This window comes from Sapajus apella, unplaced genomic scaffold (genome assembly GCF_009761245.1).
Source record: "Sapajus apella isolate SASKATOON/1434 unplaced genomic scaffold, GSC_monkey_1.0 scaffold4, whole genome shotgun sequence".
Classification (NCBI taxonomy): Eukaryota; Metazoa; Chordata; class Mammalia; order Primates; family Cebidae; genus Sapajus; species Sapajus apella.
Genome location: NW_022436944.1, coordinates 36791577 through 36855538, shown reverse-complemented (window position 1 = coordinate 36855538; position 63962 = coordinate 36791577). Strand labels below are relative to the sequence as shown.

Genomic DNA, 63962 nt, shown 5'->3' with positions numbered 1-63962 from the left:
AAAAGAAAATCGCTTCCAGCTCACATTCTGATTCCGATATAAAGGTAGCACAGGAAAGACAATGGAAATAATGACCAGGCAGGACCCTGAAAAACAAAGATCTGTGGGTACAGACTGTGTGGGGATAGGCTGCCTGTACCGAAAGACAAGCCTCGGCTGCATGCACAGTTTAGGAGTTCACTGATTTGCCCAGGCCTGGGTGGAGGATGGGCTCCAGAATGCAAGTCATGTTAACTTGCACAGTGGTGGGTAGAAAGAGCATTGATCTTAAAGTGAGAGGTCTGGGTTCTACCCCAATCTCTAGGAAGGCGCTGGGGACCTTTTTTCTAGGCTAGATCAGTGTTTCCACCAACGGTTCCTATTTTGTGCCCCAAAATGTCGTGTTCCCTTCACATGTGGAGTAGCATCTTCTATGGTGAGCTGGCTTCAAAAGATAAATATAAGGCAAAATAATTGCTCATGTAAAACTTTTCCTTTAAAACTTCTTAAATTACTTACAAATACAGAACTACACTCTATTATGAGAGGCGTTGGTAAGAGCTGAAACCCGCTGAGGGGAAGCAGTCACATCCACCAGTCCCTGCTCAGCCTGGGCAGCCATCCCTTCATGGAGCCAAATCACCAACTCTATTAAAAGATTGTGGGTTTAATTTTTGTTTTGCTGTTTGTGAGAATTTCTTTTTTCTTTTTCTTTGTTTTGCTAAACCCAAAGAGTCATGTTTGCATAGGTTCAATATGCATATAATGCAACTCAATCCTAAATATGTTTTAAAATATATGTTGATTTTTTAAAATATATTATGGGTCCAGATGCAGTGGCTCATTCCTACAATCCCAGCACTTTGGGAGGCTGAGGTGGGAGGATTGCTTGAGACCAGGAGCTGGAGAACAGCCTGGACAATATAGTGAGACCCCCATTTCTACAAAAATAAAAATAAAAATTAGCTGCACACGGTGGTGCACACCTGTAATCCCAGGTACTCAGGAAGCTGTGGCGGAAGGATTGCTTGAGCCCAGGAGTTCAAGATTGCAGTGAACTATGATTGTGCCATTGCACTTCAGCCTGGGCTACAGAGCCAGACCCCATCTTAAGAAAAAATAAATTATGGTAAATGTGACTGGAAACTCAGGGAAGTTTTTCTATGAATTTGTGTTTTATTTATTGCAACAGCATTCATGCACATTTACAAAAGAAAGAAAAAATATACATGTGTGGTGAGATATGTTAATTATCCAGGCATAGATGATGCTACATGAAGAGGGATTAGCTGGCCTCTGGCAGTGTAGCTGACGTGGTCAAGCAGGAGCCAAATGAATAAAATGGTCCAAATAATACACAGCTTAAAACCTTGATGCATCTATGCTCTCAAGTCCATGCCCACTGCAACTCCACGTTCATACTTTGCCTTTCAACTCACATTTCAAAAAAACTAATTTTGAGCAAGGGAGATTGAAATTATTTTTATTTAGCCCCTTGATTTTAATTACACTTTATTTGTTACCTTGTCATTTTTAGGGTGCTCATGTGCACTATTACCTGTGAGTCTCAAAACACTCCTGGGAGGTAGTCAAAATGAGTGCGTCGCCCATTTGTCAGATTCAGAAACTAAGTCTCCAAAATCCAAGGGTCTCATCTGAGATCAGACAAGCTAAATAATGTTAGAATTGGAACCAGAATCCAACTCTTCAGATTTAAAGTCTGTGTAGATGCAAATAATTCTTTTTGACTTAAAAACTTTAAATATTACTTTGCTTACCTGGAAGGGTTTAATTTTTGTCTAAAACAGAAGAATGTTCTACATGACCAGTGAACTTCCCTTCCAGTCCTAGAATAAGTATTTGAATGATCTACCTGGAGTTCTAGATGGGTGCTGTGCACTGGACCATGTTCGTCTGCCCCCCTCTGGTGGCCATTACACAAATAACAGATCCTAGAACAACTCCTAGGGCAATGGTTGCTTTCCCTTTCATCAATCCTTCATTCATGCAAACAGCACCTAATATGTGTCAGGCTCTGTGTGAGGACATACACAAAGAAGCAAGATAGAGCACTGCCCTCAAGGGTGGTAGACAAGCAAGTGAACAGATGATTGGAAAACAGTGAGACAAGCATCATGCAGAGTATGCAGACAATGCTGACAGTGTACAAATGATGTCTGGACTGGCCTTGTGGGGGAAGGGCAGATATTACATAGGATGGGCAGGCAGTACCCAGGCTGAATTCTGAAGGAGAGATAGGAGTCAGGGATGGAAGGAAACATCAAGAAGTCAGGGAACTGCCACAATGCCAGTTCAAGATGGTGGAATTCACAGCACAGGTTTCAAGGGGGCAGAGCAAGAAGTGGGGTCAGAGACATTGGTTGGGCCAGATTAGAAAAGGCTTTTTATGTCACAGTAGCATTTGAGCTGGTAGCCTAGTGTCCCCAAATTTTTTTAATCATGTTCCTCATCAAAAAAAAATCTGTAGATGCATGCCTAATTTGTGGGTATTTATTCCTTTATACATCTTATACCCAGGCAGTGTGGCAAAATGGTTAATTCATGGGCTCTAGAGCTAGACTGTCTAGATCCAAATTCTTCTCTAAGAAGAACTTAGGACAATGCCTGGCACATGTAAGTCTTCTATATTAGCTAGTATTATTGCAGAATTATCCTATTTGGTGCCATTATAAAGGTTGGGTTGGGAATTACACCATGTAATGGCTTCATCTACTCCCAGAAAGTCTATTTTATTATAAACATACCTCAAAATATCAAGAATTACTCTAGTCTTCAAAATCTCAACCAGAAGAGCAGACCACTCTCAACCCTATCACCTACCCACCCACCAAAGAGCAAAGTAGCTCTGTCATCTCCTGCTTGTACTCATGGCAAAACTCATCCACACCGAGGATTCCTCCATTTAACTCAAAGCAGTAAGGTAAGGGTGGGACTTGAGACTCTGCATTCCCAATAAGCTCTCAGGTGATCCCGATGCTGCCAGCCCAAATTCCACACTTTGGAATTTTAAAAGGAAAATATAAATATCTAATAAACTGTTTTTCAGAACAGGCTTTAAAACAGACACTGAGAAATACAAGATGAAGGCAGGGAGGGCAAGGGTTGAAAAATATCCTACTGGGTACTATGCACACTACCTGGGTGACAGGTTCAGTCGTACTCCAAACCTCAGCATCATGCAAGATACCTCTGTAACCAACCTGCAAATGAGCCCCATGAACCTATCCTAAAAATGTCTTAATGTTCATTTTAATTATTAGGGCACAGCATATTTGTGTTCTCACTTTTTTAAAAATGTGTTTTAGCAAAGGTAAATATGCATGTTTTTAAAATAATCTTCATTTAACACCGTGATGTTGCTGTGTGCAGTTCTAGGTCTAAATTCAGATTATTCCAGTACTTGGTTTTGAAATAACTGAAAAGGGGCTTCACTGATATGCATAGATAGCAAATGAAAGAAGTACTTCATGGCCTATGCCTACAAATAGTGAAAAACATTTTCAGCCTCATTCACCAATTTTGCAAAGGTCTTTGTTAAAATTCAGCTAATAATTTCCATTTTTCCTGATGTCAATCAGTTGTTCTTACAAAATAATTAGAAGCTTTTATCTTTTCACATTACTAACAAACTAGTTTATTTTAGAAGATTTTTTATAAGGTTAGCATATCCTGTTTCCAAGTTTTTAAAGTAAACAGAAATGTTAGTTTTTATAGATAGCTTGCTTATGTCATTTTCAGCCTCAAAATCATATAACTCCGGAGACACTTTGACTCTCCATTTTCAGTATATTCTCCCCAAAGCATGAGTTTATTTTAAAAGGTTGTTGTTCTTGCTATTACAACATACCCTTTGCCTTGAAAAGACAAGTGTATTTATTTTTTCCAGATATCTTTTGGGTACATTTTACTGACAGCACTTTCATCACAAAAAAGGTCAGCAAACCTGGAACACTTTCTATTTATAAAAGAAGCATTCATGACATGTTTAAGTTTGATAACTCTTTTAAATCCTTTGCCATAGGAAACCCTTTTTGCCTCATCTAGTATTAATTGTGAGACAAGCTAGATTTCTCATCCTCATTTATTCTACTTCTAACTAGGGAGCTTTCCTCCCCATTTTTTTTCTGAAAAATACACACATATACACCACACACACATGCACACAAACACATAGCACCACCCCCACATATATACATACACACATACAGTTGAAATACATATCACTTCTGCTAGCATAATTTTAATCCAGCAGTGTGCTGTTACATTAACAATCAACTCTCTGAAAAGAAGAAAAGGCCTTGATTTGTAGCATTTGCCAACTTCTGTGGTCAAAATATTCCCACCATGGTCAATTGCAAGCTACTAACATGATGTCACTGATCCAGAGTTGAGGAGATGTACACAGCAGCACACCATGATATTATATAACATGCCCTTGATGCAGATATAATAGATGTAAATGACCTCAAGCGTACATAATAGAAAAATGTAATAAAATAATTAGGAAGTGATTAGAAGTTTTAAGAATGTATTACTTGTGTTTTTAAGATAATTGTGAATTGATGTAATTTGATTTTTAATAACTATGTTTATCAATCAGCTCATAAAAATCCTAAAAATGTAGTAATATATTCTCATGACCCAGCTGAGCCAACTACATATGTCACTTTGACCTTATTTTGCTAAAATAGCAGTCATGTGTGTCTGCATATGTCAGAGAGCATTACAAACAATGCTTACTTCTGAAGAAAATATTTTTAGACACACTTTTTAATGACTTTTTTTTAATATAATGAGTTTTTGAGATAAAATGCTTTTCTTAAAAGAATAAGTCAGTCAAGCTCTGACAAACATGTTGATAATTTGTTTGAAATTTACCAGATATTTGTACATTTTCAGAACAATCAGTAGCTTTTTAATACTGACTTCCAAGCTACAAATGAGCATATCTTTCCATGTATTCACGTTTTCTCTTTATCTCTCAATGAAGTTTTATGCTGGTCCTTTTTAAATATATTGCTAGATAATACATAATTCTGGTTGCCATGGTAAATAGAACGTATTTTTCCCAGATATTTCCAGATTGTGTGTTTATCTTATATATAAATGTTATTGCTGTTTTGTTTTGTTTTGTTTTGTTTTGTGACAGAGTCTCGCTCTGTTGCCCAGGCTGGAGTGCCGTGGCGTGATCTTGGCTCACTGCAACTTCCACCCCCCAGGTTCAAGGAATTCTCCTGCCTCAGCCTCCTGAGTAGCTGGGATTATCGGTGCATGCTACCACGCCCAGCTAATTTTTGTATGTTTAGTAGAGACAGGGTGTCGCCATGTTGGTCAGGCTGGTCTCGAACTCCTGACCTCATGATCCACCTGCCTTGGCCTCCCAAAGGGCTAGGATTACAGGCATGAGCCACCACACCTGGCCTATTGCTTTAAAAAATATATTATATGTTAACAACTTACTGGAAGATATTCTTTGGCTTTTATAGTGTGTCACAGGGCTAGAGAGACTCAAGCAGCTCCAGAGTCAGATGGCTCAGGTTGGATCCTGGCTCCACACCTCACCAGTCACTGCCTTCTTCACCTTTCTGGAACTTAATTTCCTTTTCTATAAAATAGAAACAATAATAAATGGACCTCACAGGATTCTTGTGAGGGTGAATGAGATCATGCCTATGACGCACTTAGCAGAGAGCCTGGGAGGCAGGAAACATTGGCATATACAAGTAATTTTCTATTGTTGAGCCTCCTGGGTTTTCATGTAGATTATCACATCTGTAAATGTTATAATCCTTCTTAACAACATAGATCTCTCCTTTCTCTCTCTCTTTCTCTCTCTCTCAGCCAAGATTAGTGGGTTCTTTTTCTTTTCCTGTTGAACTGAAGTGGCCAAAATTTGGAACTGTGTTAAATAATAATCATGTTATTGACTCCCAAGCCTTATGCCTGTCACTTTATTAGATAATGCTTTACCTTTTCCCTGTGAAGCATGATGACCATCATCATTTTAAGAAAGATATTCCTGATACTATTTGCTTTAAAAGTTTTTTTATCTTCCTTATTTACTAAGATTTTTTTCAAGGAATAAGTAGAAGGTAGAAAATTTTCCAGAATCCATCAAGTGTGAGTTTTTTTCTTTTGACTATTGATGGGATGAATTATTATAAAATGCTTTACATGGTTCTTTACCATTTAGTTACACAAATATTACTTGAGCATATCCTACTTGTAAAAATGTTAAACAACACAGAAATAGATAGAAAAGATAAAAGTTCTAGAGCTAAGATGGTCAACTAGATGCAGCCAAGAAGAGCATCTCCGACTGAGAGACCAGACTGTCAGGAAACTGGCCCACTCAGTTAAGTAGGTGAGGAGTGGCCCACTCTTACCATGGACCTCTAGAATCCTAACTGCAGGAGATCCCACCATGCCCACAGACATTTGAACTGGCAGAGAGAGCTGGTTGGAGAGGTGGCAGGGATGGAACTCCTGCCTAGGTGGAGCCCGGAGAATTTGGCATGGGAACAGCTGCAGTGGAGTATCGCCAGGGATGACCCAATGCTCGCCATATTCCTCTAAGTGGGCTCTGCCCTTTATTGGCTGTTGGACCTGGGAAGAGTAGGGCTATCTTGCCCATAGGACTGGGCCAGTCTGGTCTGAGCACCTCCCTGTCTACTGGCCTGTCCTGGGATCCCTACCTGGCCATGCCTACTTGTAGCATCGCCTTGGTTGCCCAACCTGTGCACTTCCTGGCAGCCACCGCCATAGCTCCTTCATCAGCAGATTCTGACTAACCACTGGAGAACATCTCCTCTGACAGGTGCCCACCAGCACGCACTTGCCCACAGCCTCCCCTCACCACTTTGCTGATGAGCACTTGTCCACAGCATCCTGCCACTGCTTTTCCAGTATGCATGTGCATGTGGAACTCGCCACTGCTGGCCCACCACCACTGGCATACCTGTGTGTGAACCCTGCCACACTGCCACCACCACTGCATGTGCAGACATGTGGACCCCACCACACTGTCACCCCACCACCACCAGTATGCACACATGCACAGACCCCAATGCACTGCTGCTACTGGTGTGTGCACATGCAAGCACAGATCCCACTGTTACTGTCCCAGCAAAGTGCTTTTGCTGGTGTTCCAAATCAGTGTTGTTGCCAATAGACCAAGAATATCTCAGTCCCTCCAGTGTAGTAGGTTTATAAGCCCAAGGGGCCAGAGAATAAAGTGATGGGCCTGGACCTAGTCCCCAAGGGTAAGAGCATACAGCTCAGGAGTGCTGAGCTGAGTCTTAGCCCCCTAAAATCATCTAGAAATGAAACCAGCTGACTGAACCCAACTTATATCACAGTCAAACCCTCAAGGGCATCAAATAATATAAAAGCAAAAAGCCCCATCCAAAGGACAGGCAGTGGAAAACAGAAAAAACAAGGGTTGCGGCCGGGCGCGGTGGCTCAAGCCTGTAATCCCAGCACTTTGGGAGGCCGAGGCGGGTGGATCACAAGGTCAAGAGATCGAGACCATCCTGGTCAACATGGTGAAACCCCGTCTCTACTAAAAATACAAAAAATTAGCTGGGCATGGTGGCGCGTGCCTGTAATCCCAGCTACTCAGGAGGCTGAGGCAGGAGAATTGCCTGAACCCGGGAGGCGGAGGTTGCGGTGAGCCGAGATCGTGCCATTGCACTCCAGCCTGGGTAACAAGAGCGAAACTCCGTCTCAAAAAAAAAAAAAAAAAAAAAAAAAAAAACAAAAAAACAAGGGTTGCTATTCTAATTTCAGACAAAACAGACTTTAAGCCAACAATTAGCAAAAAAGACAAAGAAGGGCATTGCATGATGGTAAAGTGTTCAATTCAATAAGAAGACCTAACTATCCTAAATATATATGCACCCAACACAGGAGCACCCAGATTCATAAAGGAAGTTCTTAGAGACCTATGAAGAGACTTAGATTAACCACACAATAATAGTGAAAGACTTCAACACCTCACTGATGGTATTAGACAAATCATTGAGGTAAGAAACTAGCAGATATATTTGGGGCCTGAACTTAAGGTTTGACCAAATAGGCCTAACAGACAACTACAGAACGCTCCACCCCAAAACAACAGGATATACATTATTTTCAAGTGCACACAGCACGTACTCCAAAACTGACTGCACAATCAGCCATACAACAATCTTCATACCAAACACACTCCTGAACCACAGTGCAGTAAAAACAGAAACCAGTCCTAAGATCTCTTAAAACCACACAATTACATGGAAATTAAACAACCTGTTCCTCAATGAGTTTTGCGAAAACAATTAAAAAAAAAAAAAGGTAGAAATAAATTCTTTGAAATTAATGAAAACAAAGTTACAACACATCAGAATCGCTGGGCCATAGCTAAAACAGTGTTAACAGGAAAGTTTATAGCACTGAACACCGACACCAAAAAGTTAGAAAGATCTCAAATTAACAACCTAACACCATAGCCAGAGGAACTAAAAAAACATGAGCAAACAAATCCCAAAGCTAACAGAAACAAGGAAATAACCAAAATCAGAAATGAACAAATAAAATTGATATGTGAAAAATCACACAAAAGATTAATCAAACCAAAAGTTGGTTTTTGAAAGAACAGACCACTAGCTAAACTAATAAAGAAAAAAAGAGAAGATCCAAATAAACACAATAAGAAATGAGAAAGAAAACATTACCATCAATCCCACAGAAATACAAAAAAAAAAAAAAACCCCTCAGACTATTATGAATATCTCTATGCACATAAACTAGAAAATCTAGAATAAATAAATATACAGTCTCCCCAAGTTAAACCAGGAAGAAGTGAAACCATGAATAGACAAATAATGAGTTCTAATATTGAATCAGTTATAAAAAGCCTACCAAACAGAAAAAGCCCTGGACCAGATGGATTGGCAGCCAAATTCTACCAGATGTATAAAGAACTGGTGCCAATCCTACTGAAACTATTTCCCAAAAAATCAAGGAGGATGGACTCCTCCCTAACTCATTCTATGAGGCCAGCATCATTCTGATATTAAAACCTGGCAGAGACACAATGAAAAAAGAAAAGTATAGGTGAATGTTTTTGATGAACATAGATGCAGAAATCCTTTACAAAATATTAGCAAGCCAAATCCAGTAGCACATCAAAAAGCTAATCCACTACAATCAAATAGGCTTTATTCCTGGGATACAAGGTTGGTTCAACATATGCAAATCAATAAATGTGACTCATCACATAAACTGAACTAAAAACAAAAATCACATGATATCTCAATAGATGCAGAAAAGACTTTCAATAAAATTCTGCAGCCCTTAAGCTTTTAAAAACCTTTAACAAACTAGGCATCAAGAACATATTGCAATATAATAAGAACCATCCATGAGAAATTTACAGTCAACATCATACTGAATAGATAAAAGCTGGAAGCATTCCCCTTGAGAACTGGAACAAGACAAAAATGCCTTCTTTCACCACTCCTATTTAACATAGTATTGGAAGTCCTAGTTACAGCAATGAGGCAAGAGAGAGAAATAAAACACATCCAAATAGAAAAAGAGAAAGTGAAACTACCTGTCTTCAAAGATGATACAATTTTATACCTAGAAAATCCCACAGTCTCTGCCCAAAGGCTCCTAGATCTGATAAACAGCTTCAGCAAAGTTTCAGGATATAAAATCTATGTACAAAAATCAGTAGTGTTTCTACACACCAATAACATCCAAGCTGAGACCCAAATCAAGAATGCAGTATCATTCACAATAGTTGCAAAAGAATAAAATACCTAGGAATATAGCTAACCAGGGAGGTGAAAGATCTCTACCGTGAGAACTACGAAACACAACTGAAAGAAATCACAGATGACACAAACAAGTGGAAAGACATTCCCTGCTCATGGATAGGAAGAATCAATATTGTTAAAATGGCCATACTGCCCAAAGTAATTTACAGATTTAATGCTATTCTATCAAACTACCAACAACATTTTACACAGAATTAGAAAAAAAAAAAGTTCTAAAATTCTTATGGAACCAAAAATAGCCTGAATAACCAAAGTAATCCTAAGCAAAAAAAAAAAAAAAAAAAAGCTAGAGGTATCACACTACCCAACTTCAGACTATACTACAAAGCTACAGTAACCAAAACAGCATGTTACTGGTACAAAACCAGACACAAAGACCAATGGAACAGAATAGAGAACCCAGAAATAAAGCTGCACACCTACAATTATCTGATCTTTGACAAAGTCAACAAAAGCAACGTGGAAAAGACTCCCTTTTCAATAAATAGTGCTGGGATAGCAAGCTATCCATAAGCAGAAGATAAAAACCGGATCCCTACCATTCATCATATACAAAAATCAACTGAAGGTGGATTAAAGACTTAAATGTAAAACCTAAAACTGTAAAACTTCTAGAAGAAAACTTAAGAAATACTCTTCTAGACATTGACTTACATCTAAAAATAACAGACACTGGTATATTGCAGAGAAAATGCTTATACACTGTTGGTGGAAATATAAATTAGTTCAGCCCCTATGGAAAGCAGTTTGGAGATCTCTCAAAGAACTTAAAACAGATCTACCATTCAACCCAGTAATCTCATTACTGAGTATATACCCAAAGCAAATACCCAAAGGCATATAAATCCTTCTAACATAAAGACACATGCACATGTATTTTCACTGCAACACTATTCACAATTGCAGAGAGATGGAATCAACCTAAATGTTCATCAGTGGTGGACTGAATAAAGAAAATGTGGTACATATACACCTTGAAATATTACACAGCCATCAATAAAAAGAATGAAATCACGTCTTTTGCAGTAACATGGATGGAGCTGGAGGCCATTATCCTAAGCAAATTAATGCAGGAACAGAAAACCAAATATTGCCTGTTCTCACTTGTAAGTGGAAGCTAAACATTGAGTACACATGGACACAAAGAAGTGAACAACAGACACTGGGGCCTACTGGAGGGTGGAAAGTGGGTGGAGAGTGAGGATCAGAAAACTACCTATCAGGTGCTATACTCATTACCTGGGTGATGAAATAATCTGTACACCACACCCTCAGAACATGAAATTTACCCATGTAACAAACCTGCACATGTATGCCTTAAACCTAAAATAATGTTGTAAAGAAAAAAAAGTAGCACTGTATTTAAAAAAAAAACAAAACTTCCATCTCTTTGGCCCACACTGCTATCTTCACTGGTCCCATTCTCATCTCTCAAGTTATCTTTTGTAGACAGATCTTCTTTATATTCAGTTACATTTACATGTGTAGATATATAAATATATAGCTCTATTTTTTAACTTTAATGGGATCATTCTATAATATGATTTAGCTACAAATTTAGTTTTTTGTTTGCTTTATCGCTTTTTTAAAAAACTGAATGTATCAGAGCTTTTCCTTTTTCAGTACATAGAGAGTAACACAGTCTTTTTAAACTGCTACCACGTATTCTTTAGTACGGTGGTAACATTGTGATTTAATCATTCTTACTGATGAATATTTAGACTGTTTCTCTTTTTTTGTATTACCAAGGAAAAATGTTGCAGTAAAAGCATTCTTGTACTAACATCTTGTGCCCATAACTTTTTTAGGATACAGATAACTGTAAGAGGAATTGCTAAGTCACACATTAGATGCATTTCTAAATTTGACAGGTTGTGCCAAATTATCCTCCCCAAAAGCTGTATCAATTTATTTCCCCACCTACAATGTTTTGAGATTTTTCTATTATTGAACTATGCCTGCATTCTTAGAAAAACCCTGATATCACATGGTTATTTTGTTGTTCTGTAGAATTTGTTAGTATTTTACTTGGGATTCTTGGAACCATATTCGTATCTGAGACTTTAGTAGATTTCTGCCACAAGTTGTGTTACCAAGATTATGCTACTTTAACAAAATTAAGTGAATCATGTCCATCTTTTCCTATGCTCTGGAACAGTCTAAACCACATGGCAATTATGTGCTCCATGACATTCTAATGGAATTAGCTTGTAAAATCTAGACGCATTTTGGGAGAGCTTTGACAACTTTTAAATTTTCTTCCAAGATCATGCGTATATTTATATTTTCTTCTTCTCTAATAAATTTTGTTTGTTCATGTTTTATTAGGAAATAATTCATTTTACCCAGATTTTACAACTTTAGCACAGAGTTCAACATAACCTACAAAATAAAACCTGCAAATCTTCCTTTTACTTGTCATTATATTCTGTTTTCATCCCAATTGTTTGTTTGTTCCTCTTATTTATCTTGACTAGCTTTGCAGATGTTTCTCTTTTTTTCTGGTGTTTTAAGGAACTCTCTCTTAATTTATCCAATTCATTGATTTTTCTCTCTTCTAACCATTAATTTCTGCCTTAGTCTCAATTTCTTCTTTCTATTTTCCTAGTCATATTCTCTTGGCTCTCTTTTTAACTTCTAGTTGAAAAATTTATTTCTATTCTTTTTTCTTGTTTAACTATAAAAGCCCTTAAAACCTTTAGCTGTTCTATGTGTACAGCCTTGGCCTTCTCATTTATATAATGCTCTTGTTTTCATTGTTTCTGTATCATCTGTAATCATAGTTTTGATTTCTCTTCAATCTAAAAGTTACCTAGGAGTGTGTTGGGTTTTTATTATTTTTAAAGTTTTGGCATTAATGCTCAGTTTCTCTGCATTGTGGTCCAAGATTGTGGCCTGCATGATTTCTTGTTCTTGGAACATATTAAAATTTTTCTTGTGGTTTTATAACTGATCACTCTTATTAAACATTTCATGGACCTGAGACAGAAGATAAATTCATTGCAGAGAACAAAGTGTGATATGTATCTGGAGTCGGGAAAATAGTTTGATACAAACTGATTCAAGAAAGTCAACTGAATTGCTGAACAGAATTTTTAACTCACAGCACACATAAAGGATTTTTTATTGAAAGGGCCAGGCTTTGTTGAGATTTCAGCAGAAGGCAAAGGAGAAAGACAAGGGGGAGGAAGAGGAGGCGGAGAGAAAGAAGAAAGGAAGGAAGTTAGTTTGCTTAGAATTCCAGAAACTAGGGTTTAAATATCAACAGCCAATCTTAAAGGACTAACCACAAAGATGTGTACTATGAACCACAGACTTGAGAGGACCCCAAAAGTTATGTAAAAGCAATTTTCATACTCAAAAAAAAAGCACATAAGGCAGAAAGAAGGCTTGGAGAAAGGTAAGAAATTTAGATGCAGGTGAGTTTTTCTGAATGCGGCTCTGGTCCTGTCCCCTCTTAATGTTGAAACCCTGAAGGGGGAAGGAAGGACTTCGTTTTGAGGGTCTGAAGAAAGCCCTGCCTCTCCCCTGGAGCCCTAAGAAGGAAGAAAACTCTCCAAGTGTCCTATGCCAACATAAAGTGACCAGCATGGAGTAGAAATAGTGGCAGGGCTAACCTAGACTGCAAGGACCTAGTGTTTATCAGACGGCAGCTGAGAGGGAGTGGAAGAGTTCATAAAGGCAAGGGGCACAGAGACCTGAATTGGAGGCCCAAGTCACAGACAGATCTCAAGGGATCTGCCAGAACTGAGATGAGGCCCAAAACTCCCAGAGACCCTTAGGCACAGGTCAAGCCAAGAAATAGATCAGCTGTGACCTTTGGCCACCAAGGAGAGAGGCCACTACCAAAGACCAAGCAGGACAAGGCTGTTTGGCAGAGGCCAGCCTTGTGTCACACAGCCCACAGACAAAATACCCATCCCTAAGGCCATGAGGTCATCTGAACCTTTTACATCCAAAAGAAACCCAGAGGAATAGGAGAAACGACCCTGAAAGATGCAAATTTTCCTCATATTTTTCATACCTTTGAAATGGGGCTGAGAGTTACAATGACCTCTTACAGTAGCGTTTAGTTGGCCAGTTTGTAGTGGTGATGTCTTAGCCATTGTCTATTTAACATGGAAGGTCAAAAGTACCAGCTTCAAAAGTTGCAAAATGAGCAGGTGTCAGCAACTTTGGATAAAATTCCAAAGCACTAAAGAAGCAGTCATTACCTTTAGGAATAAAACAGTTGTAGGGATGGGTGAGAGAAGCAATCAATAAAACATTCCCATACAAAAGTCAAAAACAGGTGTTGCAGATTGGGTTTCCCAGGAAGCAGACTCTTAAATGGATATAACTATGCCAGAGATTTTATTTTATTTTATTTTTAAAGTACATCATGCTTATATCTGTGTGAAATGGTAAAGGTCAAAACTGAGGTGCTGGCAGAAGGAAATGTGGCAGAAATGTGCCAGAACTGGGATGTTTCCCAGATATAAATGGCAACTTTCATCATGACAAAATTTATAATGTGAAACTAGTTAAAACCAAATTAGGTTTAGTTGCTCCTTTTGTCACTTATATATGTCAGAAACTATTTAGAAAGTTCAAACATATGAAATTGTTAACAAAACATCTTTTATGAATCCACAAAATAAGAATGTAGTAGAACAAGATAGGCTATTATGAACAGTGCCACAATAAACATACATGTGCATGTGTCTTAATAGCAGAATGATTTCCTCAAGGATCTAAAACCAGAAATACCATTTGATCCAGCAGTCCCATTACTGGGTATATATCCAAAGGATTAGAAATCATTCTACTATTAAGACACATGCACACATATGTTTATTGTAGCACTATTCACAATAGCAAAGACTTGGAACCAACCCAAATGCCCATCAATGATAGACTGGACAGAGAAAATGTGGTACATATACACCATGGAATACTATTGCCTGTTCACTCTGATGATAGTTTCTTTTGCTGTGCAGAAGCTCTTTAGTTTAATTACATCTCGTTTGTCAATTTTGGCTTTTGTTGCCATTGCTTTTGGTGTTTTAATCATGAAGTCTTTGCCCATGCCTATGTCCTGAATGGTATTGCTTAGGTTTTCTTCTAGGAATTTTACGGTTTTAGGTCTTACATTTAAGTCTTTAGTCCACCTTGAGTTAATTTTTGTATAAGGTTTAAGGAAGGGGTCCAGTTTCAGTTTTCTGCATATGGCTAGCCAGTTTTCCCAACACTACTTATTAAATAAGGAGTCTTTTCCCCATTGCTTGTTTTTGTCAGGTTTGTCAGAGATCAGATGGTTGTAGATGTGTGGCATTACTTCTGAGGCCGCTGTTCTGTTCCATTAGTCTATATCTCTGTTTTGGTACCAGTACCATGCTGCTTTGGTTACTGTAGGCTTGTAGTATAGTTTGAAGTTAGGTAGCATGATGCCTCCAGCTTTGTTCTTTTGCTTAAGGTTGTCTTGGCTATGTGGGCTCTTTCTTGGTTCCATATGAAATTTAATATAGTTTTTCTAATTCTGTGAAGAAAGTTGATGGTAGCTTGATGGGGATAGCATTGAATCTATAAATTACTTTGGGCAGTATGGCCATTTTCACAATATTGATTCTTCCTATTCATGAACATGGAATGCTTTTCCATTTGTTTGTGTCCTCAGTTATTTCCTTGAGCCATGGTTGGTAGTTCTCCTTGAAGAGGTTCTTCAAATCCCTTGTAAGTTGTATTCCTAGGTACTTTGTTTTCTTTGTAGCAATTGTGAATGGGAGTTCACTCATGATTTGGCTATTTGTCTATTATTGGTATATAGGAATGCCTGTGGTTTCTGCATACTGATTTTGTATCCTGAGACTTTGCTGAAGTTGCGTATCAACATAAGAAGATTTCTGGCTGAGATGACGGGGTTTTCTAAATATACAATCATGTCATCTGCAAACAGAGACATTTTGACTTCCTCTTTTCCTGTTTGAATACTCTGTATTTCCTTCTCTTGCCTCATTGCCCTATATGTCAGAGGTTTATCAGGGGATGCTCTTAGGTGAACTACTGATGGAAGGAAGCAGGATTAAACAGAAGAAAAAATTGAGTTGTGACACAGTCACAATAAAGGCTTCAGCCCAGCCCAAGGGGAGCTCTGAAACTGGTATGATCCCTTCCACTAGTTCCTATTTGGGACAAGGGACCAGGCCTTTATACCCATGTGCTGGCCAGTTTGGGGAAGGAAGCGCAACCTTGGATGAGGTGGCCCTCTTCAACTGAGCCAGTTTTCAAAGGGGACTAACAGGTAAGGGCTCTGTGCCAGCAGCACTCCCAGCATGAGAGGGAATGCGTGCTTCATTGCTGAAGGAGAATCTGGGTGGCACATGATAGCTCCCACCACAGAAGACTGACAGCACCTCACTGAAAATCCAGCTTAATAAGAACCCAGAACCAGTGGCTTTTAGGTTTTTTATGGATTTTTTAAAGAAATACTGAGTCACTAAAGCTTCTGATGGCAAGGAGGATAACATTATGTAGAAAAGACAACATGAATGACTCAGTGAAAAGGTTGTTATAGAACAATGGGACTCTGAATGTGGAGGAGTTTTAGAAATCCTTAATCAATTTATTTTGCTTATATTTCTCTGTCCATATGCGTGAGGGCTCTATATGAAAAAAAATTGTTTCTAATAATGTCTAAAGAGTTTTTCCAATAAATATAAAAATTATAAGTAATTTTTAAAAGCTCAAGAAATCTGAGATTTTCTTCCAAGCTCCTGATGCCTACCCTTTTCGCAAGGTTTGAGGCTTGATGTTCACACATGTACAGGCAATGACGACTACATCATGATGGCAACCACTTTATGACCACCACCCATCCTAATTCACATCACCATATTTAGGATCTTAAAATGTGAAAAAAATGTGTGTCTTATACATTAATGAAACACAGTACCTATATAGCAACCTATATAAAGTTGTACCTTAAAATTAATGACAACTTTAGATTTCTGTAAACCTTTTCATGAAGTATAAACTTGGTGCATACAGAAAAGTGCACCTATCATAAGCATGTGGATCAATAAACTTTCAAGACTCAACACCCATGTAATCAATACTCAGATCAAGAAACAGAAAATGAGCAGCACCTGGAATCCCATCATGCCCACTTTTAATCACACCATCCCAGAACCATTCTCCTGGTTCTGTGTAGGAAAAATACGTGGATAGTGAAGGGGTAGAAGCAGGAGTGGTCCTAAGTAGCATTAATCCCGGTAACCATTCTTACAGAGTCTTGCGTCAAGCTCCACCAGAACTTTCAATGCTCTATCAAGTGGCAGCTTCTGGGCCTTTTGTTAAGTGATATAACAAATGGATCTCATGATCATGGGCCCACTGCTGCAGCTCCTTCACTGTGAAGGAGCTGATCAGATACTACATGTTGTGGGATCCCATGCCTGTGGGTCAGTTTCTCCATAAGCTACTGGATAATGTGCTGGATGAGGCTCTGCAGGCATGAAAGGCAGACCCACACCCGAAATAGGTATCTACTGTTATGATAACCAATTGCCACTAAGTGATCAACTGGTCTCCCCAAAGAGCATTGCCATATTTGGGGCTCAGCATAGGTCTCTGGTACTGGCAGGTTAGACATTCAGAAGGGGCAAGAGCTATATCAGTCTTTTTAAGTGGTAGTCCATCTCTATCTCTGCTACCATGACCACGCTCTTTATGGATCCATTTGACAATCTATCATTCCGGTTCTGGGGAAACCAGCGATAAATGCTGCCTAATGTAAACTGGCTAAGCATGTTGTCTATTTGGATATCCAATGTCATTTCTGTGATAGATGCTTTATAATGGACATTAACATGTCATGCAAAAATCTTTACATTTTATGTCCATTTCCACAGGTCTGTTCACATGCCTCTACTCCAGATCTCATCTCCAAGTGTGCATTTTCTTTCTAGACCTCTAATCGGTCCATTAAATCATTGGCCATTTCCCATGAGTATACATATGTTCTTATCTTGGCCACTTGTCTTTCCATGCAAAGTAGATGACCAGATGCATTACTTGCAGCTCCACCCATCAACAAGATTTTTCTTCTCTACTTTTTTTAGAGCCTCCCCTGAGTGTGGTGGTGAATATAGTAGCTACTCATTTTCAGTCTGTATTTTTATACTGAGCCAACCTAAATATACCCCAACCTAAGCCTTTTTTCTTTTCCTTAGTGGTCCTATAGGATCCCATGTATGGCCACAGATGTGAGCTGAGGGAGGGATGCTGATGCAGTTGTGATGGGCGACAGGAGGACCCTTGCCCCCTGTGTATGCAGCTTCTCATGCCCTCTAGTCTTGCTTGGGCTCAGTTCCAATTGTACCTTTTCTATCTTACAATGAATTGCTACTTGGCTTACCCAGATTTATGACTTGGCAAATCTACGTTTTCTGCAGGAAACTTAATTCCATGCCACAATCAGAGTCCACAGGAGCTACTCAGTGGGAACCAGATTTTCTCTTTCTTTGCATCTATAATAATTAGAGCATTTTAAAAGATGTACCAGGGCTCCAAGCTCCCAGAAGAAGCAGAAACGATGGGGATAGAGGAAGTTTGGCTGTAAGGGATTTACGATGATGAGAACCTAGAGTTTGGGGAGCAACTTCCGTGGCAAGACAGGCTGGTTCCAAGCAGAAATAATACCTTTTCAGGAAGAGAGCTGGAGGCAGAGAAATTCCTAAAGGGAATGCTTGACTAAGTGGGAGCATTTATAAATAGTAAGGTGCATATTTGGGGCACTTATATGCTCAAGGACCCTTGAATATAACTTTTTTTACACCTTTTATTTACATCTTTTATTAAGTAGAGAAGGGAGATAAAGCACAACCCTAGTTGGAGACTGGCTGCCTGTATTTGATTATGTAATGGATTAAAGACAGTCATCAATTCTTTGCCCCGCCTTTCAATGAGAGGTAGAATCCCCTCCCCTTGAATATAGGCTGGCTCTGGTCCTGTTTTGACCAATCGAATATGGGAAAAGTGTTACTGTGCAAGTTCCATGGCTGAACCTTAGACCACCATGCTGTGAGGGAGACCAAGTCCCTGGAGAAAGCAAGGCCAGATGGAGGGACACAAGAACACAGAGGCACCAGACTCAGATCTGAGCCCAGCCACCAGCTGAATGCAGCCAAATAAATGATCCCAGATGACACAACCTGGAGCAGAAAGACCACCCAGCCAAGCCCTGAATTTGTGACCTACAGAGTTATAAGCCAATTAAATGGATTCTGAAGTCTTGACCCATGGAATTGCGGGCAAATTAAATGGTTGTTGTCTTAACCAAAGAAGTTTTGGGGTAATTTATTATGCAATAGATAACTACTGCAGGTTACTGTTGTGTTAGTGATAAAGAACCTTATGGAAACTAATCTCGATAATGACTCATAACCCCCTTAGATAAATTAAAAATAAAAGCATCAGCAGTCCGAGTGAGAAGCAGCAGAAAGGCAATTCAGAGATGATGACTCAGTTAATCTGTCTCTTTTTTAAAAAGGAGTTTTCTATTTGGTTTCCCAGAGCTCCCTGTTATAAAGGGGGCACTGGCTTTATTAATAGAGTGGCTCACATGAATAAGCCAATGTTTCTATATTCCTTCTCCTCAACTGCACCTCCCTCTCCCTGTCTCCACCACCAACAACAACAATCCCTTGCTTGAGAGTTATTCTATAAGTTTTGACACATTAATATAGTATCATCCAAACAAAAGTGCATTTTCAAGAAAATGCATTTACTGAAAAACCACATTTTAGAGTTTACACATGGCTTTCTTGACCTTGATAAAAAAGCCAATGCAGAAAATCCCAACACTGTCTACTCAGCTCTACGGTGGACTCCCTGGAACTTTCCGCACTAAGTCCAGTGGTCAATGAAAGGGAAGCAAGGATTAGGTGATGAACGTGGCTTCTAGCATGGAGGAAACTGGTGTCTACTCCCAAATGCCTCAATAATGTTTTTGACTTAGAGTCAGCCTCAGATCCTGAAATGGAGTACACTTCATTCAACAAATATTTGCGCTCCTATTACATGCCATGCACTATTCTAGACAAAAAAGGCACAAAAGACAAAAATTTATGTCCTCTTAACTGCTTACATTTCTACTTGGGAGGGACAAACTATAAATATAATAAATGTATAAATTATATGTTATGCTAGAAGATGATACATTCTATGAAAATAATAGAATAGGGTGAGAAGGAATAGCAACAGAGAGGAAGAAGGCAGTTTGCAGCACTGCATAGTACCATACATGAGAAGGTGATGCTTGCACAGATATGAAGGAGGTGAGGGAATGAGCTACCTGGATATCTGGGGGAGAGTGTGGTTGGCAGATGGAATAATGAGGGGAAAGGCCTTGAGGTGAGATGTGTTTGATAAGTTCAAGGAACAACAAGGTTATTGCATCTGTTGAGGACGGAGGGAGGGAGTGAATAGCAGGAAATCAGATACACAAAGGGCTGGGGGGATAGGAGCTGATCATGTAGAGCCTTTAGACACTGGCAGGCTTTGGCTTTACCTCTGATTAAGGGAGAGCCGCTGGAGAGTTCTGAGCAAAAGAATGACATATTCTGATTTACTTTTTAACAGGATCCCTCTAGCCTCTTAATTAAGAATAGATTTGCACGGGGCAAGGACAAAAGCAGAGTCTAGTTCAACAGTCCAGGAAAGACACAATGATCTAGGCTTGATTTCCTTTCCTTATGGTGGGCTCTCTTGAGTTGATGGTAAATAAAATTAAAACTTGAGGGAAAGGACAAGGGAAAGGTAAATAATTTTTCGTGTTTTGTTTGACATGTCTACCCTGTGCTGGGCTGTGGCTGGAGGCTGGACAGGTTCCAGCTGACCTTTCTTTGGGGTTAAGACTGATGGGATGGAGGTAGTGAGGGAGAAAGGAAACCCGTTTGCTTGCTTCCAAGCTTGTTTGTTGGCAACCGCTCATCTTAGAGATGTGGCTGGCCGACTGAGGGAAATCTGACCCTTGGCTGAATGTGTATTTTAGGGAGATGGGTGACTGTGCACTTTTTGAACAAGAAACTCAGCCAGCCAGTCAATAATGACTGGGTTTTAAAGACTGAAAATACTTCTTGACTAAGAGGGCTGGTATCCAGGTACCTCCAAAAGGGTATGGGGAGGAGCCTGCAGTCAAGGCACACGGGAGGATCTTGGGGTGGGAGGATGCATGGGCTGTAAGTTCTAGGCTTCTGACGTTCCATTGTCACTTCCCTCACATACGATGCATGGAAAATCCAGGGCCTGCCACATTCAAGGAGGGACTCAATGAACATTATAAAGGGAACAGGAAGGATTGGCCACTGTGCATCACCCAAGACAACATCAAATACCAGGAATGACATAATTACCAGTTATAATGATATAATTACCAATTATAATGATATAATTGACTTGTTTTTTTCCTTTAAACACATGGAACCCCCAGACAAATCTATTCCATCAAGGGATTTTGTGGGTTGTGGTTTTGGAAATCAAAGCTTATTGTATTTTATACAGACCTTTAGGAACACTAAGAAAATTTAAATTCTAAAAGATGATGTATAGTATTAACTATTGTGCCTTTTCTAAGTAAATGACTTCCTTCTTTTATTTTTCTCATCCCCACCCACTGCCTTCGAGACTCTCACTGTTTCTTTTAACCAACACCTTTTGGGTACCTCCTATGTACCAAACATGGAACTTAGCTCCAGATGTTCAGAACTGAGTTATTCAAAGTCCCTGTCCTTCCACTGTGTTTGTTTAGGAAGCAGAGGAAACTTCACAGAACCCTAATGCATTGTGAACAAGGGCTGTGACAAAGGACCCCAAAGAAGGGATAGATTCGTCCCCAAACTTGGTCTTGTTGGAGGGTGAGATAAAGAGGGAAGTATATTCATGGCAGAGTAAATAATAGCTAATAGTTACAACTGGCCTTCCCTCCTAAAATATGTGCAAATGAATATATACTTATGTAAATTATACTGATAGAATGTGTACAAAATTTACAAAAAATAATGAAATATATAATACTCATTATCATAAATTCCACTTAGCCAATTAATTCTCACAAAATGCTTTGGATGATTTTGCTGAACTCCTGTATCCATAGCCCATCTACAGCTGCAACTGACAAATGAAAGTATCTGTGAGAGATATGTTGATATTTTTGTTCACATTAAGACGTTAAAAATGAGACAAAAATGTACATCAGAACTTCACTCGCTAGTCAACGACATGAGTAACTACAATTAGTTTGCTGAATCAGGTAATAGTCTTAAATACCGAAAGAATATTTTCTCAAATTTTTGTGCTGTTCATATTAGGTTGGTGCAGATTATTGCGGTTTTTGCTATTACTTTTAATTATTGACATTTTCTTCATTGTTTTTTAAGTCTAAACAATCAACAAAACGATAGACCGAGCTTGAGTTTGTAGCATTTGCTGATTTCTGTGGTTTAAATACTCCCAACATGAACAATTTCAAGCCACCAATGTGACAGGAGAGGCACAGTGCAAGTTATCCTTCAGCAACTCCAACATACAGACACAATAGACATGAATAACTTCAAGAGCATAAATAAGAGTAAAATAATTAGAATATGATAAGCTGAATTTATTGCCTTTGTTTTTAAGTATAAGATAATATAATCGAATTTTAATAATGGCTGTGTTTAACATCTCGCAAAATTCCTGCAAATTAAACAATTAAGCTCTTATAAGCCTGTTCAAGCCATCTTCAGCACACCACTGGTCCTAGCACACAGTGAGAATTCAATGAACAATACATACCTATTGGGTATTACACTTATTATTTGGGTTTACACAAACCCCATGACATGCCGTTTACCTGTATAACAAACCTGCACGTGTAACCTTCAACCTAAAATAAAAGTTTCTTAAAAAAAGAACTCAGTAAATGACGGTTGACTTTTGTTCTTTTATTAAGGAATAAAAAATTAGAAATGGATTAGCTAAGGTGGATAAAACAATGACTGGCATGAGCGCATGAAGCAGGGCTGTCCAGAAAGCATGGTCATGCTTGCTCCTCCTCTGCCTGAGTGCTTTCAGTGTCATTTTCCTCTGGAAGTGTCAGGCCTTCTTTGGACTGTGACAGAGAAAAGGCTGAGTGGAATGGCCCACATGTGTCAGTCTTCCTCCTGAGCAGGCCAATCACGATGGGCCTCCCCACAGAGCAGATAATGTTCCCACTTTGTATGCAGACAACGCTATTCACTCCTGCCTGACCTTTCACACTGTGTCAAGTGACACCAACAGATCCAGTGGTGCAGCCATCTCCGGGCCCAGCAAGATCTGGAAATGTTTGTGACTTTGCCACAAAGAGCGCTTCTAAGGTATCAGTAGGGAAAACACTCCCTCCTGATATTTATGCGACAAAACCCAAGGAGAGTAAGCTGCTAATACCGAAATAACAAAATCTACATGCTCCCTGACAGAAGCTTGGGTTCTAAAATACACCTCACCATCTCTGGGAGTCGGTGCTTACCTCCCCAGGACACTTTTACAAAGCACCAAAGGAGCAAAGGAGCAAAGGAGGCAAAGGAGCAAGGTGTTTTATGTGACAGTCCAGTGGTCTTTATAAAATATGCCAGTACCTTTCACTTGGAAGCCTCAGCAAGCCTTCCTTTGCCTCCAGGCAGAATGATGGGAACAGGTAAAGAGAAACAGAGAGAGTTCAGGAGAAGGCATGTTCACAAGCTAGGTGAAGTATTGGCCAAGTTAGTAATCAATTCCTACTTTCCTGAATGAGTGTTCAGAGAAGCCAACTCCATCTCATTTCTCGAAGATGGCCAGGAGGCTGGATGTGGTGGCTCATGCCTGTAAATCCCAGCACTTTGAGAGGCTGAGGCAGATGGGTTACTTGAGCTCAGGAGCTTGAGACCGGCCTGGGCAACATGGCAAAACTCCATCTCTACTAAAATACAAAAATTAGCCAGGCATGGTAGTGTTTACCTGTAGTTTCAGCTACTCAAGAGGCTGAGGTGGAAGAATCATTTGAACCCAGGAGGCAGAGGTTGCAGTGAGCTGAGATCATGCCACTGTATTCCAGCCTGGGTGACAGAGTGAGACCCTGTCTCAAAAAAAAAAAAAAAGATAGTAGGCGGCAGGGAGAACCAGCCACACCGGACATCTATACACTGTCTGTCCTACCACTGTCCCTGCTTTTCCAGACCTTGCCTTCCCATTTCTTCAAGCCACATGGTTTCCATGAGAGCGGCTTGTGTAACATTATCCTGTTCCCCTAGCTCTGAGTTACCAATTCAGAGGCAGGCACCATCTCAATTTAGCCTAATTAATCTTATCCCCTGGGAAAATGTGACTTTCGTCTTTGGAAAAGCGATGGGTTTCTCTCCAGGCTACTGAACCTGCTACATATAAAACTTTGGTCCAGTCAGTGCTATGTTGCTTGTGTAGACTAAGTAGAAGACAAAACCAGTCATTGGAAGAGAGTAAGAGAGTCATTCACAGAGAGAAGCAGAGGCAAGCTATGGCAAGACGTCTCGACCATTTTAAAATCCGTGGTTCCACTGGGATCCTAAGCCCCAATGCATTGTTGACTCTAGGTTCATATCCTTTTTAAGAAGTTTTTAAAGCCCTGAAGAAAGGAGGAAATAAACAGCTGGCTTCCAGAAAATTCTGTGGTCACCAGCAGCATTCTCTTGTCAGTTAACCAGTCTACCATACTGCTTCCTGTGTGCCCCTATGAAAAATGGTTATTTTTGAAGTGCCACAACAATGATAATATTATAATAATAATATTTATGGAGCATTTACAAGAAGCCAAATATTGCACCAAGCACATACATGAATTAGTTCATTTAATCCTCTCAACAATCCTATAAAGAATGTATTGGCATTATCCAGTCTTACAGATGAGTAACACTGAATGTTGGGATTTTTTTTTTTTTTTTTTAATTTACAAAGACCATCTCTTCTATCTGGGCCTGCACTGCTTTCCCCCAGCAGGTTCACACATTAAGTGAGGAACATCAATGTTATCAATTGACTCTAAAAATGGAAAAGTTCTGGTAACCCCAAGAATTATTAAGGGGAAGAAATACTGCCATTTCCAAGTTTTATTGATGATGAAAAGAGAGCTCTGACCCAAAGAGCTTCCCAGATAGACTCTGCCAGAGAGAAAGTGCAAAGGGCTGGTGGGCAGTGGGCTATGAATAGTAAGAAGAATTGTTATTTATTCTCATTTACTCTGCATTTACCATCATCACTGAATTTAATTCTCTCAACAATTCTCTGAGGTAGCTATTACCATCTCCACTGTATAGATGAGGAAACTAAAATTCAGAAAGATTAAATAGGTTGCTCATTGAGCAAGTAAGTAGTACAGTTAAAATTTCAACCAAGTCAGCTTCATTTCCAAGTCCTACCTCTTAACCGTTATACTGTACTCCCTGCCTGGGTCACTGTTATGGACTGAATTGTGTCCCCCAAAAATCATACATTGAGATCTTAACCTCCAGTATCTCAAAATGTGATCTTATTTAGAAATAGGGTCATTGTGGATGTAATTAGTTAAGTTATGACAAGGTCATATTGGAATAGGGTGGGCTCCTAATCCATTATGACTGGTGTCTTTATACAAAGGGAAAATCTAGACAGAAACATACACACTGGGAGAGCACCATGAGAACATAAAGGCAGAGATCTGGATCATGCACCTATAAACCAAGGAACACCAATGATTGTCAACAAACCACCAGAAGCTAGGACAGAGACATGGAACAGATCTCCTCTCACAGCCATCAGAAAGAACCCACCTTGTTAATGCCTTAATCTTGAACTGAGAGACAATAAATTTCTGTCATTTAAGGCACCCACTTTGTGGCACTTTGTTATGGCAACTCTTGCAAACCAACAGAGTCACCATCTTCAAGTATATACCAAGGAAAGAGAGCAAATATAAATGGGTCAAGTCAGTGTTTAGGGGTGATGAGCTAAAAGTTTAAACAAATGTTTGGGCTTCCGCTAGGACATGTCTCTCTTGACTTTGTCTCTTTAGAATGTTGTCATATTATTTCCCCTGGGGTTGGGAAGACAAGAAAGACCTGTGGCTGCTTCCTGCTTTGATGAGGTCTCAACCTTAGAGTGTTCTTTGTAAAGAAGACAAAGAGGCCATGTGACCTGTGTGTACTGTAAACATAGTCCAGGGATATCCGTGGTATAAACTTGTTCACCAGGCCTAGAGGGCCCCACAAAGAGTTTGGAATCAACACGCTATGTTCCTTTGTCTGATTTTGTTCCTTGGGCATGTTTCTCCTTTGGGTCAATCGGAGAAGCCAATCAATTGTCCCTTCCTCATGACTAATATACTGGGGCTTGCTTTAGGCTATATTGCCTCTGAAACACCTGGATGTTCATCACAGAAGAGATTATTGTAATTTAAAAAAAACAGTCAGCAAGAAGAAAAAGTCTGAGCAATCTTCATGAATTAACTTGGGTCCCTAAGAAACAGACTTTAAGACAAAGATTTAAGTGAAAGTTGTTATTTGGGTGGCACAAGGAGCATAATTATTAATGCTTATTCTAATACCATTCATAGCTTGTTACCCATCAGCCCTTTGCACTTCTCCCTCTGGCAGACTCTCTCTGGTTGGAACCTTCCCTCCATCATCGATAAAACTTGGAAATAGCCGTGTTTCTTTCCTTTGGTCTTCTTGAGGTTGCCAGGGCTTTTACTTTTTCAGAGTCAATTAATAACACTGTCGTTCCTTGCTTGAAGTGTGAGCCTGCTCAGAGGAAATCAGTGCAGAGGAGCAGGGGAAAGTGAAACAGGGAAGGGGCATCTTCAATCAAGGATGTATTAGTAACCCAGCAACCACCATGGGCTGCTGTAGCTTAATGCTAGGAAGACATTCTGGGAAAAGTAGAGAATATAAGCCTTAGAGTTCTCCCACTAGAGGAGCCATCAAATCCCATCAATATTTGGCTGAGAGCTACTCCAGAGGAGGGGTGACATTAATCTTCTGACACTTCCGGCCTGCAGTGTGGGCAGACAGAGTTCTCCCATAATTTCAAAGAAAGCCCTCAGGCAAGAGATACACATACTGACAGCTGGAATTTGACCTGAGGCACAATGAGGACCCTAGGGATATGGGAGTGCCTCTATCCTTGTTTAAACCAGCATCCCAACAGATTGCTGAACCAAGTTATTGAGAAAATTAAAGCTGAGCTTGAACAGCAAATGATCTGGGGATCAATATCACAAGAGCCACCACATTAAAATAAAATCTTATAGAAAACACTCATTCCTCATTAGCAGGAGCACTACGGTCATAAGGCAAATTCATTATCTAAAAAGTCCAGGGAACTCCGTATGGGGTTGGGATCATCAATGTCAATAAATCTGGTGCCAAAAAAGCAAGTGCCGGTAACTCCAGGGTGCTGGACCCTTACTCTGAAGGCAATTTTAGAGCTTGGTATTGTGTCTGGGTGACTTACAGGGCCCAGGCTAATTACAGACAAGTGGTCAGTTTTATTGTTTCCAGCATCCAGAGAAACATTCTACTCACAAAATAAACTTCTAGACTTGTGTTTGGAGTCTTTCCTCAATTCCTACAATGCCCTTTCATCCACCCAGGACCAGGCTAAATTCACCACTCCCTGCCCGTCAACCTGTAGAAGGCACTTCATTTGGACATTCTCGCAGAACACTCATCTATTCTGGCAGGTGACATCAGCATGACACAGCGCAGGAAGCAAGAAGCTGCCTGCAGGGTCCAACTAAAACACACAGTCCCTTCATGTCAGCTCTTCTTAAAATGGAGGTAGGCTGCATTTGAATGCTAAAGTATCCATCTCCTCTAAAATGTCTGCTCTGTCACTTATGCTATTATTGCCTTATATGTTTTTCTTAAGTCTCATCCTATTATTCAAATATCAATGCATATGTTTTACTCTGCAAGCCATCATTAGATTCTTGAGGGCAGCGACTATATATCTGTGCATTATGACACTCCCATTACTTACCCTCCTTTTTCCTTGCCAGTAGAATCCTAATTTTCAGGTGGTAACATACCCAAATTTGGACAGTGAGAACTTAGGTAAGCCTGTTTTAAGGGTTTCTGGGAAAACCTGTCTTCTGATAAAAGAGGCAGACATAGCTGATGTTACTGTTCCCCTTTTCTACTGTTTTTATTTTGTTTGTTTTGTTTTGCCTTGAATAAAGCAGCCCAAACAATGGTCTTATAACCATGAAGGAAAATCTGAAAAATCTGCACAGATACTGATCCTCATGGATCCTGATATTGGTAAACTCATGAACAAATCCAATGATTGCCTACATCCAAACTTCTTGCTATCTAAAAAAAAAAAAAAAAAAAAAAAAAAGCTTCTATTTGCTTACACCACTGTAGGTGGGTTTTCTACTACTTTCAATTTCACAAACAAGCTTGCCAGAAGAAACAGTAGTAATAGTGAAAGCACAACCTCCATCTCACTATGTTCATTGCTGTTTCCCAAATTTCACACAAGTACATCTGCTTGGCAAAATCTGTCTTCTGTGAAACCTGAACTAAAAATGGGTATCTGGGGAAATAAAGAAATATTTTTGCCTTCCTACAATTTACCTTGCATACTACAAAAGGTTTGGAATGGAAGCGAGTGAGCCAGTCTGCAATATCTGCCATGACATCCATAAGTAAAGAAACGGAGGTCCCCAGGGAGCATCCTTAAGCAATGCTTGTTATATTAGCTCACTTAACAAACTAGCTACTGTAACAGACAAACCCCCAAATCTCAATGATTAGCACAATGACAGCTTATTACTTAATCCTGTAAAAGCTAAAATGTATCTCGGTAATACTGGAAGGGGGATGGGAATGATGTATTCTATGTAGTCACTCTGCGATCCAGGCTGACTTCTTTAAAATTCAACTGGTAGATACAAGAAGTAAAAGAGTGAAAAAGGAATGCCCACTTCTTAAAAGGCTTGGCCTGAAGGTTCATGAATGTGTAAATGGCCATGATTCCTATTGAAAGTAATAACCAGCAGTTATCCCTATAAAAAGCTTAGAAATCATCACTCCATCTTAACAAGTAAAAATCTGAATAAACTAAAAAATCAACAACTCTTCTTAGAGAAGCATGGTCACAGGGCAAGCTGCTGCTTCTAAAATGGAAGAGACAGAAAGGAGAACATAAGAAGTATAATTTGCTGTAGTAGAAGTCCACAAGCAGAAACCTCAGGAATCAGTGCCAGGACAGGAACACCTGAACTGTAATTGATAAACTGCTGGAGGCTCAGTGTGGACACTAAGAGTTAAAAAGTTCCAAGGGCCGGGCGCGGTGGCTCACGCCTGTAATCCCAGCACTTTGGGAGGCCGAGGCGGGTGGATCATGAGGTCAAGAGATCGAGACCATCCTGGTCAACATGGTGAAACCCCATCTCTACTAAAAATACAAAAAATTAGCTGGGCCTGGTGGCGCGTGCCTGTAATCCCAGCTACTCAGGAGGCTGAGGCAGGAGAATTGCCTGAACCCAGGAGGCGGAGGTTGCGGTGAGCTGAGATCGCGCCATTGCACTCCAGCCTGGGTAACAAGAGCGAAACTCTGTCTCAAAAAAAAAAAAAAAAAAAAAAAAAAGTTCCAAGGGGACCCAGTCATAGGGGAGATCCTACACTCTTATGAGCTTTACCTCTAAGAGCTCAATCAGGTTCTCACAATAATTTTTTTTTAATCCCCTCATGTTTTCAACAATGAGAGCGGAAAAGGAACCATTTTGAAATACACTTTGTTCTTAACAAGGCCTGCCCTGAAGATAAACTATTTTACTAGAGCCTAAACAATTGGAGTTTTTTCAGAGCCTAGCTAACCTAGGAGAATGGAAATGCCCAACTCCAGTCCATTCTAGCCATCGTGTCCCAAATAAGGGAAGAGGGCATCTAAGAAGCACTTGTGAAGCTCACAGTCCAGAGGCACAGCTCACTAGGCGACTGAGACCAAATCATAGGCCTACAAGACACTTCCCTTCCACCCACACCTCACCACCACATCACTAGAACTATTTACAGTAGTTCTTTTTATTTAGCACAGCATGTCTGGCTATCAGGAAAAAATTACAAGGCATATTAAAAGGCAAAAAATAGAGTCTGAAGAGGCAAAGAAAGAATCAGAACCAAATTCAGACACGGCAGAGATGTTAGAATTATGAGGCCAGGAATTTAAAACAATTATGATTAACATGCTAGTGTTCTGACAAAGAAGACAGCATGCAATAAAAGTTGGGCAATATAAGCAGATAGATGGAAATTATAAGAAAAAATCAAAAACGCAATAACAGAAATGAAGAATGCCTTTGATGGGCATATTAGTAGACTGGACATTGCAAAAATCCATGACTAGACAGCAACAAAAGATATAAAATACATGTAACAGGAATACCAGAAGAGAAGAAAAAGAGAAAGGAGCCAATTTTGAAGCAATAATGACTGAGAATTATCCCTGAATTAATGTCAGACACCAAAAATGGAAATGAAGAACTTCTTGGGAACTGGAGCAAAGGTGACTCTTGTTACATTTTAGCAAAGAGACTGGCAGCATTTTGCCCCTGCTCCAGAGATGTGTAAAACTTTGAACTTGAGATGACTTAGGGTATCTGGCAGAAGAAACTGCTAAGCAGCCAAGCATTCAAGAGGTGACTTGGGTACCATTAAAGGCATTCAGTTTTATAAAGGAAGCAGAGCATAAACGTTCAGAAAATTTGCAGCTTAATAACCCAATAGAAAAGAAAATCCCATTTTCTGAGGAGAAATTCAAGTCAGCTGCAGAAATTTGCATAAGTTACAAGGAGCTGAATGTTAATCCTCAAGACAATGGGGGAAAATGTCTCCAGGGCATGTCAGAGGTCTTCACAACAGCCCCTCCCATCCACAGGCTCAGAGGCCTAAAAGGGAAAAGTGGTTTTGTGGGCTAGGCCCAAGGTCCATGTGCTGTGTGCAGTCTAGGGACTTGGTGCCCTGTGTCCCGGCCACTCCAGCTATGGTGGAAAGGGGCCAATGTAGAGCTCAGGCTGTGACTTCACAGGGTGCAAGCCTCAGGCCTTGGAAACTTCCACATGGCGTTAAGCCTGTAAGTGCACAAAAGTCAGGAACTGAGATTTGGGAACCTCCACCCAGACTTCAAAGGATGTATGGAAACACCTGGATGTCCAGACAGAAGCGTGCTGCAGGGGCAGAGCTCTCATGGAGAACCTCTGCTAAAGCAGTGCAGAAGGGAAATGTGGGGCTGGAGCCCCCACACAGTTCCTACTCGGATACTACCTAGTGAGGCTGTGAGAAGAGGGCCACTGTTCTCCAGACCCCACAATGGTAGAGCCACTGACAGCTTGCACCGTGCATCTGGAAAAGCCACAGACACTCAACACCAGCCCATGAAAGCAGCCAGGCTGTACCCTGCAAAGCCACAGAGATGGAGCTGCCCATGACCATGGGAACCCACCTCTTGCATCAGTGTGACCTGAATGTGAGACAAGGAGTCAGAGAAGATCATTTTGGAGCTTTTAAGTCTGACTTATCCTCTGGATTTTGGACTTGCATGAGGCCTGTAGCCCCTTTGTTTTGGCAATTTCTCCCATTTGGAATGACTGTATTTACCCAGTGCCTGTACCCCCATTATATCTAGGAAGTAACCAACTTGCTTCTGATTTTACAGGGTCATAGGTGGAAGGGGCTTGCCTTGTCTCAGATGAGATGTTGGACTGTGGACTTTTGAGTTAATGCTAAAATGACTTAAAGCTTTGGGGAACTGTTAGGAAGGCATGATTGGCTTTGAAATGTGAGGACATGAGATTTAGGAGAGGCCAGCAATGGAGTGATATAGTTTGGCTGTGTCCCCACCCAAATCTTATGTTGAACTGGAATTCCTCCAATTCCTATGTGTTGTGGGAGGAACCTAGTGGGAGGTGACTGAATTATGGTGGCAGGTCTTTCCTGTGCTGTTCTCATGATAGTGAATGAGTCTCAAGAGAGCCAATGGTTTTAAAAACAGTAGTTTCCCTGCGCAAGCTCTCTCTTTACCTGCCCGCCATCCATGTAAGATGTGACTTGCTCCTCCTTGCCTTCTGCCATGATTGTGAGGCCTCCCCAGTCATGTGGACCTGTAAGTCCATTAAACCTCTTTTTCTTCCCAATCTTGGGTTATGTCTTTATCTGCAGCATGAAAAGGTACTAATACAGTAAGTGAACAGATAAATACATGGTGATACATCCAGACAATAGACTATTACTCAGAGCAAAAAAGAAATGAGCTATCAAGCTATGAAGAAACATGGAGGAAACTAAAAAGCATAGTTAACTGAAAGAACCCAATCCGAAAAGGCTACATACAATATAATTCCAAATATATAACATTCTGGAAAAGGCAAAACTATGAAAACGGTAAAAGGATCAGTGGTTCCTAGGGGTTGGGGAGAGGGAAGGATGAATAGGTGATGTACAGAGGATTTTTAGGATTGTTAAACTACTCTGTATGCTATGATAATGATAGATAATGTAATTACACATTTGCCAAAATCCATAGAATGTACAACATGAACAGTGAATCCTAATGTAAACTATAGACTCTGGGTGATAACCATTGTTATTGTGGGTACATCAATGTTAACAAATGTGCCATTCTGGTGGTGGACGTTGACAGTGGAGGAGGCTGTGTATGGAGGAGCATGGTGTATATGGGAAATCTCCATACCAACCTTTAAATTTTGCTTGACTCTAAAATTGTCCTAAAACACTTTATTTTTTTTTTAAGTCTTGGCCAGGACACTTCACTTCCACTCACATTTTATTGACGAGGACTCACAATATCACACCCACTTTACAAAATGCAATAGGAAGGCACATGTGATCCCTGGCTTGGCAGCAACCTACCAGAAACTACTCTACTATGTGGAAGGAGAGAACAAATCCTTAGTGGACAGCTAAATATCTGCCATCAGCAAACCATATAATCATTACAGATGGTTTCGCCCCTAACATGGTGCTTCTGTGCTCAGTAAATTCTTAATGAATAGATGAATGGATGAATCTTGGCATCTCAATTCAATTATTTTAAAGAAGCATTAAAATCTTTTAAATGTCAATGTCTATAAGAATAATTTTTTTTAGAGCAGGGATCACTATTCTTACATCAGATAAAATAGACTTTAAACCAACAAGAGTGAAAACTGGCAAAGAAAAGCATTACATAATGATTAACTGTTCATTTCCACAAGATGATTTAACTATTCTAAATAAATATGCACGCAACCTTGGAGCACCCAGATTTATCAAGCAATTACTTCTAGACCTAAGAAAATATTTTGACAACCACACAAACAATAGTGGAAGACTTCAACACCTCACTGACAGCATTACACAGATAATGGAGGCAGAGACTAACAAAGAAATTCTGGGCCGGGCACAGTGGCTCACGCCTGAAATCCCAGGGCTTTAGGAGATCAAGGCAGGCAGATCACTTGAGATCAGAGTTTGAGACCAGCCTGGCCAACACAGTGAAACCCTGTCTCCACTAAAAATACAAAAACTAGCCAGGCATGGTGGCACATGCCTGCACTCCCAGCTACTTGGGAGGCTGAAGCAGAATTGCTTGAATCTGCAGAATTGCTTGAATCTGGAGAATTGCTTGAATCTGGGAGATGGAGGTTGCAGTGAGCTGAGATCATGCCACTGCACTCCAGCCTGGGTGACAGAGTGAGACTTCATCTGTCTTGGGGAAAAAAAAAAAAGAAAGAAAAAAAAAAAAAGAAAAGAAATTCTGCCAGGCCAGGTGCAGTGGCTGACGCCTATAATCCCAGCACTTTGGGAGGCAGAGGCGGGTAGATCATGAGGTCAAGAGATCAAGACCATCCTGGCCAACATGGTGAAACCCCATCTCTACTAAAAATACAGAAATTAGCCGGGCATGGTGGTGCACCCCTGCAGTCCCAGGGAGGCTGAGGCTGTACTCGGGAGGCTGAGGCAGCAGAATTGCTTGAACTTGGAAGGGGGAAGTTGCAGTGAGCCAAGGTTTATGCCACTGCATTCCAGCCTGGTGACAGAGCAAGACTCCATCTGAAAAATAAATAAATAAATAAATAAATAAATTCTGGACTTAAATTTGATACTTGATCAATTGGACCTAATAGACAACTACAGACCACTCTACCCAACAACCACAAAATATACATTCTTCTCATCTGCACATAGAACATATTCAAAGATTGACTACATGCTCAGCCATAATGCAAGTCTCAATAAATTCGAAAAAATCAAAATCGTATCAACCATACACTTGGACCACAGAAAAATAAAGTTTGAAATCAACCAAGAGGAACTCTCAAACCACACAAATACATGGAAACTAAACAACTTTCAGGTGCAGTGCAGTTGCTCACATCTGTAATCCCAGCACTTTGGGAGGCCAAGGCGGATGGATCACCTGAGGTCAGGAGTTCAAGACCAGCCTGGCCAACATGGTGAAATCTCAACTCTACTAAAAATACAAAAATTAGCCAAGCATGGTGGTGCACACCTGTAATCCAAGCTAACTGGGAGGCCGAGGCAGGAGAATTGCTTGAACCTAGGTGACGGAGGTTGCAGTGCGCCAAGATCATGCCACTGCACTCCAGCCTGGGCAACAGAGCAACACTCTGTCTCAAAAAAAAAAAAAAAAACACACAGAAAACTAAACAACTTTATTCTGAATGATTTTTGAGCAAACAATGAAATTAAGGCAGAAATCAAAAAGTTCTTTCAATGAAAGGATATTTCTAAATATTTACAACATACTAAAACCTGTGGAATATAGCAAACACAGTGTTAAGAAGAAAGTTTATAGCACTAAATACCTACATCAAGAAGATAAAAAGATCTCCAGTTAACAACCTAACCTTGCACCTAAAAGAACTAGAAAAATAAGAAAAAACTATTTCCAAAGCTAGCAGAGGAAAAGAAATAACTAAAATCAGAGGAGAGCTAAATGGAACTGAGACCACAAAAAACAAACAAAGGATCAATTAAACAGAGTGTTTTTTAACGGATAAACAAGATCACTAGACCACTAGCTAGATTAACAAAAAAGAGAGAGAAGATCCAAAAAAACACATTCAGAAATAATAAAGATGACATCACAACCAATCCCACAGAAATACAAAAGATCTTCAGAGGCTATGATGAATATCTCTATGTGCACAGATAAGAAAATCTACAGGAAGTGGATAAATTCCTGGAAACACAACCTCCCAAGATTAAACCAGTAAGAAACAGAAATTTTAAATAGACCAGTGATGAGTAACAAAAATTGAATCAGTTATTAAAAAGCCTACCAACCAAAAAGCCCTGGATCAGATGGACTAATAGCCAAATTTTACCAGACATACAATGAAGACCTGGTACCAAACCTACTGAAACTATTCCCACAAAATTGAGGAGGAGGGACTCCTCCCTAACTCATTCTATGAAACCACTATCATCCTGGTACGAAAATCTGACAAAGACACAACAATAAAAAAAGAAAACTACAGTCCAATATTCCTGATGAACACAGACACAAAAATCCTTAACAAAATACTAGCAAACTAAATACAGCAGCACATCAAAAAGTTAACTCACCATGATCAAGTGGACTTAATTCCTGGGATGAAAGGTTGGTTCAACATATGCAAGTCAATGTGATTCACCACAAAAGCAGATTTAAAAACAAAAACCAAGATTGGATTAATAGATTCTGAAAAAGCATTTGATAAAATACAACATCCCATCATATTAAAAGAAAAAAAAAAACCTCAACAAACCTGGCATCAAAGGAACATACCTCAAAATAGTAAGAGCTATCTATGACAGCCTCACAGCCAACATTATACTGAATGGGCAAAACTTGGAAGCATTCCCCTTAAGAACTGGAACAAGAAAAGAATGCCCACTTTCACTACTTCTATTAAACATATTATCGTACTAGAAGTCCTAGCCAGAGCAATCAGGCAAGAGCAAGAAATAAAAGGTATCCAAACAGAAGAAGAGGAAGTCAAGTTATTTCTCTTCACTGATAATATGATTCTATACTAAAAAAAGCTCATAGTCTGCCAAAAGACTCCTAGACCTGATAAGTGACTTCAGCAAAGTCTCAGGATACAAAATCAATGTGCAAAAATCAGTAGTTTCTATACATTAATAACACTCAAGTTGAGAACCAAATGCAATTCCATTTATAATAGCCACACACAAAAATAAAATGAAATAAAATACTTAGGAATACATTTAACCAAGGAGGTGAAAGATCTCTATGAGGAGGACTACAAAACACTGCTAAAAGAAATTATAGATTATACAAATGGAAACAAAGGGAAAAGCATTCCATGGTCATGTGTTGGAAGAATCAATATTATTAAAATGGAAATATTGCCCAAAGCAATCTACAAGATTTAATACTATTCCTATCAAACTACCAATGTTATTTTTCACAGAATTGGAAAAACTATTCTTAAAAAAAAAAAAAAAAAAAAACCCAAAGCAATCCCAAGCAAAAAAAAAAAAACCAAAGCCAGAGGCACCACATTACCCAACTTCAAATGATACTACAAGGCCACAGCAAGCAAAACAGCATGGTACTGCTACAAACATAAGACACATAGACCAATGGAAGAGAACAGACACCCCTGAAATAAAGCTGCACACTTACAACCAACTCATCTTCAACAAAGTCAACAAAAATAAACAATGAGGAAGGACACCCTATTCAATGAACGGTGCTGGGAAAACTGGCTAACCATATGCAGAAGAATGAAACTGGACCGCTACCATTTCCATATACAAAAATTAATTCGAAATGGGTTAAATACTTAAATGTAAAACCTCAAACTATGAAAATTCTAGGAGAAAACCTAGGAAATATTCTTCTAGACGTTGGCTTAGGCAAAAAAATTATGATGACCTCAAAAGCAAATGCGACAAAAACAAAAATTGACAAGTGAGACCTGATTGAACTAAAGAGCTTCCACACAGCAAAAGAAACTATCAGCAGAGTAAACAGACACCAACAGAATAGGTGAAAATATTGGTAAACTATTCATCTAACAAAGGACTAATACCCAGAATATATAAGGAATTTAAGTAAACAAGAAAAAAAAACATTAAAATGTGGGCAAAAGACATAAACAGACACTTCTCAAAAGATGACATTCAAGTGGCTAACAAATGTGAAAAAATGCTCAACATAAGTAATCATCAGAGAGACTGCAAATCAAAATGACAATGAGATACCATCTCATACCAGTCAGAATGGCTATCATTAAAAAGTAAAAAATAACAGATAATAGCAAGGTTGTGAAGAAAAGGGAATGCAGGGAATGCTTATACCCTGCTGCTGGGAATGAAAATTGGTTCAGCCCCTGTGGAAAGCAGTTTGGAGGTTTCTCAGAGAACTAAAAGTAGAAATACCATTCAACCTAGCCATCCTATTACTGAGTATATACCCGAAGGAAAATAAATTATTCTACCAAAAAGACACCTGCACCCACATGCTTATCACAGCACTCTTCACAATAGCAAATATATGGAATCAACCTAGGTACCCATCAATGGTGGATTGGATTTTTAAAATGTACTCCATATGGAATACTGCACATCTATAAAAAAGAATGGAATCATATCCTTTGCAGCAACATGGAAGCAGCTGGAGGCCATTGTCCTAAGCAAAACTGCTCAGAAACAGAAAACCAAATACCATATAATCTCACTTATAAGTGAGAACCAAGTCTTAGGTTCACACGAACATAAAAATGAAAAGGGGACTCTGAAAGTAGAGAGAGGTGGGGAGGGGCAAGAGCTAAAAAAAACTTCCTACTGGGTTCTATGTTCACTATCTGGATGATGGGATTAATAGAAGCCCAAACCTCAGCACGCCATGCAATATACCCTTGTCACAAATCTGCAATATGTACCTCATGAATCCAAAATAAAAGTGGAAATTTTAAAATAAACTCCGAAAAAATATTTTAAAGAATGATTTTTTATAAGAATAATTTTAATTGTTGCTGTTAAGTCCTTTGAAGAAAGGGAAACCATTACCAATAACTGATATAGACTGGATATTTGCCCCCTCCAAATCTCATGTGAAAATATGATCCCCAGTGTTGGAAGTGGGGCCTACTGGGAGGTCTTTAGGTCACTGGGGCAGATCCCTCATGAATGGCATGGGGCTGTCCTCACTGCAATGAGTGAGTTCTCACTCTGTTACCACAAGATCTGATTGTTTAAAAGAGCCTAGCATCTCTCTTCTTCCCTTTCTCACCATGTGACACACTCTCTCCCCCTTTACCTTCTGCCATGATTGTAATCTTCCTGAGGCTTCACCAGGACCAGATGGCAGCACTATGCTTCTTATACAGCCTACAGAACTGCGACCCAAAATAAACCTGTTGCCTTTATAAATTACTCAGCCTCACGTACTTCTTTATAGCAACACAAAACAGACTGACACAATAATCTTGAATATATACTTTTAAATCTAGTTTATGCCATTGGCAAATGATACTAGACAAGGGGTTCGTAACCTAGGGAGTCTGTGGCTAGAAGGCAGGAAGTTTATAAACATGAATGGAGGAAAAGTTACATTTTTATTTTCACTTATCACTAACTGAGGTTAATTTCCCATTTCCTTCTATTACGAATGTAGGTAACACACCACAGGAAAGTTAGCAGCACCTGTGACTATCACTAAGCAAAATCACAGATATGTTATATTACGTGACAGTTATCGTAGATATCTTGAAATATTGCCAATGTTCATTATTACGCACAATCCCCGACTTAGATGGTCCACCTTAAAATTTTTTGACTTTACGATGGTGAGAAAACAATACACTTTCAGTAGAAACCATACATCAAGTTATATAGTATTTACTAAATTACATGAGATATTCAACACTTTATTACAAAATAGGCGTTGTGTTAGATGATTTTGCCCAATTGTAGGCTAATGTAAGTGTCCTGAGCATGTTTAAAGTAGGTTATGATATTCAGTAGTTTAGGTGTATTAAACACGTTTTCAACTTGCAATATTTTCAACTTACAATGGGTTTATCAGGCTGTAGCCTCATTGTAAGTCAAGGAGCATCAGTACCTTGAAAAGATTGTAGTCACTGGATCTATTACTAGATCCAGATATTTCGTATGTTAGTACAAAAGCACATTTGTTACATTTTAAATATTTTTATAGTTTTGCGTAATAGTGTATATCATATTTTATACATTTAAAAATGTATTCTGAAAAGAGGTCCATGAGTTTCACCATAGGGCCAAAGAGATCCATGGATCAGGTAAGATTAAGACTCTCTGCTATAAAGTGAGCAAAACTATTAGTGTAAACAATTTTTCACCTCTTTTTTATTGTTTTTTCCTCCCTTCCCCCACCACCCTCACCTCCTTGACCTTACTTCCAGTTTTCTGAGGGTATCGGACTGTCCTGTTCTATTCTCAGAGGCTGGTGGGAGGACCTGCAGTTGTACATTCAGAACTCATTAGGGCCTGGACCGGGCAGTGCCCCAAGGAAAGGGGAAGCGGGGAAACTCATTTTCATCTGATTCCTCATCTCACATCAATTACTCCTCAGGCCTGAACTGTGCGGACACTTTTCCAGATGACCTGAGGGCACCAAACCAGCCTTTCAGCTTCAACTTCACTCTTCCCTCCCAGCCAGTCCAGGGTTTTTCGCCTGATCAGACATGCTTTTGCAATGAGGTGCACAAGTGTTGCTTTCCTCTCTGGCAAACACAGCTTCTCCTTACACAGTTCAAGATGTTAATAAGCGCTATTAATTGGGAGCTAATTTGCATACCTTATGGATTATTTGTGGTTTGTAGCTAAGGGATCAAAGCTTGCACATACAACCCCACCCCACCCACTCCTGTAGGGGCCTGGATTACCCCAATCTGCTCTTCCATGCTTAAAGAGAGCAAGGGAATGACAGATTTATCATGCTAGGGCCTAGGGCGCCCCTAGAAATGGAACTAACCCACTCCCTTGATATCCTGCATGACACAAAGGAAGCCCTTTGGCAGCACATGACTGGGAGTCTGGCTGCATGACATAGGCGCTGTGTGATTTAGTCAGGAGGAGATTTTTGCAAGCACTCCTGCCCCAAGCCACACAACCACAAACATGCTGGCATTAGAATTCTGAAGAGGTTTTTCAGCTTTTTGTTTTGGCTTTTTAAAAAAAATCTCAGCCTTTAAGTGCTTTGTGTTTATAATTAGTCATAAGACTTGGGATGGCTCCATTCGAATCATCATGCAGGCGTCCACCCCCTTGCTTGCCCAAGTGCTGTTAATTAGCCCTGCAAAGATAGGCAAGCCTGATTGGCAGCAGCTTTTGCAAAAGACTCCCAGCGCTCTAGGCAACAAAGAAAACCATCTTAGCATCTCAGCATCATAGCTGTCATCTGGATTCTTTGCTTTTTCAGTCTGCCACTGGTGAGGATTTCATGGATGCATTTATTTATTTTGAAATGTAAGCACTAATGTTTTGGCAGAAATTTGTAAACCTTCTATATGAAAGTAATGTCCTGTTTGAGATTTGTCACAACTCTTAGGAAGGGACAGAACAGGGGCAAGAACATTCACTTTTACATTAAGAATGGGGCTTACAGTTTGGAAAACTGCTTGACTGTATTACTAAAGCTAAACGTAGACACATCCTATGACCCAGCATCCCACTCCTAATTCCCACAGAAACGTGCATGTGCTTCCCTGACAAAAGTATTAAGATGTACCTAGCTGCACTATTTGTAATATCCCCAAACTGAAAATTGCCCTAATACCCATCAATAATATAATGAATTTAAATTGTAGTAAATTCATGCAATGGAACACTATACAACAACAAGAATACAAACTACAATTATAACAATATGGATGAGCCTCATAAATGTAAAGTTGAACAAAAAAAGTTAGACACAAAAGAGAATATATTATATCATTGTATGTATATAAAGAAAAAAACTGGTTAAAAGTAATTTATGCTATTTATCCAAATAGCAGTTAATTTGTGGGAGATGGAGTGGTAGTGACACAGAGGGTTTCCTGGGTACTGTTAATATTCTATTCTTTGATTTAAAAATTGGTTATAAGAGAGTGCTAATATATTAAAATGTATTGAGTTGTAAGCTTATTTTTGCCCTTTTTTCCATGTATATTATACTTCAATAAAGAAAAAAATTGAACTAGGAAGTTTTCTTCAGTAGGAAGCTTTATGGTTGATTTAGTAATTTAGTAATTGCAGTAATAAGGTTATATGGGTCTCCCCAGCCAGCTGAACCAGGCCTAGGCTGTGGTATCCTAGAGAGAAACATGAGTCTGCATTGAGGGCTGGGGTCCTTTTTCCATGGACTGTGGTTCTGAAAGCCTAGAGAGCCATCTTAGCAGCATCTCAGGGAAAAACTCATGTAAAAACCAGGTAGATGATCTGAAGAACTGTAACAATGGAAAAAAAAGTCAGGAATTAAGAGACAAAAAGGATGTGACTACAGGTATTGATCAACTTACCACCTATGCAACTTACGACCATTCGACTTTACGACCACGATCGCTAGCCATGACTGCTCCACGTCTGGCAGCGCAAACATTGCCTAGCTGGGCGTACAACAGTGCAGACCAGCTTCCAGCAGCACTACAATCTCCGCGTGCACCATTTCAACTGTACATATAGCCTACTCAACTTATGACCAAATCGTGTTACGACCGGTCTGCGGTCCTGACCATGGTCGTAAGTCTACCACCACCTGTATGTGCAAAATTTATCAAAATTCATCTCCTGGGCATTCTAGACATGGTGTCTGGGGACTGAGAGTGTCTCAAAATCCTACAAAAATTTTTGAGGGCAGAGATGATCCAAGGTGGCTGAATAGGAACAGCTCTGGAGTACAGTTCCCAGCGAGAATGCAGAGGCCACTGCAGGTGATCCCCAGGCAAGCAGGGTCTGGAGTGGACCTCCAGCAGTCCTATAGCAGAGGGGCCTGACTGTTAGAAGGAAAACTAAGAAACAGAAAGAAATAACTTCATCATCAACAAAAAGGACATCCACTCAGAGACGCTATCCGAAAGTCACCAACTATGAGGACCACAGGTAGATAAATCCACAAAGATGGGAAGAAACCAGAGCAAAAAGGATGAAAACACCAAAAACCACAATGCCTTTCCTCCTCCAAGGGATCACAACTGCTCACCAGCAAGGGAACAGGCTTAATGGAGAATGAATCCGATGAATTGACAGAAACAGGCTTCAGAAAGTGGGTAATAACAAATGTCTCTGAGCTAAAAGAACATGTTCTAACCCAATGCAAAGAAACTAAGAACCTTGAAAAAAGGTTTGACAAAATGCTAACAAGAATAAACAGCTTAGAGAAGAATACAAATTAATTGATGGAGCTGAAAAACACAACACGAGAATTTCACGAAGCATACACAAGTTTCAACAGCCAAATTGACCATGCAGAAGAAAGGATATCAGAGATTGAAGATCAACTCAATGAAATAAAACAAGAAGGCAATATTAGAGAAAAAAGAGTAAAAAGAAATGAACAAAGCCTCCAAGAAATATGGGATTATGTGAAAAGACCTAATCTACATTTGATCAATGTACCTGAATGTGACAGAGAGAATGAATTCAAGCTGGAAAACACTCTTCAGGATATTATCCAGGAGAAATTCCCCAACCTAGCAAGGCAGACCAACATTCAAGTCCAGGAAATACAGAGAACACCACAAAGATATTCCTCAAGAAGAGCAACCTCAAGGCACATAATCGTCAAATTTACCAGGGTTGAAATGAAGGAAAAAATGCTAAGGGCAGCCAGAGAGAAAGGTTGGGTTACCCACAAAGGGAAGCCCATCAGACTTATAGCGGATCTCTCGGCAGAAACCCTACAAGCCAGAAGAGAGTGGAGGCCAATATTCAACATCCTTAAAGAAAAGAACTTTCAACCTAGAATTTCATATCCAGCCAAACTAAGCTTCATAAGTGAAGGAGAAATAAAATCCTTTATGAACAAGCATAATTTCATCACCACCAGGCCTACCTTACAAGAGCTCTTGAAAGAAGCACTAAACATAGAAAGGAACAATCACTACCAGCCACTCCAAAAATGTACCAAATGGTAAAGAGCATTGACACAATAAAGAAACTGCATTAACTAATGGGCAAAACAACCAGCTAGCATCAAAATGGCAGGATCAAATTCACACATAACAATATTAACCTTAAATGTAAATAGGCTAAGTGCCCCAATCAAAAGACACAAACTGGCAAATTGGATAAAAAGTCAAAACCCATTGGTGTGCTGTATCCAGGAAACCCATCTCACATGCAAGGATACACATAGGCTCAAAATAAAGGGATGGAGGAAGATTTACCAAGCAAATGGAGAGCAAAAAAAAGCAGGAGTTACAATCCTAGTCTGATAAAACAGACTTTAAACCAACAAAGATCAAAAGAGACAAAGAAGGGCATTACATAATGGTAAAAGGATCAATGCAACAAGAAGAGCTAACAATCCTAAATATATACGCACCCAATGCAGTAACATCCAGATACATAAAGCAAGTTCTTAATGACCTACAAAGAGACTTAGATTCCCACACAACAATAGTGGGAGACTTTAACACTCCACTGTCAATATTAGACAGATCAATGAGACAGAAAATTAACAAGGATATCCAGAACTTGAACCGAGATCTGGACCAAGCAAACCTAACAGACATTTACAGAACTCTCTACCCCAAATCCACAGAATATACATTCTTCTCAGCACCACATCACATGTACTCTAAAACTGACCACATAATTGGAAGTAAATCACTCCCCATCAAATGCAAAAAAATGGAAATCATAACAGTCTCTCAGACCACACTGCAATCAAGTTAGAACTCACAATGCAGAAACTAACTCAGAACCGCACAACTCAACTGGCTCTTGAATGTTGACTGGATAAACAATGAAATGAAGGCAGAAATAAAGATGTTCTTCGAAACCAATGAGAACAAAGACACAACATACCAGAATCTCTAGGACACACTTAAAGCAGTGTCTAGAGGAAAATTTATAGCAATAAATGCCCACACAAGAAGCAAGGAAAGATCTAAAATCGACACCCCATCATCAAAATTGAAAGAGCTAGAGGAGCAAGATCAAAAAAACTTAAAAGCTAGTGGAAGATAAGAAATAACTAATATCAGAGCAGAATTGAAGGAGACAGAGACACAAAAAACCCTTCAAAAAATCAATAAATCCAGGAGCTGCTTTTTTTAAAAGATCTGCAAAATAGACCACTAGACAGATTAATAAAAAAGAAAAGAGAGAAGAATCGAATAGACACAATAAAAAACGATAAAGGGGTATCACCACAGATTCCACAGAAATACACACTATCATCAGAGATTACTACAAACAACTCTATGCACGTAAACCAGTAAACCTGGAAGGAATGGATAAATTCCTGGACATTTGCACCCTCCCAAGCCTAAACCAGGAAGAAGTCGAAACCCTGAATAGACCAATAAAAAGGGCTGAAGTTGAGGCAGCAATTAATAGCCTACCATACAAAAAAAAAGCCCAGGTCCAGATGGGTTCACAGCCAAATTCTACCAGACATACAAAGAGGAGCTGGTATCACCTTCTGAAACTATTCCAAACAATCCAAAAAGAGGGAATCCTTCCCAAATCATTTTATGAGACTAGCATCATCCTGATACCAAAACCTGGCAGAGACTCAACAAGAAAAGAAAACTTCAGGCCAATCTCCATGATGAACATAGATGCAAAAATCTTCAATAAAATACTGGCAAACTGATTGCAACAGTGCATCAAAAAGCTTATCCACCATGATCAAGTAGGCTTCATCCCGGGGATGCAAGGCTGGTCCAACATATGCAAGTCTATAAACATAATTCACTACATAAACAGAACCAAAGACAAAAATCACATGATTATCTCAATAGATGCAGAGAAAGCCTTCAACAAATTTCAACAGCCCTTAATGCTAAAAACTCTCAATAAACTAGGTATCGACAGAATGTATCCCAAAATAATAAAAGATATTTATGAGGAACCCATAGCCAATATCATACTGAATGGGCAAAAACTGGAAGCATTCCCTTTGAAATCTGGCACTAGACAAGAATGCCCTCTCTCACCACTCCTATTCAATATAGTATTGGAAGTTCTAGCCAGAGCAATCAGGCAAGAAAAAGAAATAAAGGGTATTCAATTAGGAAAAGAGGAAGTCAAATTGACTGTATTTGCAAATGACATGATTATGTATTTAGAAGATCCCATCATCTCAGCCCAAAATCTCCTGAAACTGATACGCAACTTCAGCAAAGTCTCAGGATACAAAATCAATGTGCAGAAATCACAAGCATTGCTATAAACCAATAACAGACTTAAAGAGAGCTAAATCAAGAAAGAACTGCTATTCACAATTGCTACAAAGAGAATAAAATACCTAGGAATACAATTAACAAAGGATGTAAAGGACCTCTTCAAGGAGAACTACAAACCATTGCTCAACGAAATAAGAGAGAACACAAACAGATGGAAAAACTTTCCATGCTCATGGTTAGGAAGAATCAATATCATGAAAAGGGCCCTACTGTCCAAAGTAATTTATAGATTCAATGCCATCCCCATCAAACTACCTATGACCCTCTTCACAGAACTGGAAAAAAATCATCTTAAACTTCATATGGAACCAAAAGAGAGCTGGCATAGCCAAGTCAACTCTAAGCAAAAAGAACAAAGCTGGAGGCATCACGCTACCCGACTTCAAACTATACTACAAGTCTACAGTAATCAAAACAGCATGGTACTGGTACCAAAACAGAGACATAGACCAATGGAACAGGACAGAGGGCTTGGAGGCAATGCCACACATCTACAATCATCTGATCTTTGATAAACCTGACAAAAACAAGCAATGGGGAAAGGATTCCCCATTGGGGAATTGGCATTGGGAAAACTGGCTAGCTATGTGCAGAAAGCAGAAAATGGACCCCTTCCTGACACCTTACACTAAAAGTATCTCCAGATGGATTAAAGACTTAAACATAAGACCTAACACTATAAAAACCCTAGAAGAAAACCTAGACAAAACCATTCAGGACATAGGCATAGGCAAGGACTTCATGACTAAAACACCAAAAGCAATGGCAACAAAAGCCAAAATAAACAAATGGGATCTAATTAAACTCCAGAACTTCTGGACAGCAAAAGAAACAATCATTAGAGTGAACTGGTAACCAACAGAATGGGAAAAAATTTTTGCAATGTTCCCATCTGACAAAGGGCTAATATCCAGAATCTACAAAGAACTAAGGCAGATTTACAAGAAACAAACAAACAAACCCATTCAAAAGTGGGTGAAAGATATGAACAGACACTTTTCAAAAGAAGACATATATGAAGCCAACAAATATATGAAAAAATGCTCATCATCACTGGTCATTAGAGAAATGCAAATCAAAACCACATTGAGATACCATCTCACGCCAGTTAGAATGGCGATCATTAAAAAATCTGGAGACAATAGATGCTGGAGAGGATATGGAGAAATAGGAACACTTTTACACATTGGTGGGAATGTAAATTAGTTCAACCATTGTGGAAGATAGTGTGGCGATTCCTCAAGGACCTAGAAATAGAAATTCCATTTGACTCAGCAATCCCATTACTGGGTATATATCCAAAGGATTATAAATTGTTCTATTATAAAGACACATGCGCACATATGTTCACTGTGGCACTGTTTACAATAGCAAAGACCTGGAACCAACCCAAATGCCCATCAATGATAGACTGGGCAGGGAAAATGTGGCACATATATACCATGGAATACTATGCAGCCATAAAAAACGATGAGTTTGTGTCCTCTGTAGGGACATGGATGAATCTGGAAACCATCATTCTCAGGAAACTGACACAAGAACAGAAAACCAAACACCACATGTTCTCACTCATAGGCAGGTGTTGAACAATGAGAACACATGGACACAGGGAGGGGAGTATCACACACTGGGGTCTGTTGTGGGGGGACTAGGGGAGAGACAGCGGGTTATAGGGAGTTGGGGAGGGATAACATGGAGAGAAATGCCAGATGTAGGTGATGGGGAGGAAGGCAGCAAATCACATTGTCATGTATGTACCTATGCAACAATCCTGCATGTTCTTCACATGTACCCCAGAACCTAAAGTGCAATTATATATATATACATATAAATAAAATTTAAAAAAATTTTTTTGAGGGCTTAAAAAAATATATAATGACTCCAAAATGTAAAACAGAAAATTACATAATTAAAATCAATAAATGTTTAATTAAATGTTTACAAAACAAGGATTATATCCAGTAATTCAGCATTTCTTAAACATTAGTAGGCATACAAAACAGCTGGGGATCTTGTCTGACTACAGAGTATGATTTAGTACATCTGGGGTCAGGCCTGAGAGTCTGCATTTCTAACAAGCTCCCAGGTAACGACAACGCTTCTAGTCCATGGACTTTAAATAGCAAAGAAATACTTAACTGCAGCTCAACTCAACTCTTACATAGTTATAAATATAATTTAAAAAAAACACAATAAAATAAAAACGAATGGCCAGGTTCAGTGGCTCACACCTGTAATCCCAGCACTTTGGGAGGCCAAGGCAGGTGGATCTTTTTAAGTCAGGAGTTCAAGACCAGCCTGGCCAACATGGCAAGTACAACCCTGTCTGTACTAAAAACACAAAAATTAGCCGGGGGTGATGGCATGCACCTGCAGTCCCAGCTACTCGGGAGGCTGAGGCAGGAGAATCGCTTGAACCCAGGAGGCAAAGGTTGCAATCAGCTGACATCGAGCCACTGCACTCCAGCCTGGGTGACAGAGACTCCATCTCAAAATAAATAAATAAAACAAAATAAAAGGAACATTTTATTTTTATGAAATTCAAAATAAAATTTTTATGGTGATAAAAATATACATAATAGTTACCATTTGACCCAATTTTGAGCCTATAGTTCAGTAGCATTAAACACATTCACATTGTTGTGCAACCATCATCACTATTCATCTCCAGAACTTTTTCATCTCTTCAAAATGAAACTCTATACCCATTAAACAATAACTCCCTATTTCCTTCTCTCCCCAACCCCTGGGGAGAGAAACTGGTTATAAATAATTTACGCTATTAGTCCAAATAGTAGTTAATTTGCTGGAGATGGGGTACTAGTGACACAGAGGGTTTCCCTCCCCCAGCTAATACCACTTGAGGCTGAAGAAAACCACGCCATGAAACCATGCCTGGCAACCACTAGTCCACTTTCTGTCTCCATGAATTTGACTATTCTAGGTGCCTCATATAAATAGAATCATGCAATATTTGTCCTTTTGTGCCTGGCTTATTTTACTTAACATAATGTCTTCAAGGGTCACTCATGTTGTAGCATGTGTCCAAAGTGGATATCTTTTAAAGGCTGACCAATATTCCATTGTATGTATGTGCCTGCTACGGTCTAAATGCTTGTCTCCCTTACAAATCCCTATGTTGAAATCCTAACCCTTAAGGTGATGGTATTAGAAGGCGGGGCCTTTGGGCAGTTATTGGGTCATAAGGACCATGAATGGGATTAGAGCCCTCATATTTATATGAGACCCCAGAGAGATTACTTACCCCTTCCACCATGTGAGGACGCAGAGAAAAGATGGCTCTCTATACCAGACACTGAATCTGTCGGTGCCTTGATATTGGACTTCCCAGCCTCCAGACTGTGGGAAACAAATGTCTGTTGTTTATAAACCACCCAGTCTATGGTAATCTGCTACAGCAGCCTGAATGGACTAAGACAATACTGCATTTTCTTTATCCATTCATCCGGCAATGGACACTTACTTGGGTTCTTTCCACCTTTTGGCTATTGCAAAAATGCTGCTATGAACATGGGTAAACAAATGTTTGTTCACGTCCCTGCTTTCAGTTCTTTTAGGTATGCACCCAGAAGTGGAACTGCTGGGGCATATGGTAACTCTGGAGTTTTCTGAGATACCAAAATAATAAAAACCTGCCATAGGCTGTTATTTCGACGATCCAGATGAATACGTTCCCCAGTATTCATGCCCTTGTATAATTCCCTCCCATGTTGACTATGGGCCGGACTTGCCACTGCCTTGACTACTATAGAGGAAGTGGTACTAAGCCAATTCCAGCACTAGCCCTTAATTGACCCGGCAGCTTCTGCTTCCTCCCTCTTAGAACGCTTACTCTTGGAACAGCTCTTGTTGGAAATCAGCCACCATGCTGTGAGGCGGCCCAAGCAGCCACATGGGAGGCCCATATGGAGAGGAATCAAGGCCCGTGGCTAAAATTCCAGGCAAACTCCATCTGACTCCTGAAGCCCAGGTACTTCAGACATTTCAACCTCAGCTAGGCTGTTGATCAAAACTTCAGATGACTGCAGTCACCCACTGTCCCAGCTAATACCACCTGAAGCCGAAGAAAACCATGCCATGAAATATAATACATGGCTGTTTTAAGCCACTGTTTTTGAAGCGATTTGTTACACAGCATTAGCTAACCGAAACAAAACTCTTTCAAATGTTTTAGAGCAAGAGCAAAATGCATTATACCTAATGTGGAATGTGAGCAGAATTTTAGATATGTGATATAAAGTAGGTCCAGTGTCTTCAAGGACCTTAAGTATCTCATGACCTAACAAAAGAAAAGATGCAAAGCAGCTGGTGGGAGATGGGCCCTTGAATAACCCGTCCCTAAAACCAGCAGCTGCAGCAGATTTTTGTAGTTGCTCTGATTGTTGTTTTGTTTGAGTTAAAGGCCCAGCTGGCTCAGAGCAGCATGCCAGTTAGCTGTTATCATCCCTATACCAGAGAAGGCAGCCAGGGATTTTGTCACATATGCAGCTTGGCATATGGCTTCTGGGGGATTTGAACTCTTAATTAGGAGCTTCCTTTTGCCCAGAAATTATTGTGCAGCTGAGTGATAAGAATGAATTCAACCAAGTCTGTTCTCAGATTCCCGTAAGCATAGAAAATAAGCAGCCCAAACATGAAGCCTTAAAAGGGGTGACTGAGGCATGATGCTCACTCACTGAGTCCCTGAGTCCCTGAACCCTCTCTCACTGCCAGACTCTGCAAGGAAATCAGCTTTTGTCTCTCTCTGTTCTCCCCAGATGAGTCCCTGTGATCCACACCGGCAGGAACTGCCCTGACCTTAGGCAAGAAGAATGGTGGGCAGAGGATCACTCATTATTCAATAGCATATATGGAGCACATACATTTCTGGAGCTCCCAAAGCCACGCCTGGTATGTAACAGGTGTTCAATAAATTTGAGTAAGTAAATGAATAATGACATAAAGTTGGCATCTCAACTTCCCACCACCAAAGAAAACATTTATTTGTTATGTGCAACCTAGTGGTGATCTTACTTACTCCTCCCCATTCCCCCCAAAATTGCACTTAAGTGATCATTTGGACTTTTTTTAAAGGACAAGTATATACTAGCAGCCAATTACACATACTGTCCCTCATGAAAAAAACTGTGGTCATCAGAGAGGGTTAATAGAATTCCAGTCAGACATAATGCAAGAGGGTATTTTTGTCAAGAGAGTTTCTTTGTCCAGGTAAATGTGTGATATCCAATGGGCATTTGAAAATCTTGAAAACGGTACATATGCCCGTGCTACTATTGTCACAGTCTCCAGATTAGCTTAAGTTGAGGTCCTTCAGCCAACATGTTAGAATTTATTATCAAGGATTTCAAAGTCATCGTACCCCAGCCATCCACTGAGCACCCGCCTGCCTGATGTGAATGAGGCATTGCACTAGATTTAGGTGCACTAGGATGAACAAGACACAGCCTCTGACCTCAGTGTTCAGACACCACAGAGGAGACGGAGACTAAAACCAACAAGTACTTATACTGTGATTCAGGCAATGATGGAGCTTGGCAGAGGCTGCTATGTAAACACCCTGGAAGGACACCTTACTCAACCTGGGAGGGCCAGGATCAGAGGCTGCCTGGACAAGACATTTCCCATGTTGAATGTTAAAGGATAGAAGTAGTCAGGGAAATGAAATGGGAATAGCTGGACAGGAGGGGCATGGTGGTTCATGCCTGTAATCCCAGCACTTTGGGAGGCTAAGGCAGGGGGATCACTTGAGATCAGGAGTTCGACACCAGCCTGGCCAACACGGTGAAACCCCATCTCTACTAAAAATACAAAAATTAGCCAAGCATGGTGGCACACAGCTGTAGTCCCAGCTACTCAGGAGGCTCAGGCAAGAGAATTGCTTAAACCTGGGAAGCGGAGGTTGCAGTGAACTGAGATCGTGCCACTGCATTCCAGTCTGGGCAACAGAGTGAGACTCCATCTCAAAAAAACAAAACAAAACAAAAAATGCAGAGGGCAGCAAGGGTCTGGGCACAGAGGGGAGAAACAGCTTCAGTACTCAGAGGGCAATGAACAGTTCAGGTTGTCAAAGCAGAGGGAAAAGGAAGAAGAAATAGAGGATGAGGTTAGCCTGGCAGCAGGAACCATTTGGTACAGCATTGAACCTCAGTTCTAATAATTAGATCCTGCCTTGCTCCTTTTATCCTGGCATGCTATCTGAGTCCTGGTAAGTGGCAGTATGAGAACCAGGGTCCAAATTTATGAAGAACAGCATGGACATTTTTGTCATTGGTATTCGTTTCTTTAGAAAGAATTTTTTTGCCTATATTGGAGAGTCTGAAGGTAAGCATTTTTTCTCTTGTAACTCTTTTCACTCCTAGTAACAGCTAGTTTTTTGAAAGTCAGCATATGCCCATTAACTTTGAGAAACGACAGTAAAGAATGCAGGAAATTTCCATTGTTTCGACAACTGGCAAGAAAATAGCCTTATCCCAGTAGCAGGCAATAGTTTCACCCATACTACAATTAGACAGAAGGATAGAGAGAAAATTAGAAGAAGAGATTAGCATTTAACGGAACCCAATTTTTTCTGGTTTATTAAAAACCTTGGAGACACAAGTTTTGTTTTCTTCTTCCACAACGAAAACGTGAATATTTTGTGTGGCTTTATCTGCTTTACTAGCCCTAAAACTTGACCACTAAAATAGGATCCATAATACTGCAAAATCTGAAAGATCAATTCTGGAAGAAGCCCAGACTGGGGTAGATTTCCAACTACCCTCTCAGATTGATCACCAAGGAGCAAACTAAATCCCATTTAACACAGACTCAGCAATAAAGGTTTTGCCCATGAGTAAATCCATACCCAGAGTCCCCCTTTGGTCTCAAAATCTGCCTATCATGCTAGATTTACACACATATTGTGGTGCTTAGAGACCTGGAGGCATAGCATTCCAGAAGGTGAGGGTGGGACCAAGTGCTATTGAACATGTTGGGGAGACAGGATCAGGCGGGCCTCAAATGAGTGTGCAGAATCTTCTCCCTCCACATGCTGCCCCTCTGTCTGCTGGCATAGGGGCTTTGAGGCCTGAGGGGCTGGAGGCAGGAGGCAGAGAGCAGCAGGGAAGGGCAGGATGAATGTCAAACCCATGACTATCCAAAAGGGCATGAAGTCCCTTTGGCCCCACAGCAACATGACCCTCAGAGATGATGACAAAACAAGTTCCAGGATGAAAGTGAGAAGTTAACCGTGTAGTAAGGTTGCCAGCTTTAGCACACAAAAACACAGGGCTCTCTATTAAATTTGCATTGCAGATAAACAATGTTTAGAATGCATATGTCCCAAGTATTGTATGGATATATTTATGCTGCAACATTTTTCACTGTGTATCTGAAATTCAAATTTAACTGCGTCCCATATTTTTTATTTGCTACATCTGGTCATTCAAATTTAACTGGATGTCCTGTATTTTATCTGGCAGCCCTACCTTGTAGGTCTCTAGTTCACAGTTCCCCAACATGTCCTACCCCATCCCTGCCCCTGGCGATTTATTTTCCTATAAATAAATTCCTTTTCTGGCCCTCCTTCTTCCTCATCAATACAAGAAAGGATCTAACAACAGTTAGGAGCTCATTAAATACCAGTATGTTCTCTTGCCTCGATTTGCATTGCTTTTTTTTTTTTTTTTTTGAGACAGAGTCTCACTCTGTCACTAGGCTGGAATGCAGCAGCATGATCCCGGCTCACTGCAACCTCCGCCTCCTAGGTTCAACTGATCCTTGTGCCTCAGCCTCCCAAGTAGCAGGGATTACAGGCACATGACACCATGCTTAGCTACTTTTTCATATTTTTAGTAGAGATAGAGTTTCACCATGTTGGCCAGAATGGTCTTGCTCTCCTGACCTCATGATCCTCCCGCCTTGGCCTCCCAAAGTGCTGGGATTACAAGCGTCAGCCAGTCTGCCCAGCCAACGTTTTCTGTTGTTGTTGAAAGTTGAAAGACTTTATTCCCTGCTAAAATTATCCCCAAGCAATTTGCAACTTGTGAGGGAAGACCTATGTACTGCCTATTTAATAATTCAAGTACATCATTCTGAAATGAGAATAGTTTAAGCTGTTCTCATTAGACCCTTTAATATATCAGCACCTTTCTTAAGAAATTCAGGTCACAGCCTCCTGATCCAGTTGTTGCTACCTCAAGCCTACTCCTGCTCAGTTTTCATTTGGGGAATAGGAAGAAATGGAAAACACTGGAAAGAAGGAGGCAGAGGCAGAGCACCCAACAATTGCATGGTACTAGTTAGGATCTTTGTAATTTAGTTTATGTGAATGTCAGAGTTTGCGTGTGGGGTGATAATTAAATGGTAGTTGGTACCAGAGAAAACTACCAACGTGGAGGCTGTTGATACATACTGGCTACCCAAACAAATGGGACTATAAACGTCAAATGGGTTTGGCTGCATAGAAGTAATACTAATTACAGTCATTTCTGTGAGCTTTCCATCACACGGATGCCTAATTACCATATGGCGCCATAATACTTATGTGTATCGTTATATGTGCCTTATAATAACTTTGTTATAAAGTATAATTTGATTAGAACAGGAAACTCAACATGAATTAAGCATTCATAGGTTGTTATTCATGCAGAATGGTTATGTACTGTTCTTTAAAAAGTCAACGCAGCTATCACCAGGGTCATAGTGAGAAAGACAACTGTAGCAGGCGGCCTCTGAAATGGCTCCCAGTCTGCCCCCACATCCCTGTATTCATGCCTCTGTGCAATCCCCTCTGTCAGTGTAAGGAGGGCTCCAAACCTGTCCTGTGCTCAGCTTTGTCCCACCAGGGCTGGGACTCTGCAAACCAAATTCCTGCTTTGTCTGTGACTCCTTGCCAGGCTCTGCCGATAGGGTGTGTTAGAGGGAAACTGCGGGACTGGAGAGGGAAGCAGGGACTTCCTCCTGCTTGTCTGTCTCCATTTCTTCCCATTCCTATGAGCGTAACCCCAGTAACATTGACACCAGCTGCGGCAGCTTCTGTAGCAGCTGCTGAGCCTAGCTTGCAATTTTAACATTTGCAGAACCAGCTTCATGGTGATCTTTGAGACATCAGTACCAGCTGAGTAGCACCTGCTCCTCAGAGGTTTGGGTCTCATCTCTCAGGCCCCTCTACATTTTAATATTTCGCACCTCCTCCTTTTGCTCCACTAGCCCCAGAAGTGGTGGCTGCTTGTTGCAGTTGCAACTTGCATGATACCTTAGAGTTCTATTAAGTTTGCCTTTTCAGTTACCTAATTAACAATTCTATTAAATCCCGCTTAAAGAAAAAAAAAACTGGTGTGATGTGTCCCCTGATTGTACCCTGACATACAAGGGTTACCCTCTACCTCTGCTTCTGGCCAGGCAGCCTCAGGCTCAGTCCCAGCTTCCTTTTTTTTTTTTTTTTTTTTTTTGAGAAGGAGCACAGTGGTGCAATCATGGCTCACTGCAACCTCAAACTCCTGGGCTCAAGCAATCCTCCTGACTTAGCCTCCTGAGTACCAGCTTCCCATCTTAACCCTCCAAAGAGAACTGCCCAGCCTGTACTTGCACAACCTAAGAAGGGCATGTGTTGTTAACTTGTGTGCCCTTGGCTCCTGTCTTGCCTAAGCCTACTCCCAGTTCTGCCCTCAGGAGAAATCCAGGGAAGTGATACCAGAGCCAGACGCAAAGGTGGAAGGTCAGTGCAAAACAGCCAGAGGCCAGCTTGGGGATTGCTCGTACCAAACATGTCCAGCCTTAGCTGGGGTGACAGAGATAGCTGAGAGCAAGTGGCAGTGAGGAGCAGTGCTGGGCCACCTTGCCTGAGGACCATATGGGTTATGGATCACCTGCTGCTTGCTGGGCTTACTTATTGTAAGGTCAATGGATGTGCTTTGGTCAAGGATTAGACCGAGGCAGACATCCAAGCCTGTATGACTCGGCAAATTTAGGGTGCAGGTGCATACTCCACTTGTTATATAACCTGTTTGTGTAAGTTCATACTTGGCTGAAAGCCACTATTGTTTGGAAAAGGTATAACTGCCCTGCTGACACTGTACAGGCACTCTGGGGCATGGCTAAACATGGCTCAACATGGTGTGCATCCTAGTGCCAGAGAGAGTAATGCTTCGACCTCTGTAAAGTAGAGCTGGTCGCCTTGAAGGTGGGCAGAGGGGAGCCAGAAACTGGTTTGTGTCCAGAGGGAAAGAGTTAAGCTGCTGACCCTGAGGGCAACGGAGAGCCAGCCTTGCAGTTGTGTGTGGAAGCAGCCACAGCCGCAGAGCCTGCTGCTGAGCAGAGCCACAGAGCTGCAGCAGACGGCCAAGATAAAGATGAGAGGGTGAGAGACCTGCTGATGGGAGAGCTGCTGAATAAATGTACATTTCACTTGCTTATGGCCCCCCGAGTGTTCTTTCAGCTATCTGCCCATCCTCCCACTCCCTTTGTACCTCAGCATGGGCTCCAACCTGACCCCAAGTGTGACATTTAGCATAGTCATGGCCTAACACTTATATGAGCTGCACTGCCACTGTTGGAGCAAATATATAGTTTCACCATGTTGACCAGGATGGTCTTGATCTCCTGACCTCGTGATCTGCCCACCTCGACCTCCCAAAGTGCTGGGATTACAGGCATGAGCCACCTCGCCTGGCTTCATTATGTTTTGATTTTCATTTCCTCGATAATTAGTGATGTTAAGCATTTTTCTTATGTGTGTTGGCCCCTTGTACATCTGTTGAGAATTGTTTATTCATGTCCTTAGCCCACTTTTTGATGGGATTCTTTAGTTTTTTCTTGCTGATTTGAGTTCCTTGTAGATTCTACATATCAGTTCTTTGTCAGATGTAAAGATTGCAAAGATTTTCTCCTACTCTGTGGGTTGTCTCTACTGATTATTTCTTTTGCTGTGCAGAAGCTTTTTAGTTTAATTAAGTCCTACCTATTCATCTTTGTTTTCTTGCATTTTCTTGTGGGTTCTTGGTCATAAAGTCTTTGCCTATGCCAATGTCCAGAAGCATTTTTCCAATGTTATCTTCTAGAATTTTTATTATTTCAGGTCTTAGATTTAAGCCTTTGAGTTGATTTTTGTATAAAATGAGAGATGACGATCCAGTTTTTTCTACGTGTGGCTTGCCAATTATCCCAGCACCATTTGTTGAATGAGGTGTCCTTTCCCCACTTTATGTTTTTGTTTCCTCTGTTGAAGACTAGTTGGCTATAAGTATCTGGCTTTATTTTTGGGTTCTCTATTCTGTTCCATAGCTCTATGTGCCTATTTTTATACCAATACCATGCTGTCTTAGTGACTATGGCTTTATGGTATAGTTTGAAGTCAGGTAATGTGATGCCTCCAGATTTGCTCTTTTTGCTTAGGCTTGCTTCAGCTGTGTGGGCTCTTTTTTGGTTCCATATGATTTTTGGATTGCTTTTTCCAGTTTTGTGAAGAATGTTGGTGGTATTTTTATGGGAATTGCACTGAATTTGTATATTGCTTTTGGCAGTATGGTCATTTTCACAATATTGATTCTACCCATCCACAAGCACGGAACATGTTTCCATTTGTTTGTGCCATCTATGATTTCTTTCAGCAGTGCTTTGTAGTTTTCATTGTGGAGGTTTTTCATCTCCTTGGTAACAGGAATATTCCTAAGTATTTTATTTTATTTTTTGCAGCTATTGTAAAAGAAGCCGAGTTCTTGATTTGATTCTCAGCTTGGTTACTGTTGGTGTATAACAGTGCTACTGACTTGTGTACATTAATTCTGTATCCTGAAACTTTACTGAATTCATTTATCAGTTCTATAAGCTTTTTGGATGAGTTCTTAGGATTTTCTAGGTATATGACCATATCATCAGCAGTGACGGTTTGACGTCCTCTTTACTTATTTGGATGTCCTTTATTTCATTCTCTTGTTTGATTGCTCTGGCTAGGACTTCCAGTACTATGTTGAATAGAAGTGGTGAAAGTGAGCATCCTTGTCTTCTTCCAGTTCTCAGGGGGAATGCTTTCAACTTTTCTCCATTCAATATAATGTTGGCTGTGGCAAAACCTACTTTATTTAAAGAGATGGAGATTTTACTGCAGTTAATTTGTTACATGGGTGATGTAAGAGCAGAGTGTCCAAATGGGGCATGGTGAGGCCACCTAGAGATTAGCACCAGCAGGAAGCCATTCCCACCTCTAGCCTGGAGGCAGAGGGGAGAAGTGGTGTTGCAGGTTGAGCTCTCCAGATGCACTTAGAAATACACTGGAGTGCACGGTGTTCATGAGGGGTCAACACCTGGGAAGGGGAAAGAGAAGTAGCAGAATAGGCAGAAGCAGAAACCTCACAGTTAATGCAGACCTATTGAAAACTCAGTCCACCTGAGTCCTCCAACAAGCCAGAATGGCTGGGCATCCAACACCCCACCTCCTCCAGTCACCAGATGCCAGCTGCTTCGGGAAGGGCATGACCTCGAGCAAGGTGGTTCTCTGCAAGTAAAGCTGACCCTGTAAGAGCTGACAGCTGGAGGCTGGCTGCTGGCTGCACCACCTGTAGTAGGGCAGCAAGTCCTTCTTTAAAGAGGACCTGAGTTCCTCACATCTACCACAGTAGTATGGCCAGAGCTGGGGACTGGGAGATTCCTTTACAGGAGCTGCAAACACAGTGAGCCTGCATAGGAGAGTTAGAACAACGGAAAAGACAAGCTGCTAATGGAGTTCCTGCCCAAGACAAAGAGGAAAAATGAAAATATTCTGTTTTCTCCTTTCCTCCTGCTTATGACTGATCAGTGGTTTCTCCCGGTCAAACCTGCCATAAATGAACTGATGAGGAGCTTGAGAGATGCAGCCTGCAGGTGTCAGCACTACTGAGCAAGGTAAGAAAAGGAAAGGACTATGAGGGCACATAGCCTCAGAAAACCATCTCAACAACTTTTTATTTTCTCTCCAATAAAGCGAGGTTTAGACCTTCGTCTATTGCCTGCCCACCCCCACCTACCCTAGCATGTTGTGCTCCCCATCACCACGTGCCACCTTGTCTCACGGTGATGAACACTTAGCCTGTCGGTCCATCCATACCTTCCTTCAGGAAGGAAGGACTCCCTACCTCCACTACTGAGAAACCACCACTCCTAGTGCTGCGGCAACAAAAGGAAGAAGTTGAAATCATTAAAGTAGCCCTCAGCTGCCAAAGACTACTGTGGCAGAGGTGAGCCACCTCACCCATAGTCATACCCCTTCCTGGGGCAGCCAACATCTAATGATGGACTAAGGCAAGGTATAAAGATCCAGTCCCCAACTTGGGACCACTCAGAAGGGCCAGCCCAGCTTCAGAACTCCTGACAGCTGATGGAAACCTCCACCGAGACTGCACCATAGACCAACTCTGTCCTCTGCCCAATCTTGCTGCCTTCCTTCCCCAACAGGTGTTGACCCTGCAAGCATTCCTAACAAGCCTCCTAAACACTGGTCTTCATCTGGGAGTCTTCCTGGGAAACCCAAGGTGTGGCATTCACGTTAAGACAGCTGGAGGCTGGCTGCTGGCTGCACCACCTGTAGTAGGGCAGCAAGTCCTTCTTTAAAGAGGACCTGAGTTCCTCACATCTACCACAGTAGTATGGCCAGAGCTGGGGACTGGGAGATTCCTTTACAGGAGCTGCAAACACAGTGAGCCTGCATAGGAGAGTTAGAACAACGGAAAAGACAAGCTGCTAATGGAGTTCCTGCCCAAGACAAAGAGGAAAAATCAAATTAACTTTATCTCAGATCCTTTTGGTCCTGGGGGAATCTTTGTTGCATCCCTTCTCTCACACCAGGGAATGGAGACGCTCCATTCGGACATTCATGCCTGGAAAGTTCTTCCCCAAGCAGCCATCTCAATCTTCACCTCATTTAGATCAAATATAAGCCACCTGTGAACAACAGCCTTCTCTCAGGCTGTACTGTGCCTTATTTTTCTTTATATAGCACTTTTCATCTAACCAATTATTTATGATTGTTTGTTGATTGTGTGTCTCTGCCCACTCAGGCAGGGAATTTAGTTTTGTCCATAGCTCTATGTACACAGTGCTAGTGTTTAGCACACAGTGTGAGTTCAATAAAATTTGCTAATGAATTTGGCCTGAGGGCCAAGCCCTGTGCCACACACTGATGATGCCTCTGGAAAGTTCCAATCTAATGGAGAAATTAGACAAGTAGAAAAACAATTATAACACAAAGTGGCAAGTACTGTAATAGAGCATAGTTGTCAACTAATGGGAGCAACGGACTAGGCTGCCCGGACAAACCCTCAGAGTGCACGTGATAAGCAATTGGCTCTCTAAGGAGGACCCCCAGAACAGGTGAACCACAAACTGATCTAAGCAGGCAGGCAGATAACAACAGAGGTCTCTAGGATATCAGGGTCAAAAGGATAATGAGACAGAGGAGGCCAGGCATGCCTTAAGATCCAGCACTGCCCTCTAGAAACGTGTTCCTCAGAACATTAGCTGACATGAATGTACAAAAATTTATGTACATGGAGTGGGAGTAGGTGGGGAGGAAGTCACAGTCACATCGTTTACGATAGCAAAAAAATAAGGAGCAACATAAACACTGATCCAGAGGAAAAGAGCTTAATAAATAAAGCGACTTCCATACTTCGGAGTAATGACACTTTTTTTCTGACACTCACCTTGTTGCCTAGGCTGGAGTATAGTGGCACAATCATAGCTCACCGAAGTTTCAAACTCCTGGGCACAAGCAAACCTCCTGCTTCAGTTTCCTGAGTAACTGGGTCTACAGGTGTTTGCCACCATGCCCAGCTGATTTTTTAGTTATGGTTTTGTAGAAGGGAGTCTCACTATGTTTCCCAGGCTGGTCTTATACTCCTGGATTCAAGCAATCCTCCCCCCTCGGCCTCCCAAACTATTGGGATTACAGACAGGAGCATTGCACTCAGCCATTTACACTATTATAAATAGATCAATCTGTATGTAGTGACATGTAATAATATACATAATATATTAAATGAAAAAGATTACACAACTATATGAACATGTTGATACCCATTTTGTTCAAATATATACACATGTGTTTACATAAACATGGAAAATCATCTGGAAGGAAACTGAACTGCTAAGCTGTTAATGGTGGGACTGTGGGATTGAAATAGACAGCGGAAGGCTTTCGCTTTTTGGTATTATTTGAGTTTGTCACAACTAACATGGATTAACTTTCAAAGGAAAGAATTCGAAGAGCTTATGTTCATCAAGCATCAGGGACAAGCTGATAATTGATCAGAGCAGGTCATGAGGGTTAAAGCAATCAAGAGACAGGAGTTAAGAAGTGAACTAACTCAAGACAAGGTCATTGGCAGGACAGTGGTGAGGGGCAGAAACATAGGTGACCAGACTCTGGGGGAAGCACTGTCGACCCTTTGGCCTTGTGGCTACTCTCTACAGGTTTAGAAGTATTCAGAGGCCTTGGCAGTCAGAGCCACCTGCAGTTATACTGGGACTCTGATGGATACAGTAATAGCAGATTTCAGAGCTATGAGGTTCTCCTAAGACAAGCCAAAGCCTTCTAGCTTTATCTAACCCAGCCCTTCCTTTGTATATCCCTGGAAAAAGATGTAGCATCTCTACCTTTTGCCTTTCTTTGCTCCTTGCAAGACCTCTCAGAGACTTTAGCAAGCTTTGTTTTGTTTACAGTGGAATCTCCACAAGGAGATGCCAAAATGCAACATTTCCTGAAAATATTGGACTACAGAGCACACCTTCGTCAATATATTTTAGTTGCCATCAAGTTTTAGTTATACAAATCTAATGTGGATGCTTTCTCCTTGTAAAGAACTCCAGGCTAACCTCTTGGAGGGAAAAGAACATGGAACGAAAGATGAAACTACATGAAGAGAGAAGCCATGTGGAGAAAGTCTGAGAACTCCAGCCAACACATAGCACCACGGCCCCAGCCTTGAGGGTGAGGCCATCTTGGACCCACCAGCCCACCTGAATGCAGACACATGAGTGAGTCAGAGACAACCCATCCCTGACAAGCCTTGCCTGAAATCTTGGCCCAGAGAATCATGAACAATAACTGGTTGTTTTAAGCCACTATTTTAGGGTGGCTCGTTACACAGCTATAGATAACTGATACATTTCCCATCCTATCCGTAGTGTCAGTCTCCCTCTCCATGAAGGAAATATCATCTTGAAGATTGTTTTTATCGTGATTTTGCTTGTGTTAAGCAGCTTTTTCAGGTACGTATATATCCATACACAATCCATTTTATAATTTTAAGCTGTTTGTGAGCTTTCCAAAATATGGATTCATGCCACATGTGGGAAGAGCAAAATTGTGGAATACTCCTCCACTGAATAATTACCGCAGTGAAAACGATGTTGCTACACATGATATACCATGGACAGGTAAAGCACAGAGGCATAGTGTTGTATTGAAAATGGCAAGCTGGGCCAGGCGTGGTGGCTCATGACTGTAATCCCAGCACTTGGGAAGGCCAAGGCGAGTGGATCCCTTGAGGTCAGGAGTTTGAGATATGCCTGGCCAACATGGCAAAGCCTTCTCAAAAGTCTCCCATTCTGACTCATCATTTCCACTCTTCCTTTCACTCCTTGAGTCAAGCTGTTGCAGGTGCACATGAACGACTTCATTTCATCTAAAAGGGGCCCCCAGCCTCCAGAGCCACACACTCTGAATCCAGGTTCACCTTCTTAAATTAGCCAGTGTGGTGGTGCAGGCCGGTGGTCCCAGATACTCAGGAGGCTAAGGCATGTGAATCACTTGAACCCTGGAGGCAGAGGTTGCAGTGAGCTGAGATCATGCCACAGTACTACAGCCTGGGCGACAGAGCGAGAGCCAGAGTGGCAGAGATAGAGCGTGAGCAAGAGCTAGAGAGAAAGAAAATGGCAAGTTGCAGAAGACCACCACACACATCATTCGCCTTTTCATCAGATTATTGGTCGTTTCCTCTTGAGTTTCTAGTTCATTTCCTGTGTCCATTTTTCTTCTGGGTTATCTTTTTCTTATTAATTTGAATTTTTCATGTATTTAAAGAAATGTTCCCTGAGTGTGGAGTCCTAGGAACTGCTTAAACCTTGAGAAACTTTTTCAAGAATGGAGTTTAAAATTACCAAACAAAAAGACCACACCCTGGAAGGTATTGAAAAAAAATAAACAAAATAATGATAACATACAGGTTCTTTCATTTCTTTGCCAAAAATTCCAAGCATTAGAGACTTGACAGAGCTTTAGGCTACATTACCTGGTAAAAAGCCAATTACATAAATCCACAGTGCACAGAGGTACCTATTTCATATTTACTACCAATAGAAAATGCATCATTTAACTTGAGATACAGCCCCCTTTAAACATTTCACAGGGTAGACCAATGAATTACTGTTCTTTCTAACCATGAATTTATATTGCACTAAGGAAAAATAGACTCCTTTAACCTCTGAAGAGTCACATTTCTTTCACTTAGGTCACTTGATAGGGCCATTATAGTCTCAGATAAGACATGTGGGACTCTGTTTAATATCTGGCAATTTTCTTGTGCCTCTTCATTTATTAAAAGAATGTATCCATTAGCGGTCATTAGTACGTCCTGTCAAGATGGGGGCTAAATTATCCTCAATGGCTTAAGAAAAAAAAATGCTTTTTCAAGAAAAACGGTAGCATTAATTACCCACTGGAATAGATACGGGTTTCTTTGCCATAACCTCTCCCTCCTCCCCCTAGGAGGAATTGGACACTGCTTACCTCTGTCAACGATCCAGGCCATTTTCCCCTTACCCTATGAGTCAGCTCCATCACTCCGGCCTGTGGCCTCTCCGGTGGCAAGCCACTATCCACAGGGAGTAAATAAAGCTCCTCAGTCCTCACAGTGAAGAGCCTCAGGCTGACTGTTCTTGCTTGCTAATTCATCCAAGGAAGAAAGAGGAAGGAGATGCCTCACTTAGCAAACAATCTCATTTGGAGGGGCTGTGTTTTAGCAACAGGAAGCAGCTCACATTAGAGAAATAATCACCCTCCCATAGCTACAAACTGAAACCGATCTCCTTTTTGACCTTTCATTTGAAACATATGCTCTATGGAAAATGCACCTGGAGTGGTTCGAAGAGAGAGGTTGTCGGGTGTGCGTGTTGCTGGAGGAGGAGTATTAGGTTTTCAAAATTAAAACAAATTTTCTATATAGCTTTTAAATTAAAAACCTTAAGGTTTAAGTAGCAAAAAAATACTCCTAAAAAAGTTTCTAGGCTTTGTCTTTCTCTTCCTCCCTCTCAGGGCTCATCCATTCTCACAAGCATTAGTAATTATATCAATATCAGTTAAGATAACCAGCTGAAAATTATAAAATACCAACCAACAGTGACTTAAGTAATTAAGACATTTAATACGCATATGTGTAACAAGTCTGGAGGTCAGCACCTCCGGACTTGGTTCAGCAGATCCACAGGGCCACTAGAAACCAGAGACTCTTACTACCTTTCTGTTTTGTCATCATCCGTGTGTCAGCCCCTCTCAAAGGGTCCAGGTTCCCTGCCAAACTCACGAACAGGAAGGACGAAAATGGAAGCAGCTCAGACTTCCAGGGGTCTCTTTTACCAAGAGGAAAAAAAAAAAAAAAAAAAATTCCTCCCCAGAGCCCTTTAGCCTCATTGGCCAGAACTGAATC

At 40.6% G+C, this 63962-nt stretch overlaps 1 long non-coding RNA gene across 1 annotated transcript; it reads right to left on the bottom strand.

Annotated features, from left to right (window-relative positions):
• Window positions 1-4150: 4150 nt before the first annotated feature.
• Window positions 4151-14537, bottom strand: LOC116542300. The gene is made up of 3 exons (XR_004265153.1): window positions 13846-14537; window positions 5461-5605; window positions 4151-4279 (listed from the first exon to the last, which is right to left on the bottom strand). It is a non-coding gene; the product is annotated as an uncharacterized LOC116542300 (long non-coding RNA).
• Window positions 14538-63962: the final 49425 nt, after the last annotated feature.